Source organism: Salvelinus namaycush, chromosome 8, assembly GCF_016432855.1.
Source record: "Salvelinus namaycush isolate Seneca chromosome 8, SaNama_1.0, whole genome shotgun sequence".
In the NCBI taxonomy this organism is placed as follows: domain Eukaryota; kingdom Metazoa; phylum Chordata; class Actinopteri; order Salmoniformes; family Salmonidae; genus Salvelinus; species Salvelinus namaycush.
In genome coordinates, this window is record NC_052314.1 from 47,272,837 (window position 1) to 47,341,722 (window position 68,886).

The 68,886-nt window shown below is 41.5% G+C and overlaps 2 protein-coding genes across 2 annotated transcripts; one reads left to right on the forward strand and one right to left on the reverse strand.

The window, feature by feature from the left end:
* Positions 1–22,390: 22,390 nt before the first annotated feature.
* On the reverse strand, positions 22,391–25,931 carry LOC120052754 (40S ribosomal protein S6). The gene is made up of 6 exons (XM_038999848.1): positions 25,838–25,931; positions 24,925–25,056; positions 24,256–24,466; positions 23,580–23,726; positions 22,789–22,946; positions 22,391–22,522 (listed from the first exon to the last, which is right to left on the reverse strand). The coding sequence occupies exons 1-6, from the start codon at positions 25,841–25,843 to the stop codon at positions 22,427–22,429; spliced, it is 750 nt and encodes a 249-aa protein (XP_038855776.1). The 5' UTR covers positions 25,844–25,931; the 3' UTR covers positions 22,391–22,426.
* A 2,883-nt stretch (positions 25,932–28,814) lies between these two features.
* Positions 28,815–60,639, forward strand: LOC120052755 (alkaline ceramidase 2-like). Its single transcript, XM_038999849.1, has 6 exons — positions 28,815–29,166; positions 29,708–29,822; positions 42,808–42,949; positions 48,677–48,814; positions 58,248–58,385; positions 59,250–60,639. Exons 1-6 carry the CDS (start codon positions 29,059–29,061, stop codon positions 59,437–59,439), a joined length of 831 nt encoding a protein of 276 aa, XP_038855777.1. The 5' UTR covers positions 28,815–29,058; the 3' UTR covers positions 59,440–60,639.
* Positions 60,640–68,886: the final 8,247 nt, after the last annotated feature.

Consider the following 68,886-nt stretch of genomic DNA (forward strand, 5'->3'; position numbering starts at 1 on the left):
ACTCTTAGACCATGAGAAACAAGATTCTCTGGACTGATGACACCAAGATTGTACTCTTTGGCATGGATACCAAGCGTCACATCTGGAGGAAACCTGACACCCTCCCTATGGTGAACCATGGTGGTGGCAGCATCATGCTGTGGGGATCTTTTTCAGCGTCAGGGACTGGGAGACTTGATGTTACTACAACTTGATTAAGAGTATCTCTACCTCTCCTCCGGTCTCTAGAGAGTTGAAAACAGCAGGTCTGGGACAGGTAGCACGTCCGGTGAACAGGTCAGGGTTCCATAGCCGCAGGCAGAACAGTTGAAACTGGAACAGCAGCACGGCCAGGTGGACTGGGGACAGCAAGGAGTCATGCCAGGTAGTCCTGACGCATGGTCCTAGGGCTCAGGTTCTCCGAGAGAGAGAGAGAGAGAGAGAGAGAGAGAGAGAGAGAGAGAGAGAGAGAAAATTAGAGAGAGCATACTTAAACACTTACATAGATGGAAAAAAGCTGTCCTTGAAACAGTCTTGATATGTTCGTCAAAAGAGAGATCATGGTCCAGAGTAACGCCGAGGTCCTTCATAGTTTTATTTGAGACGACTTTACAACCATCAAGATTAATTGTCAGATTCAACAGAAGATCTCTTTGTTTCTTGGGACCTAGAACAAGCATCTCTGTTTTGTCCGAGCTTAAAAGTATAAAGTTTTCAGCCATCCACTTCCTTATGTCTGAAACACAGGCTTCTAGCGAGGGTAATTTTGTGGCTTCACCATGTTTCATTGAAATGTACAGCTGTGTGTCATCCGCATAGCAGTGAAAGTTAACATTAAGGGATCGAATGACATCTCTAAGAGGTAAAATATATAGTGAAAACAATAGTGGTCCTGAAACGGAACCTTGAGGAACACTGAAATTTACAGTTGATTTGTCAGAAGACAAACCATCCACAGAGACAAACTGATATCTTTCGACAGATAAGATCTAAACCAGGCCAGAACTTGCCCGTGTAGACATATTTGCGTTTACAATCCCTCCAAAAGAATGTGGTGATTGATGGTATCAAAGGCAGCACTAAGGTCTAGTAGCACGAGGACAGATGCAGAGCCTCGGTCTGATGTCATTAAAAGGTAATTTACCACCTTCACAAGTGCAGTCTGTGCTATGGGGTCTAAAACCAGACTGAAGCATTTCGTATACATTGTTTGTCTTCAGGAAGGCAGTGAGTTGCTGCGCAACAGCTTTTTCAAAAATGTTTGAGAGGAATGGAAGATTCGATATAGGCCGATAGTTTTTTATATTTTCTGGGTCAAGGTTTGGCTTTTTCAAGAGGCTTTATTACTGCCACTTTTAGGGAGTTTGGTACACATCCGGTGGATAGAGAGCCATTTATTATGTTCAACATAGGAGGGCCAAGCACATGAAGCAGCTCTTTAAGTAGTTTAGTTGGAATAGGGTCCAGTATGCAGCTTGAAGGTTTAGAGGCCATGATTATTTTCATCATTGTGTCAAGAGATATAGTACTAAAACACTTAAGTGTCTCTCTTGATCCTAGGTCCTGGCAGAGTTGTGCAGACTCAGGACAGCTGAGCTTTGGAGGAATACGCAAGATTTAAAGAGGAGTCTAATTTGCTTTCTAATGATCATGATCTTTTCCTCAAATAAGTTAATGAATTTATTACTGCTGAAGTGAAAGCCATCCTCACTTGGGGAATGCTACTTTTTAGTTAGCTTTGCGACAGTATCAAAAATACATTTTGGATTGTTCTTATTTTCCTCAATTAAGTTGGAAAAATAGGATGATCGCGCAGCAGTGAGGGCTCTTCGATATTGCACAGTACTGTCTTTCCAAGCTAGTCGGAAGACTTCCAGTTTGATGTGGCGCCATTTCCGTTCCAATTTTCTGGACGCTTGCTTCAGCGCTCGGGTATTTTCTGTATACCAGGGAGCTAGTTTCTTATGACAAATGTTTTTAGGGGTGCAACTGCATCTAGGGTATTGCGCAAGGTTAAATTGAGTTCCTCAGTTAGGTGGTTAACTGATTTTTGTCCTCTGACGTCCTTGGGTAGGCAGAAGGAGTCTGGAAGGGCATCAAGGAATCTTTGTGTTGACTGAGAATTTATAGCACGACTTTTGATGCTGCTTGGTTGGGGTCTGAGCAGATTATTTGTTGCGATTGCAAACGTAATAAAATAGTGGTCCGATAGTCCAGGATTATGAGGAAAAACATTAAGATCTACAACATTTATTCCATGGGACAAAACTAGGTCCAGAATATGACTGTGGCAGTGAGTAGGTCCAGAGACATGTTGGACAAAACCCATTGAGTCGATGATGGCTCCGAAAGCCTTTTGGAGTGGTCTGTGGACTTTTCCATGTGAATATTAAAATCACCAAAAATTAGAATATTATCTGCTATGACTACAAGGTCTGATAGGAATTCAGGGAACTCAGTGAGGAACGCTGTATATGGCCCAGGAGGCCTGTAAACAGTAGCTATAAAAAGTGATTGAGTAGGCTGCATAGATTTCATGACTAGAAGCTCAGAATGAATCAGCTGAGTCCCAGAAAGAGGGCCAATTATCTACAAATTCTATCTTTTGGGAGGGGCAGAAAACCGTTTTCAGCGGGAGGGGGCCAGAGACAATTACTCGATGCCGACACATCTTTCTAGCTGATTTACACGCTGAAGCTATGTTGCGCTTGGTGACCTCTGACTGTTTCATCCTAACATCGTTGGTGCCGACGTGGATAACAATATCTCTATACTCTCTACACTCGCCAGTTTTAGCTTTAGCCAGCACCATCTTCAGATTAGACATAACGTCAGTAGCCCTGCCCCCTGGTAAACAGTGTATGATCGCTGGATGATTCGTTTTAAGTCTAATACTGCGGGTAATGGAGTCGCCAATAACTAGGGTTTTCAATTTGTCAGAGCTAATGGTGGGAAGCTTCGACATCTGTTTTGCTTTGTCATTATGGGCTATTGTATGTATATTGACGACGGAAAAAAACTATTTAAATCATTTTAGAATGAGGCTGTAACGTAACAAAATGTGTAAAATGTCAATGGGTCTGAATACTTTTCCAAGTGCACCGTATAACAGCCATGTTCCCAACAACTGAACCTACAACCACTCAAGATGGAACAACTGCACCTTCATCTATAAGTGGTGAATATGTATTTTCTACATTATTGACTTGAATCAGCACTGTCACACTTCAATACAATAATCAGTCTTATCAGTATTACACTGAACTGCAATGAGTTTCCCTTTTGTCTGCTACAGTGGTGAGTTGATATTGTGTCTATGATGGTGGTCAGCAGGGTAATAAGTTGTTCTTGCTGTAGTATGTTGAGCACAAGACAAAGTCTGTGGTCCAAACAAGTAAAGATGGCGCCGACAGACATGGCAGCTCTGCCTCTAGCTCCTAAGCAACTTTGCTGTATTTAGTTTTTTGTCTGTAATTTCTTACATTAGCCCAGAAGGTTTTTTGATTATACATACAGCTGGAAATAACTTTTGGATATCAGAGCGGCGGTAACTCGCCAGCATTACGACCAAGAATACGACTTTTCCGAATTGGATTCTTAGTTCGTACCCCCCAGGGCAATTTAACTTATTCCAGAGTCTGCTCCAAGACGTCCCCGGTGGAGAAGAAGTATTCGGAGTGGACTTCTCGCTAATGTTCAGTCTCTGGACAATAAAGTAGACGAGCTCAGGGCGAGGATCTCCTTCCAAAGAGGCATCAGGGACTGTAACATACTCTGTTAAACAGAATCATGGCTCTCTCTGGATATAATGTCCCCGTCCATACAGCCAGCTGGGTTCTCAGTACATTGTGCATACAGGAATAAAGAACTCTCCGGGAATCAAAGGCGGTGGTGTATGTTTCATGATTAACTACTCATGGTGTGATTGTGATAATGTACAGAAACTCAAGTCCTTTTGTTCACCCGACATAGAATATCGCACAATCAAATTATGACCGTATTACCTCCCAAGAGAATTCTCTTTGGTTATAGAAACAGCTGTGCATATTCCCCTTCAAGCCGATACCATGACAGCCCTCAAGGACCTCCACTGGACACTGGAAACTACATATCCTGATGCCGCATTTATTGTAGCTGGGGATAATTTTTTTTTAAAGAAAATTTGAGGAAAACTCTACCAAAGTTCTATCAACACATTGACTGTAGTACTCGCGCTGGAAAAACACTCGACCACTGCTACTCCCCCTTCCGGGATGCCTAAAAGGCCCTCGCACGCCCTCCCTTTGGCAAATCTGATCACATCTCCATTTTGCTCCTCCCTTCCTATAGGAAGAAACTCAAACAGGAAGTGCCCATGCTAAGGTCAATTCAACGCTGGTCTGACCAATCGGAATGCATGCTTCAAGATTGTTTTGATCATGCGGACTGGGATATCTTCCGGGTAGCCTCTGAGAATAACATTGACATAAACACAGACACGGTGACTGAGTTCATCAGGAAGTGTATAGGGGATGGTGTTCCCACTGTGCCTATTAAAACCTACCCAAACTAGAAACCGTGGATAGATGGCAGCATTCGCACAAAACTGAAAGCACAAACCACCTTATTTAATCGTGGCAAGGGTACTGGGAATATGGTTGAATACAAACAGTGTAGTTATTCCCTCCGCAAGGCAGTAGAGAGAGTTGATACGTACGAGGCAGGGTCTACAGACAATCACGGATTAACAAGGGGAAAACCAGCCACGTCGTGGACACCGACGTCTGGCTCCCGGACAAGCTGAACACCTTTTTTTTTTTTTTTTGTATTTCACCTTTATCTTCTTGACACTAGGGGGGCGCCATTTCGACTTTGTAATATTTAGTTCCCAATATTAAACTGCCTCGTACTCAATTCTTGCTCGTACAATATGCATATTATTATTACTATTGGATAGAAAACACTCTCTAGTTTCTAAAACCGTTTGAATTATTTCTCTGAGTGAAACAGAACTCATTCTGCAGCACATTTCCTGTCAGGGAGTGAGATTTCAGAAATCGAGGTCCCTGTTCTGAGGCCAGTTTATAAGTCCCCATGTAAGCCATCGGGCTACATGCACTGCATACGTCTTCCTCTAGATGTCAGTAAGCGGGGAGAATTTGAATGGAGTGGATTGCGCAATCTGGGGCCCTTTATAAGACCGTGGAACGGAAGTACCGTCCTTTTCAACGGTGCGCCTGACGCATGAAGACATCACAATGGCGTCCTGCAAACGCTTTCGTTTTAGTAGTTCTATATCTCCGGTCATGTTTTTATTCGTTATAGGTGTTAAAGACATCATAAGGTAGTTAATTTAAACCGACTTAGCAGTTTATTGCGATTTTCTGGGATTACTTTGTCATGCGCTTTCACGAGTTGGACACCTCTCCAGTTGGCGGCTAACATTATTGGCTATTTCGACCGGACAAGAGGACATCTTTCAACCCAAAGACGATTGTTCTGGAGAAAGGACACCTTGCCCAAGATTCTGATGGAAGCTCAGCTAATAGTAAGCAGTCTTTATGCTGTTAATTCGTACTTATGTTGACAAATGTCAGATAATAATTCCGCCATGAATTATGGTGCGGTCTCGCTTTAGCGCACGCTGTATGCTTGAAGTAACGTTAATTTTAAAAATGTAACCCAGCGATTGCATTAAGAACTAATTTGTCTTTCAATTGCTGTCCAACCTGTATTTTTTAGTCAAGTTTTGGAATAGATACTGATTAGAATAGGTGCCTCTTCAAAGATTTCTCCTGCCATTTTCTGGGCAGCTTTGCTACTTTTCTCATTGTATAACCACGATTTGTGCCGCTAAATATGCACATTTTCGAACAAACTCTATATGCATTGTGTAATATGATGTTATAGGAGTGTCATCTGAAGAATTCTGAGAAGGTTAGTGAAAAAATTTATATCTTTTGGTGGTTTATACGTAATCGCTATGTTTGGCTTGAATCAATGCTGTTGTGATGTTTGCTATTGTGGTATGCTAATATAACGCTATATTGTGTTTTCGCTGTAAAACACTTAGAAAATCTGAAATATTGTCTGGATTCACAAGATCTGTGTCTTTCAATTGCTGTACGCTGTGTATTTTTAAGAAATGTTTTATGATGAGTAATTAGGTAATACACGTTGCTCTCTGTAGTTATTCTAGTCGCTTTGGTGAGAGTTGTGATGGTGGCTGCAATGGTAAACTATGATTTATACCTGAAATATGCACATTTTTCTAACAAAACATATGCTATACAATAAATATGTTATCAGACTGTCATCTGATGAATTTGTTTCTTGGTTAGTGGCTATTTATATCTTTATTTGGTCGAATTTGTGATAGCTACTGATGGAGTAAAAAACTGGTGGAGTAAAAAAAGTGGTCTTTTGCTAACGTGGTTAGCTAATAGATTTACATATTGTGTCTTCCCTGTAAAACATTTTAAAAATCAGAAATGATGGCTGGATTCACAAGATGTGTATCTTTCATCTGGTGTCTTGGACTTGTGATTTAATGATATTTAGATGCTAGTATTTACTTGTGACGCTATGCTAGGCTATGCTAGTAGCTTTTCTACTGATGGGGGTGCTCCCGGATCCGGGTTTGGGAGGTGTTAGAGGTTATTTAACCAGGTAAGCTAGTTGAGAACAAATTCTCATTTACAACTGCGACCTGGCCAAGATAAAGCAAAGCAGTGCGACACAAACAGCAACACAGTTACACATGGAATAAACTAGCGTACAGTCAATAACACAATAGAAAAAAAGAAAGTCTATATACAGTGTGTGCAAATGGCGTGAGGAGGTAAGGCAATAAATATGCCATAGTAGCAAAGTGATTACAATTTAGCAGATTAACACTGGAGTGATAGATGAGCAGATGATGATGTGTAAGTAGTGAAACTGGTGTGTAAAAGAGCAGAAAAGTAAATAAAGACTATGGGGATGAGGTAGGTTGATTGGGTGGGCTATTTACAGATGGACTATGTATAGCTGCAGCGATTGGTTAGCTGCTCAGATAGCTGATGTTTAAAGTTAGTGAGGGAAATGTAAGTCTCCAGCTTCAACGATTTTTGCAATTCGTTCCAGTCACTGGCAGCAGAGAACTGGAAGGAAAGGCAGCCAAACGAGGTGTTGGCTTTGGGGATGACCAGTGAGATATACCTGCTGGAGCGCGTGCTACGGGTGAGTGTTGTTATCGTGACCAGTGAGCTGAGATAAGGCGGAGCTTTACCTAGCATAGACTTATAGATGACCTGGAGCCAGTGGGTCTGGCGACGAATATGTAGCGAGGGCCAGCCGACTAGAGCATACAGGTCGCAGTGGTGGGTGGTATAAGGGGTTTTGGTAACAACAGATGGCACTGTAATAGACTGAATCTAGTTTGCTGAGTAGAGTATTGGAAGGTATTTTGTAGATGACATCGCCGAAGTCGAGGATCGGTAGGATAGTCAGTTTTACTCGGGTTTGTTTGGCGGCGTGAGTGAAGGAGGCTTTGTTGCGAAATAGAAAGCCGATTCTAGATTTGAATTTGGATTGGAGATGTTTAATATGAGTCTGGAAGGAGAGTTTACAGTTTAGCCAGACACCTAGGTATTTGTAGTTGTCCACGTATTCTACTTCAGAACCATCCAGAGTAGTGATGCTAGTCGGGCGGGCGGGTGCGGGCAGCGAACGGTTGAAAAGAATGCATTTAGTTTTACTAGCGTTTAAAAGCAGTTGGATTCCACAGAAGGAGTGTTTTATGGCATTGAAGCTCGTTTGGAGGTTAGTTAGCACAGTGTCCAAAGAAGGGCCAGATGTATACAGAATGGTGTCGTCTGCGTGGAGGTGGATCAGAGAATCACCCGCAGAAAGAGCGAGATTGTTGATATACACAGAGAAAAGAGTCGGCCAGAGAATTGAACCCTGTGGTACCCCCATAGAGACTGCCAGAGGTCCGGACAACAGGCCCTCCGATTTGACACACTGAACTCTGTCTGCGAAGTAGTTGGTGAACCAGGCGAGGCAGTCATTTGAGAAACCAAGGCTATTGAGTCTGCCGATAAGAATACGGTGATTGACAGAGTCGAAAACCTTGGCCAGGTCGATGAAGATGGCTGCACAGTACTGTCTTTTATCGATGGCGGTTATGATATCGTTTAGTAACTTGAGCGTGGCTGAGGTGCACCCATTACCAGCTCGGAAACCGGATTGCACAGCGGAGAAGGTACGGTGGGATTCGAAATTATCAGTGATCTGTTTATTAACCTCTCTGCGCACAGATCCCTTTAGCGGGATCATTTTCCTAAACAACCGCTGAATTGCAGGGTGCCAAATTCAAAAATATTACTAAAAATATTTATAATCATGGAATCACAAGTGAAATATACCAAAACACAGCTTAGCTTGTTGTTAATCCACCTATCGTGTCAGATTTTGAAAATATGCTTTACACTCACAAACGCTTGGATTGCTTTCGCTGTATCAATCAATGCTAGAACAGCTAGCCTTAAATTAGCATGGTCACGAAAGTCAGAAAAGCAATACAATTAATCGCTTACCTTTGATAATCTTCGGATGTTTGTACTCACGAGACTCCCAGTTACACAATAAATGTTATTTTTGTTCGATAAAGATTAGCTTTATAACCAAAAATCGCTATTTGGTTTGCGCGTTATGTTCAGAAAACCACAAGCTCGTTCTGGTACTGAAGGGCAGACGAAAATTCCAAAAAGTATCCGTAATGTTCGTAGAAACATGTCAAAGGTTTTTTATAATCAATCCTCAGGTTGTTTTTAACATACATAATTGATCATATTTCAACCAGACGGTAAACTGTTAAATTCTACAGAGAAAATGTCGAGCAAAATCCCTCTTGCGCAGGAACCAATCAAAGGACACCTGGTCATCCACTGACACGTTTTGATTATTCTCGCTCATTTTTTCAAAATAAAAGCCTGAAACTGTCTAAAGCCTGGTCACAGCCTGAGGAAGCCATTGGAAAAGAAATCTGGTTGATACGCCTTTAAATGGAGAACGGGCAAGCAATGTAACAAGGATTTTTTTTTAAAGCACTTCCGGGTTGGAGTTCCTCCGGTTATCACCTGCAAATTCAGTTCTGTTATACTCACAGACAATATTTTGACAGTTTTGGAAACTTTTGAGTTTTCTATCCTAATCTGTCAATTATATGCATATTCTAATATCTGAGCCTGAGAAATAGTCTGTTTACCTTGGGAACGTTATTTTTCCAAATATAAAAATTCTGCCCCCTAGCTGAAAGAGGTTAACTTCGCTTTAGAAAGGCAGGGCAGGATGGATATAAGTCTATAACAGTTTGGGTCTAGAGTGTCACCCCCTTTGAAGAGGAGGATGACCGCGGCAGCTTTCCAATCTTTAGGGATCTCGGACGATACGAAAGAGGTTGAACAGACTGGTAATAGGGTTTGCAACAATGGCGGCGGATCATTTTAGAAAGAGAGGGTCCAGATTGTCTAGCCCAGCTGATTTGTACGGGTCCAGGTTTTGCAGCTCTTTCAGAACATCTGCTATCTGGATTTGGGTGAAGGAGAAGCTGGGGAGGCTCGGGCAAGTAGCTGCGGGGGGTGCGGAGCTGTTGGCCGGAGTTGGGGTAGCCAGGAGGAAAGCATGGCCAGCCGTGGAGAAATGCTTATTATATTTTTGATTATCATGGGTCCCCGGACCTTGATCCGCTTTGAGGATAACACAGTTCCACTGACACGGCCCGCTCCCAAGGACTGTGGGCTGACGTGAGTAAGACATTTAGGTATGTTAACCCTCGCAAGGCTGCCGGCCCAGACGGCATCCCTAGCCGCATCCTCAGAGCATGCGCTGACCAGCTGGCTGGAGTGTTTACAGACATATTCAATCTCTCCCCATCCCAGTCTGCTTCAAGCTGTCCCCACTTGCTTCAAGCTGTCCCCACTTGCTTCAAGATGCCCACCATTGTTCGTGCACCCAAGAAAGCAAAGGTAACTGAACTAAATTACTATCGCCCCATAGCACTCACTTCTGTCATCATGAAGTGCTTTGAGAGGCTAGTTAAGGATCATATCACATCTACCTTACCTGACACCCTAGACCCACTTCAATTTGCATACCGCCCCAATAGATCCACAAACGATGCAGCCTACAGAGAGGAGGTAAGGGTCCTGGCAGAGTGGTGCCAGGAAAATAACCTCTCCCTGAACGTCAACAAAACGAAGGAGCTGATCTTGGACTTCAGGAAACAGCAGAGGGAGCACGCCTCTATCCACATCGACGGGACCGCAGTGAAGTTGGAAAGCTTCAAGTTCCTCAGCATACACATCACTGACAATCTGAAATGGTCCACCCACACAGACAGTGTGATGAAGAAGGCGCAACAGCGCCTCTTCAACCTCAGGAGGCTGAAGAATTTTGGCTTGGCCTCTAAGACCCTCAGAAACCTTTACAGATGCACAATTGAGATTGTATCAACGCCTGGTACGGTAACTGCTCCGCCCGCAACCGCAGGGCTCTCCAGAGGGTGGTGCAGTCTGCCCAACGCATCACCGGAAGCACACTGACTGCCCTTCAGGACACCTACAGCACCCGATGTCACAGGAAGGCCTAAAAGATCATCAAGGACATCGACCACCTGAGCCACGGCCTGTTCACCCCGCAACCATCCAGAAGGCGAGGTCAGTACAGGTGTATCAAAGCTGGTACCGAGAGACTGAAAAACAGCTTCTATCTCAAGGCCATCAGACTGTTAAATAGCCATCACTAGCCGGTTACCACCCGATTACGCAACCCTGCAACTTAGATGCTGCTGCCCCATATACATAAGCATGGAATCACTCGTCACTTGAATAATGGAACACTAGTCACTTTAATAATGTTTACATACTGCTTTACTCATTTCATATGTATATACTGTATTCTATTCTAATGTATTTTAGTCAATACCATTCCAACATTGCTCGTCCTAATATTTATTAATTCCATTCTTCTGCTTTTAGATCTGTGTGTATTGTTAGATACTACTGCACTGTTGGAGCTAGGAACACAAGCATTTCGCTACAGCCGCAATAACATCTGCTAAATATGTGTATGTGACCAATAAAATTAGATTTGAACTGAACCTGCAACTAATCAACTCAACAACGGAACTCCCTACAAGCAGTGGATCTAGTGAGTACAATGTAAACATGTAGTGAAGGATTCCTTGTCATATTTTGAGTGTGTGTTTGTGTGTGTTTGTTGTTCTGACAATGATGGCTAACAGTGTTTCTACACGATACGTAGAAAGCACGTCTCTATCCATATCGACGGGACTGAGGGTGAAATTCTCCTCTGACACCACTGATGATTAGATCAGAGACATGGTCTTACAGCAGATCAGAGTCACTGAGACAGGTTTATACTCGGCTAACAACATTATTGAATATTGTGATTTGTTACTTGTCATGTTTTTTTGGTGGACCCTGGGCAGAGTAGCTGATGCTTCTGCAAAAGCTAATGGTCATCCAAATAAATAAACTATATGAAGTGAGCTCATCGTGAATAATGAGTGAGAAAGTTAGACGCAGATATCATACCCCCAAGACGTGATAACCTCTCACCATTACAATAACAGGGGAGGTTAGCATTTTTGGGGGTATGATATTTGTGCGTCTAACTTTCTCACTCATTATTCAGAATTCATTCAGGATTATCCGTAATCATGGTAGAATCCAAATTAATGTAGAAGTGTTTTAGAAACATTCTATTCTTATTTCCAATAAAAGTGACTCCAAAATGGCATTATTTACCATTAATTTCTGTTGGGCACAGAATAATCTGAAACAAAACAAACATCAAATGAGTCACAAGCTTGATGTAGTCATTGTGTACTATGAATATGGGACCCAATACTTAACTTTTTACTACTCTAATTTAAGTAAATTTGTCCCAATACTTTTGATCCCCTAAAATGGGGGAGGGAATTTCAAAACGATTCACCCGATGTGTAACTGTCCCAATACTTTTGGAGCTTACTGTAGATAAATAATGAGGCTTGAAGATGGAGAAAAGAGGGAGGATACGTAATAGTGAACGAGAGATCTGTAAGTGTATTCAATTTCACTAAAGCTTTATTCATAGTGTACTTGACATGGCTGCCACAACTGAAAACAATTGAACAGTGTAGCAATACTTTCAGCACTGTAGGTGTAGCGTGGTTCGTTCTGCGTTGTGTAATTTTAGTTAGGACGCTGCCACAACTGACGGTCTGCTCGTTGAAATCTTTTTATTTGCCCTACACACGAAGAGACAACACACATGTTACCCTTGGCGCAGTCACAGCTCTCGGGCACCTTGCTAGCCGAAGGTCAAGCAAAAGAGAGCGATATTGGTCCTTGTGTGCAATTTGGTGCGTAATCTAGGGGAACAACATCACACTGCTACATTCACCCCCACTGTTTTACACTAGATTATAGGCACAAAACAAAAACACATTACCTCGAAGGTAACAAAGCAAAGAAAGAAAAAAAAAATTCACACCCACAGGGCGACAGAGTAACCCAGTGTAGTCCCTTAATTCTAGACCCACAAATGGTCGATCAGCTGAAAAGCTATCCCGCGAAGGATTAGGAAAAATAAGGGGTAGCTAATCCCTTATTCAACCGTATACGAAAAATGCCATATACATTTTATGCCGATGGACTACACACAAAGTTACATGAATTGTCAAATATATTAGACAAACCCACAAATCATTCTAAGACATGCTTAGATTCCTACATATATATATATATACATAAAAAAAAGAAAAGGTAGGCAATATCCTACCGTCACTGAGAAACCAAGAACTGTTTCATTTCCTGTGTAGACATAGTTTGGATTAGCCTATCCACTGGCTTAATAAATCTACCTAGTCTAGTCCGAACACCCTCACCCACAAACCTAGCAGGAATGTCACAGATAGCACTAACCCTGCTCAGAGGTCTAACCTCAGGATGGGGAGTACTACAGATCCGCATCTCCGGAGCCAGCACACTTTCAGTTACCGACTCAACACTAGTAGTGTCAGACGACTGATCAGAATCCTGGTAGATTGTCACAGACCACACTGACGAAGCATCTTCAACCAAGGTAACATCATCCACACTGAATGGAGTTTCGCAATCAGAACTCTTGTAGGCTTCGGGGATATCTCTCTGGTCCACTTCTGCTGAGCACACCTCACTTAAGGGGACTTCATACGGTTGTTCCACCTCACTTCCATCCGCTGGAACTTCACCCTCCTCTTGGAGTATCCTCCCAGAAGACTCAGGAAGGCCTGCTACCCAGTGGACAGTCCTGGCGTCACTCCCATCCATTTGGCTGGACTTTGCAGACATCTCAGAGATCACGTCACCACTCGATAGAGATCCATGACCCTCAGGTTCCTCCCACGAAGGTAAAGGCAGAAAGTTGACTGGCATAATCAGGTTCCTATGCACAGTTTTGATGCGTCCAGTGGTAGGGTGTTGGATCCGATATGTGTTCAGTGAGCTGTTCTTTGCAACCACTATGTACACCACACTCTCCCAGCGATCAGCCAGTTTCTTCTTGCCCCTCTCCCCCTTGTTAGCAAGTAGAACTCTATCTCCCTTCTGCACCGAGTGACCCTTAGACCGTCTGTTGTAGACCTCGGCTTGTCTCTTTTGTTGCTTACTGGCATGCTGCTGGGCCAATGTCATGGCCTCTCTCAGATCCTCACCCAGAGACTGGACATATTTATCCACATCTACTGTGTCCCCATCCAACAGCACACTTTCAAACATAACATCTACCGGCAACCTAGGGGTGCGTCCGAACATCAAGAAGAAGGGTGGAAACCCAGTAGTCTCATGAACAGTGCAGTTATAGGAGAATGTCAATGTGTTCAACATCTGAGGCCATTTAGCCTTAGACCTAGCTGGCAGAGCTCTAATCATCCCACCCAGTGTGCGATTCAGACGTTCTGCTTGACCGTTACCCATGGGATGATAAGGTGTGGTGTGGGACTTTTCAACACCAGATAACTGAAGTAATTCTGCAATAAGTAAACTCTCAAAGTTAGCACCCCTGTCAGAATGGATGCAATCAGCGAACCCATAAATGCAGAAGAAATTATTCCAGAGAACACGAGCAACAGTCTTAGCAGACTGGTTTGGACATGGATACGCACAGGCCAGCTTAGTAAAGTGATCAGTCACTACTAACACATCAATAGACTTGTTGTTTGAATCTTCTGCAGTCCAGAAATCAATACACACAAGTTCTAAAGGTGCCGTTGTCACAATGGAGACAAGTGGAGCTCTTGCTTCAGGCTCAGGTGCTTTACTCAACACACATCTCTTACAGTGGGCCACGTACTCCTTGACATCCTTCTCCATAGATTCCCAGTAAAACCGCTGTCTCGTGAGCCACAATGTGCGCTGCTGACCCTGATGACCAGCATCATCATGAACTCCCTTCAACACAAGGCCTCTCAAAGACACAGGTACGACATACTGGAATATTTTCTTCTTACTCACTGGGTGTTTTGAGACACGATACAGAATCCCTAACCGCGTGGTGAGTTTCCCCCACTGTCTTAGAGTATAAACTGTTTCTTTAGCTTCAAAGACTCGCTCTCTCCTAGATGGGCGCCGGCCTCTATCTACAAAGAACATGACTCTGCTGATGATAGGATCCAGTGACTGGTTATCATACAGCTCCTTGTGTGTAAGGACAGGTAAAGGGCTCTGACCCATGGACATCAACTTCTCAAGATGCTGCACATGTGAAACGGCCCTCACTGTGGCACCATCATCCCATCGGCGATGGGCATGGAGGACAGCAGACACCTCTTCACAGGAAACCAACCCACTGACATCGTCTCCAGCTCTACTCAACTCACTCCCAGGAGCCATAGACGTTCCACAGCCAGCCTCGGGCTGCTCACAGGAGAGACGGAACATGTCTTGTACATCATCCAGTCGAAGACCTCTGGCTTCCTCCAGCAGGACATCATATGGAATTCTTGTCAGTCGGTGCAGAACTTTGGAGCGGACAAATGGCTCTCTGCTCAAAGCAAAACTGGATATCAAAATCAAAAGGTGCCAGCTTTGCAACCCATCTCTGCTCACATGCATCAAGTCTCGGCTTTGTAAGAATATATTTGAGTGGATTGTTGTCGGTCCACACCGTAAACTTATGCCCTCGCAGCCAATGGCTGAACTTATCATGAATGGCCCATTTCATGGCTAGAAATTCCAGCCGGTGAGCAGGATACTTGGATTGTGCATGATCAAGAGATTTACTAGCAAAAGCTATTGGCCTGGCTATGGCCTTCCCATCTTGCACTTGGGATAGTACAGCTCCCAAACCACTAGTAGATGCATCAACAGAAAGCAAAAATGGCTGAGAAAAATCTGGATGAGCCAGCAGTGCCTGGTCAACTAGTGCTGCTTTCAAAGCTTCAAAAGCGAGTTGACACTCGGCAGTCCAGTCTGCAGCAGTGAGCCTGCGAGAGGGACCAGGCCTCTTTCTGCCCTTGCCTCTCCTAGGCTTCTTCTGACCTGTAGTCAGCTGAAACAATGGCCTAGCAACCATGGAACAATTCTCAATGTAGTGTTGATAGTATACTACCATACCAAGGAAAGAACGGATTTTGCTAGGAGATGGAGTGACACCATCAGCTTCCATCATCTCACTCTGTCACATTCAAAATGGTTTGAACCTTAGCAGGATCAGTGGCTACGCCCTCCTGAGAAATGATGTGGCCCAAAAACTTAACAGACCTCCTCAAAAACTTGCACTTAGACGGAGACAGTTTAAGATTGTGCTCCTGCAACCGCTGGAAAACCATCTCGAGTCTCTGCAGACTCTCTTCCTCCGTCTTAGCAAAAACCATCAGATCATCCAAATAGCAAAGGAGACTTAGAAAGTTTTGGTCCCCAAAGATGGTCAGCATCATTCTCATAAAAGTAGCTGGGCTGTTGCAAAGGCCCTGAGGCAAACGATTGTACTCGTGCAGACCTAAAGGAGAGGAAAAGGCAGTGTATTTCTTATCCTCTTCATGCAGTGGCACATTGTAGTACCCAGATGTCAAGTCCATTGTGCTGAAGAAGGCATTACCTCCCAGCGCCGCCAGTACATCAGCCTGATGAGGCAGGGGATGAGCATCCTTCACTGTGCGGGCGTTTAACCATCTAAAGTCAGTACATAGACGCAAGTCCCCATTCTTTTTCCATACCAGCACCAATGGTGAGGCATACTCGCTGCTGGATTTTCTGACGATTTCCTTTTCCTCCATATCATCCAGTGTTTCCCTGAGTTTTTGGTAATCAGCTGGAGAAAGCCTACGATAAGGTAATCGAAATGGGCGGTCATCAGTCAGCCGTATGCGATGGCAGAACTCTTTTGCCTCTCCACAATCCAGGCTATGTCTAGAGAACACCGTGTCATACTTCTCAATTAAACCGACAAGTTTGTCTTTCCAGAACTGTGAGACTGGACACTCCTCAACAGACAGGCCTTGAAGTCCAAGATTGCTCAGTGTACTGTTGCCATTAACTACACTGCCACCAACTGAACTCTTGGCTGTAAGACTGCCATGTGAGCTGTCACATTGTACTTTTGCCACGTTCTGGTAAGCAGCTTGCTGCTTGACATCATCAAAATCCTCCAATGCAATACAAGGGTACACATCTGCCACTTTAGCATTTCGTCTCAGGGTAACTGGCGAAGTTGTTGGATTCACAATCTTCACAGGGAGCCATCCATCCCCCCACAGAGGCGTAACTACTCTCCCTACTAGTATGTGTCGATTCACACAACGAGACGTGCTGGGCTCGACAACAACAGTACTGCACACAGAGTTTTGTCTTTGGGGGTAAGCGGCCCCACACCAGATGCTCACTCATGGGTTGGAGCGTTACTGCCCTCTTCAACTTAATGGTGCCCACTTTATCTGGGATGGAGTCTCCTCTCCATCTCTCCAGATTTGATAGGAGACGCAGGAACTGGCTGTCCTCACACTGGCCAGAGGGACCTGGCGTACCCACCACCCGCCAGTAGCTGTCATTTGATTTGAACTGTCTAATCAGAGACTTCAACACGTTAGTGCCAACAATGAGTTCATCAACCTGCCCATCTACAATAAGCGCTGGGACTACATAACTGAAGCCATAAAGCTGTAGTTTCAAGTCACACATGCCCACTGGGCTAGTTTGCGTCCCACCACAACCCACCAGTATGATGTCTGAAGGAGCTAGAAAGTTCCCCTCTACCACTCCTGCCTCCCTCAACCGAGGTACAATATCTGCGCGCAGAGTAGTAGCCATGGACCCACTATCTAACATCCCCTTCAGCTCAACTTTATCCTGTACTAGCACGGTGGTGTAAAACAAACTGTCATTCTGAGAAATTCTCATTGTGTTCTGAAAAATTACTGTGTTGTTCTTGGGTACTGACTCACAAAAATAAGAATAAACAGATTGGATATCATCATCAGTGGAGGAAAAATTAGACTGCCTCACATTGCCCTCCTCAGAATGGAGGCTTTCTAGTTTTCCTGAGACCTGCCAGTCTGTCCACATACAGGGCTCTTTCGCTTCCCAGTCTCACTACAGTCAAAGCTCATGTGGCCAGGAGAGAAGCACTTGAAACACAGCTGGTGCATCTGACAGTGAGCTTTGGTCCAGTGATTAGTGCTTCCACAGACAGCGCACTCACGCTCACGTTTGGGGAACTGTTTACGGGGCCCTCTGTTCACAGACTGAGTATTGCTGACAAGAGCCTTCTCTAGCATACTCAAAACTTTCTCTAATGTCCCACCCTCAGATACAGATTGGGCCTGTTCTGGTTCACGGCCACATCGAGAAAAAGATGACACATTAGGTCTGCTCTCAGGATCCACTTCCTCCTGGGGGGAGTCGAAGACAGCAGCCACCTGCTGTGAAAGTTGTGTTCTACATGCTTTACGCTCCCTTAACAGTTCATCCAAACGATCCTGTACCTCACTGGCTGTCCAGTCACGAAGGGGTTTGCATTTGAACACTTGGGCCAACTCTTTCAGGACAGTTCTGTACAAACATGACTGCCAACTCTGAGCACTGATTGGGCAAGGTTCTACCCTCACTTACAAGGTACTGTTCAGCTGCCTCTGCAGCTTTGTTAAGCCTAATCCAGAAATCTAGTGAACCCTCATTAGCATATGGTCTCATTGAATAGAAATCAGCTAATGGCATACCTGAGTAGACAGTATCCCCAAAGTGTTGCTTGAGAACACTGAACACTGCCTTAACATCTGTGACAACAGGGTTGTTACGCATCCAGACTTTGGTCACATCCCGTGCCCTCCCCATGAGCCTAGACATCACCTCCCCAACAGTCTCAGACCCAGTGTAACCCCTCTTCTCTAGGTAGACTCCCATTAGCTCCTCCCACTCCAGGACAGAGTACTTATCTGAGCCATCACCCCTGAAGAAAGGTGGAGCACTAACCTCTGACTTCACAACCAGATTCAGCTTGGACGCATCAATAAAAGTTGACCCACATTGTTCAGGCAGGGGAAACTGCTGGGATTGGTCAGGGGAATGGGCAGGAGAAAGACTTGAAGCCCCAGGCTGCAGTAAACTCGCTCTGATAGATTCTCCTATCTCTGAACCAATCTGCTTAATAAGGTCACTAAGCTGACTCGGTGTCCCATTATTACTGAGGACTGGGGACAATGGTACATCAAGCGACAGAGGTGGGATACCCTGGTCAGGTGGAGTAAACAGCCTACCCCTCCCAGTGCTTGTAAACTCAGGACTAGCAGCCACTCTACTCCCAGGAGCTGACTGTACCAATGGTGTAAATGCATGGACACCCCTCCCTCTACCCACACTAACCACACCAAAATCCCCAGCATAACTCATTTTATGGACTTGAGTCTTCCATGGCTCAATAGAGAACTAAACTACAATGTAATTTACTGCATACAAATACAAAAAAAATGCAATAAACAAATTCCCTCAAAACATGCAAATAAACACCAATACAATTATCTAGTGAATATGCTACATTCACCTTCACTATTTACAGTATACATTCACTTATAGCAAACCATCAACAAATGCGCATGCGCGGGTCGCGCATCTCCTCCACATGCACAGCTCCGGTGGTCAGCTTGAGCTAACCAGTCGGCAGGTCGCGGCACCAGTTTGTAGCGTGGTTCGTTCTGCGTTGTGTAATTTTAGTTAGGACGCTGCCACAACTGACGGTCTGCTCGTTGAAATCTTTTTATTTGCCCTGCACACGAAGAGACAACACACATGTTACCCTTGGAGCAGGCACAGCTCTCGGGCACCTTGCTGCACACGAAGAGACAACACACATGTTACCCTTGGCGCAGTCACAGCTCTCGGGCACCTTGCTAGCCGAAGGTCAAGCAAAAGAGAGCGATAAAGGGGTATGGAAATACAGATAACCCGCGATGGGCCAAACCAAAATATACAACTTTTACAATCACATGTATGTACAATATTGGTATGAAAAAGTGTTTGTACACCAAATAAAAACATTAGCTATGCAGCTGTAATTAAATAAAAAAATTACACTGAATTATTATTATTATTATCAAATTATTAACATCCCCTCTTGACCTGGCCTATTTGAATTGGTCCTTGTGTGCAATTTGGTGCGTAATCTAGGGGAACAACATCACACTGCTACATAGGCATGTACAGAATATTCTGCATAATAGTCTTGCACTGACATTTCAACCACTGTGTCCTCATTCCAGTTTCGTGAAGAACTGATCAGACAAGGAACGCCAAGTGACATCACACTAGGCCTTAGAGCCGATCGGACACGAGAGATAGGGGAGGAAGTGTAATCCGAGGGAGGTGGGAAAAGTATATACCCTTTCATACTTGAGTAAAAGTAAAGATACCTTAATAGGACATGACTCAAGTAAAAGTGAAAATCAACCATTTAAAATACTATTTGGGTAGAAGTCTAAAAGTATATGGTTTCAAATGTACTTAAGTATCAAAGTAAATGCTATCAAATTCCGGCTCGATTTTTTTATTTTATTTACGGACAGCCATCCCCACCACCAGAACAGAGGCAGTAGGGATGACCGCGTGTTATCTTACTAAGTGCATGAATTGGACCATTTTGTTGTCCTGCCTGAGCATTCCAAATGTAATGAGTACTTTTGTGTGTCAGGGATTTTTTTATCCCATTCAAGTCATGGTAATGATATTAGCATTTTTTGCGCATCATGCTCAAATTATCTGTGAGCTCCACAAATAATTGTAGATACTTTCAGGTCATTTGTACATGTTGCGTGAAAAATGCAATTATTGCAACTACAATTATTTGTGGTACCATTGGTACCATGACTTGAATGGGATTTGTGCTACAAATGCTAAAATGTTAGCATTTGGAAACAGTGCCATGTAAATAAAACCAAAGCATGGCTTGCTGGCATACCTTACAGGGTAAAGAAAGCAATGTGTCAATGTAACGTGTGCGCTGAGAGTCTGGAATCAAGTTCAGGGAGGGAATATTTAATAAATAAATGGAACATAATACAAAACACGAAACAATGCACAGATATGAAACAGAAACAATAACGCCCGGGGAAGAAACCAAAGGGAGTGACATATAGAAGGTAATCAGGCAGGTGATGGAGTCCAGCTGAGTCTGAGGCATTGATGTGCGTAACGATGGTGACAGGTGTGAGAAATATTGAGCAGCCAGGTAACCTAGAGCGCCGGAGAGGGAGTATACGTGACAGTAATTTTGCAATTTAGGTGAACTATCCCTTGACATTTTTATACATGAGATATCGGGGACGTAGGTCGGGGTGCCTTGTAAGAATCCGATGGTGAGTGGGTAATCTGCCTCTACCATCAGTCCTATTAGCCAACGTACAATCATTGGATGACAAAATAGATGAGATATCCTACTAACGGGACATTAAAAACTGTAATATCTTGTTTCCCCGAGTCGTGGCTGAACGGCCACATGGATAAAATACAACTTGTGGGGTTTTACGCTCCATCGGCAAGATAGAACAGCTGCCTCCGGTAAGACAAGGGGTGGCGGTCTGTGTATATTTGTAAACAACAGCTGGTGCACAAAATCTAATATTAAGGCCTCTTTAAGTACCATTTTTTTTACATTTTTGCAAAACTACATACCCAAATCTAACTGCCTGTAGCTCAGAACCTGAAGCAAGGATATGTATATTCTTGATACCGTTTGAAAGGAAACAATTTGAAGTTTGGAAATGTGAAATAAATGTAGGAGAATATAACACATTAGATCTGGTAAAAGATAATACTTTTAATTTTGAAAGGCCACAATGTATTATTCCAGTTTAGGTGGAATTTAGATTTTAGCCACTAGCTGCCAGCAGTGTATGTGCAAAGTTTTAGACTGATTCAATGAACCATTGCATTTCTGTTCAATGTTGTATCAAATCTGCCCAAATGTGCCTAATTAGTTTATTGATACATTTTCAAGTTCACTCTCCTCAAACAATAGCATGGTATTCTTTCACTGTAATAGCTACTGTATATTGGACAGTGCAGTTAGATTAACAAGAATTTAAGCTTTCTGCCCATATCAGAAATGTCTATGTCCTGGGAAATGTTCTTGTTACTTACAACCTCATGCTAATCACATTAGCACACGTTAGCTAAACTGTCCCATAGAGATTAAATAAGTGTTGAGGTTTTGCTCGCCTGATGTAGAGTATCTCATTATAAGTTGTAGACCACACTATTTACCAAGAGAGTTTATCTATATTTTTCGTAGCTGTCTATTTAGCAAGTGCTGAACTTTCTCACTTTATAGACAATATGTCTTACTGTGGACCGATGAACATAAAGGCTTTTAGAGATACTTTAGTAACCCTTTCCAGCTTTACACAAGTCAACAAATCTTAATCTTGGGTCTTCTGAGAACTCGTGTTCAAGGCATGGTTCACATCAGGCAATACTTCTTGTGAATAGCATACTCACATTTTGTGAGTTTTTAATAGGGCAGGGCAGCTCTAACCAACATCTCCAATCTCATCTCATTGATTGGACTCCAGGTTAGCCGACTCCTGACGCCAATTAGTTTTGGAGAAGTCATTAGCCCAGGGGTTCACATACTTTTTCAACCTACACTGAATGTTTAAAGTATGTATTCAATATAGACAACAAAAAAAACAGTAATTAGTTTAAGCACAGTCTATTGTTGCGACCTAGAGGAAGATCAGATCCCATTGTGACCAATTTATGTAGAAATCCAGGTAATTCCAAAAGGTTCATACTTTTTCTTGGGAGCCATGGAGCCTCTTATGGACGTGAAAATGATCAATATAAATACAACCAGGATGTTTGTTTCAGACATGGACATTATTTTAGATGTACGAAACAATAAAAACACCAGTAACAGCATTTCAGCAAACCATTTAATTCAATTCCACATTTCACTTCTGGCTGGACTCAGATTTGGATGTGGAGGCCCGAAGGGAGGAGAGACGGCGCCTTTTGGCGATCTGTTCCTGGCGCTTCTCCTTAGCCTCCTGCAAACAAGGATGAGATTTGTTAGTCTTACAAGTTACTCAAATGGCAAAATTGTTCACGTCATTGGGGATGTTATACCTATGGACATTTTTAATGAATTATAAAATAATATTACGAGTCAACTTGCAATCATACATCAACTCGCTTGCAATCGTTGGAATGAAATGAATGGTATTCACAACATTCATGGCAATTCATTACACAGAATACATAATGACTCATATTACAGCCAAATGCCTAAGTAGTGCCTAAGTCCCTTCAGTACCTTCATCCTCTTGGCCAGCAGCTTGGCGTACTCGGAAGCCTCTTCCTTGTTCTTCTGAGTGCGCTGTTTCTTAAGGGCAATGCGGCGGCGCTTGTGCTGCAGCACACGGGGTGTCACCAGCCTCTGGATCCTGGGAGCCTTGGTCCTGGGCTTCTTACCTGGAAAAGACGAGGTGTTACCAGTGGCATTTACTACAAAGTGTGTGCACATGGGAAAATAGTTAAGGTTTCAATGTTTATGAAATGTATGAAGATCTTAGTGATTGAGAGTTGTAGCCGTTGTTCATTCTAGCCAGTATACCGAATGTTTTATAGTTGATACATTTTGTGTGTATCAACTCATTTGGCCTGCCAATGTTCACATGAAAGAAATGTCCCATTCATTCAAAATGTCCCACACAAAACTATAAGTTGCCTCAAATGAGATTTTAGCAAATCTACTTATTGGGAGAGCATTGCAGTTCAACCAGCCATGGTCAGAGGGTCAGGTTGCATCTGGTAAAGCAGCTCTACAGTTTCTGTAGCACAACACTGTCCCCCCTTTGAGGCTACAGATCAGCCAGAAAGGGTCTACTAAGGTGTGCCAGAGCAAGTGGTTACCATCATTACAACTCCATACCTTTCTTGTCTACTGGTGTGCCAGACAATAACTTTTGCACAATTTGGCAAGCAGAAATATTAGAAGTTTAAAAAAATTCAATCATGCTGTCAAGAGTTTACAAGTGCTGGTGTGCTAAGCTTGTTACCAATCCATTCATTAACAGGACCATTTAGAAGCAGTGTTGGCCTCACCTTCTTTAGTCAGGGGTCTCCTCACAACATACTGCCTGACATCATCCTCCTTGGCCAGGTTGAAGAGCTTGCGGATCTTACTGGCCCTCTTGGGTCCCAAGCGGCGGGGCACAGTGCTGTCGGTCAGGCCGGGGATGTCCTTCTCACCTGGAAGATGGAGCAAAAAGGTGTCAGGCCACTAGATTTAAAACAGTCTATACAGAAATCACCACCCAAATGGTTAACCACATCCAAGCGGTGGCAGCGGGAGCAGAACAGCACTGAGGATGTTCAAGTTGTTTTCAAAGGTATAGAGTCTTGAAACATGCACGTCTTGTTTTCCTTAATAGGTTTTGTAAATTTGTATACGGTATATTGTGTGTTCAATAAATTTATGCAGGACTCATCTTAAAAAAATAAGACCCTAGTCTCAGTAGGACTTCCCTGTGAAAATGACGGTTAAATAATACATTTTTAAAAATATGACCTTTCAAAATAACCCAATGTTAAACGGGGAAAGGATTGGGAGAGCATTGCAGTTCAACCAGCCATGGTCAGAGGGTCAGGTTGCATCTGGTAAAGCAGCTCTACAGTTTCTGTAGCACAACACTGTCCCCCCTTTGAGGCTACAGATCAGCCAGAAAGGGTCTACTAAGGTGTGCCAGATCAAGTGGTTACCATCATTACAACGCCATACCTTTCTTGATGATAACCAAGTTCAGCACGCTGAGGTTGGCATCAACGATGCAGCCACGGACAGACTTGCGTTTGCGCTCTCCTGTCCTACGGGGGCGGTAACAGGAATGGCCCTTGGCAAGCAGCAAGCGCACACGACCATGGGTCAGCACACCCTGCTTCATGGGGAAGCCCTGCTTGTCGTTGCCTCCGCTGATGCGCACCATGTAGCCCTGGGAGAGATGAGAGCCAAGATTAAGTAAGAAAACCTTGCTCTATACAAGGACATGTTGATCACACAAGTAAGACATTTGTTCAGTGAAAGGTTTGGAAGAGCAATGCAGTTCAACCAGCCATGGTCAGAGGGTAAGGTTGCATCTGGTAAAGCAGATATGCAGTTTCTGTAGCACAACACTGTTCCCCCTACAGACCAGCCAGGAAAGGTCTACTAAGTTGTGTGAGATCATGTTGAGTTGAACACGAGCAGTATCAACATTCTGTTTCAAGGCACACTGGCATCCAAGGCATTAAATGGACTATTCCAAAATTACCCAACACTATAGTCAATGAGCTTGGCGTAAATAGTGAAGACTACATTCACTTGAGTTTGAGACTAACTAATTTAACTATTTTTTAAAAATTGCCTGCAGGATCTGAAAACTGAGCAGCTTTCTTAGTGACTGCAGCTTACCTTCCACTCATCTCCCAGGGGATCAGCGGCCACCTCTGTGGCCATACGCTTCTCGTAGAAGGTTCGCAACTTGCGCTCATCATCCACTTCAATCAGCTTTTGACAGCCAGTGGCAGGAAACGAGATATTCAGCTGAGAGAGACATATATAGATCAGTGTGTTGTAGATTGACCAGCTGTAGCAAGCTCTCCTAGTTGAGAAGGCCTTAGCAATGTACATCAGGCAGATTGCTTGCTAGACGATCACCTTGCACCTACGCTACAGGATGCATGTTGATTTTGTTGCTAGCTAGCTAGTTAGCTATGGCTGGCAACGTTACTAAGTAAACCTGAAAACATATCTGCCTCCTGAGAGAAATGTGCATGTCTTGCCGGGCGTCATTCAAAGAACCGCAATAACGTATCCTCTGCTGTTCTTGGGGGGTACGAATATTATTATATTTCGCCAATCAGTTGCACGTTTGTTAATCGCAACGTAGTCATCCTCAAGGCCGCTTCCAGCCAGCTTGCTTCACTGTAGTTAACCAATATCGGAAGCAAGCTGGCTGGAAGCGGCCTTGAGGATGACTACGTTGCGATTAACAAACGTGCAACTGATTGGCGAAATATAATAATATTCGTACCCCCCAAGAACAGCAGAGGATACGTTATTGCGGTTCTTTGAATGACGCCCGGCAAGACATGCACATTTCTCTCAGGAGGCAGACATGTTTTCAGGTTTACTTAGTAACGTTGCCAGCCATAGCTAACTAGCTAGCTAGCAACAAAATCAACATGCATCCTAAAATACAATGCAATATCTGACTAAACAAGATACCGTTTTATAATATTGTAATAAACTACTTCAATACGGACTGGACATTAACAAGGATAGATATGTTATTTGAAAGATAAGTTGAATTGAATTCTCTTACCTTCATTTTGTAAAACTGCCTCGATAACAGTCTGCCACCGAAAAGAGAGCGGATGTCCGCCTTGCTGTCTCACATAGGCATCATACGCTATCGCGATAACACGTGGTGTTAGTTACAATGTTGCCTTTTTCTCATAAGAATCTTTCATCAGCATTTAAAACTGCATGCACAAATGTAATGGAAACATTCCGTTTAATACTCCTAAATGAAACATGTAATTATAAAAAAAATGTCACTGAACCTGGTCTCTAATATCCCCATATTCCCCTCCAATGACAGTATAAACAAGGTATTCGTCTTTCTTTATTGTCAACTATTTCAATATGCTGTAATTCACTACATATGTGATTTCATAATTTTTGTCTGTCTGTAAAAGTATACTTGTGCATCATCACGCATGTGTTACAATTTGTTGCTGTATTCAAGGGTAGGCCTACTTGAGATTACACCACACTTCAGTGCCAGAAACATGGGAGGGAAAGGTAGATTTATGGAGTAATGGGGTGGAAGAGCCAAGATTGAGTGAAATGCTAAGGAAATCTTCAGGGGGTGTAGTATTTAACTATGTATTTCATTTCCTTAGGGAGACGAGAATAATGGGTAGAATTTAGACATCCCCTGTCTCTGGTCCACACTCCAGTCTAGTTGGTGGCGGTAATGCACCTCAAAGTTGGTTGCCAACTGCCATATAAAATCCACAGAAGAAGAAGAAGAAGAAGAATTACAGCAAATGAAATTGTAGACCAGTTAGCCAAAAGAGCTTTGAAACCTGATATAATTGATATTAATGTTCCACTGGGTAGAGGTGAGGCCAAGTGTATGATCAGAGTCATTTTGATAGATGTGTGGCAGAAGAGATGGGACTCTGAGCCCAAGTGCCGGCATTTATATGCCCTCCAAAGAAAGGTCGGTGGACCAATATTCAATGGTAAGATTAGGAAGGAAGAGTTGGTGTTTGCTCGATTGCTCTTGGGACATTGTCCATTGAACTTGTCATTTCATCTGGTTGGCAAGCATGTGAATGGTTTGTGTCTGGACTGTACGGTCCATGAAATGGTGGAGCATGTGTTATTATATTGTTGTAAGTATGTTGAAGAAAGGAAAAGACCGAAGTGTAGGGTCATTGAGGTTGGACGAGGTTGGACGGGTTGGAAGGGATTTTGGGGATGTGGGAGGGTCTATTAGAAGTTAGTAGGGCTCTTATTTATTTTCTCAGAAGTACTGAGTTAGGTAGGAGGATATAGAAATGTTGTAAACCGTGATTGACCACACACTCCAGCACAGTAGGTTGCAGCATGCAACGCTGGCTTGCGGGCCGCCATTATAGAAGAATTACAGTGGTGAAGAGAGTAATTGGGCGAAGGCCACGGTGGGGAGGATGGCAGAAAATAAAATAAGGAAGGAAGTGGAACATATTATGAATAAAGATGGAGTGGGGGATTGCACAGGCCTTCTGAAAGATCTGGTGAACGAGAAGATGATGGAAAATTTAAAAAAGGAGAGACATGGAATATTTATTGAGTGAATATGGAATGGAGGATCGCACAGAACTTTTGGAAGAGCTTGAGGAGGAAATGGGACAGGACGAGGGTGAGGATGAATTAAATGTAGTGGCAGGTGCTTTGATGACTGCTGAGAAGAAGTTGAGTGAAGAGGAAAGTAGTGAGGTGAGGAAGGTGGGTGTCAAATGCAAAAACAGGGATACAAGCTCCAATAGTTCAGAGATGGAATTTGTTGAGAGTGAGGGTGAACTACCTGCGGTGAGGATCGCCGATTTCGGGCCTCGTCCTAAGGATGATTTAGGTCCAGTGGGAGTGAGATTTGTAGAGAGAATGGAGTCTTGCTGTGTGGTTGATCCATATGTGGTATCAGGTTGGGTGGAGGAGAGGTTGGGGACTGTTGAGATGGTGAAGGTAACTTGAAGTGGACTCGTGATGATTTATTGTGTTTCCTCCGCCCAGAGGGCGCTTTGGTTTACGAGATTAGGGGCAATCATTTTGACGTGCTTTGCTCTCCATAACAGGGCGCCGTTGAAAGGAATGATAACGGGGGTGGCATGAAGTGTTGAGGAGGAGCAGTTGAAATGGAAGATTCCCGGTGTCTGTGACGCCCGCCGCTTGATGAAACATAGATCCGTTGGGGAAAAGGAGAAGACATTATCTGTCATGCTGAGTTTTGATGCAGTTGTTACCAGATAAGGTAAAAGTAGGAAGTGTCAGTTATCCATTGAGAGTTTATGTTCTGAAAATATAACAGTGTTTTTGATGTCAAGGTTATGGGCATATTGCAGCAGATGCCTAGATGTGAGAAGTGTGCAGGGGGGCATGAGACAAAGGAATGTGTAGTATCGGTGTAGAAAGTTCTGTTTGTTAGTTGTGGGGGTGATCATTGGGCTGGAGATAGGAGGTATCCATTGAGAGAAAGGCAGATTGAGTGTAGTACAGAAAGTGTTGAATACTGAAGCAGTGAAGAGAGTGGTAGAGAAGGATGGGTACAGGGTGAGGGATCCTGAGAGGATTCCTGTGAGTAGGCAGAGGTTGACAGAGTGATGGGAAGAATGTGCGCTTCAGTAAGGTGGGCTTTTTAGCGTTTATAGCCATGGTTGTACTGCAGAAATTAATCGAAAGTCACAGAAAATATAGTTTGTAGTGGCAGCGGCAGAGAGGTACTTGGGATTGCGAGGATTTACTGCAGAACTGCTAGAGGCAGTGTTGAGTGGTAGTGATATGTCCTCTCAGACCATTGGTCTGAAGTAGGAATAGATAGGGTTAAATAGTGTAATGAGTGGTGTTTTTTTTTTTTTAGATAGGGCTAATAGGTGGTAGGTATTATCCTTTTCCCCAATTTTGCATTATTATTTCCAATAATATAATGTATGTAGACCGTGAATGGCATCACACACCAGTGCAGTAGGTGGCGGTGTATGCAACTAGAAGTTCGATGCGATCCGACAACCAAATCCCAAAGAAGAAGAAGACGAAGAACAAGAACAATAATTACAGCGCTCTTGCACTTTGTTGAGAGCGGAGTTGTACGACAAGCTTGCATTGGGATATACTGGTGATTTAAAATGCGTTTGAATTTGGATGCATTTTGTATACAGCTACCTGTTTCAAATTCTGGTAATTGATCGTCTAGCGGTCCACAGCTGATTTGATAGTCGACTGCTTTATCTCAATAGTGACTGCGGAGTCCTATCCATTACTAGAACAAGTCGAGACATGACTAATCCTATGTTTTGGGACCAACTGCAAGCTGGAAGCTCCGAGGTGGACTGGTGTGAAGGCAATTACCTTATTTACCCAAGCATTGCAGAGTTTTATAACACGGTTAGTCATGTATCTTTATGCCAATATTGTAATCTGTTTTGTGACAGCCATTGCTTAGTGTCTTTGTGTCAATATTTGCTAATCCTTACTTTTCTGCATGGCACTGCTTCCCGTTATTTACTGTATTGTGATTTCGTTTGAATGTTACTACCCCAGATTGGTCGTCGACACATCCTCACTTTTCAACAGTTAGATTTTTTGAACACACAGGCGCAATGGCACCTCATCTGTTTCAACAGCTGTCAGCTACTATCAGTGCTGAATGTTATTTCTTTTAACATTTTTTGTTATTTTTTTTGCCTATCAAGAAGACACCTTGGTATTTAGATGAAACATTTTCACATTGTTCAATAGGCCTACCTCTTGTATTCGTATCCTTACTGTGGCCACGTGTTCCTAAAGATTCAGAAATTATGTTGCAATACAGAGTGAAATTAATGGATGTGTGTATTGTATTTGTATCAAGCATATCACTTGCTTGGTAACTTTTAGGCTACAATTCTGCTCACATTTTCATTCCCTTAATTTTTTTTCATTTCAGATCAGCAACATCTTGTTTTTTGTTTTACCGCCTATATTAATGTGCTTGTTCCGCCAGTACGCAACACATTTCAACAGTGGAATATATCTAATTTGGATTCTACTGGTTGTGATTGGTAAGTTGTTTTGACAAAGCATGATGATTCCTTCATTTACTTTGACTTGTGTGTGTGGCCTGAACCTCATTTTATTTTAAGGGCACTCATACTTATAGGTTTACGTCTGAAAAAAGATGGTCTGAATATATAGGACACATCCCACACGTTTTCCTTTAATGGAAGACTTAAGGATGGCCATGTCACTAAAATGGCCATGCCTAGGTGTATGATGACACCAACCAAACATTGCTATCACAGTTAGTGCATTCGGAAAGTATTCAGACCCCTTGACTTTTTCCACATTTTGTTACGTTACACCCTTGTTCTAAAATTAATTAAATTGTTTTTTTTTACCTCATCACTTTACACACAATACCCCATAATGACAAACCAAAAACAGGTTTTCAAAACATTTAGCAAATGTATGAAAAATAATCAACTTCAATTTCACATTTATGTAAGTACAGCCTCAGGTCTTCTTGGGTATGACACTACAGCTTGGCTCACCTGTATTTGGGGAGTGTATCACATTCTTCTCTGCAGATCCTCACGCTCTGTCAGGTTGGTTGGGGAGCGTCACTGCACTGCTATTTTAGATCGGGTTCAAGTCCGGGCTCTGGCTGGGCCACTCAAGGACATTCAGAGACTTGTCCTGACGCCACTCCTGCATTGTCTTGGCCGTGTGTTTAGGGCCGTTGTCCTGTTAGATGGTGAACCTTTGCCCCAGTCTGAGGTCCTGAGCGCTCTGGAGCAGGTTTTCATCAAGAATCTCTCTGTACTTTGCTCCGTTCATCTTTCCCTTGATCCTGACTAGTCTCCTAGTCCCTGCCGCTGAAAAACATCCCCACAGCATGATGCTGCCACCACCATGCTTCACCGTAGGGGTGGTGCCAGGTTTTCTCCAGGGTGTGGCGCTTGGCATTCAGGCCAAAGAGTTCAATCTTGGTTTCATCAGACCAGAAAATCTTGTTTCTCATGGTCTGAGTTCTTTAGGTGCCTTTTGGGAAACTCCAAGTGGGCTGTCGTGCCTTACTGAGGTGTGGCTTCGGTCTGGCCACTCTACCATAAAGGCCTGATTGGTGGAGTGCTGCAGAGATGGTTGTTCTTCTGGAAGGTTTTCCCATCTCTACAGATGAACTCTGAAGCTAGGTCAGAGGGACCATCGGGTTCTTGAAAACCTCCCTGACCAATGCCCTTCTCCCCCTATTGCTCAGTTTGGCCAGGCGGCCTGCTCTGGGAAGAGTCTTGGTGGTTCCAAACTTCTTTTTTTCTTTTCTTTTTTTACATTTCTTTTTTCTCCCCAATTTTCATGTTATCCAATTGGTAGTTACAGTCTTGTCTCATCGCTGCAACTCCCGTATGGACTCAGGAGAGGTGAAGGTCGAGAGCCGTGGGTCCTCCGAAAAACACAACCCAGCCAAGCCGCACTGCTTCTTGACACAACGCCCACTTAACCCGGTAGCCAGCCGCACCAATGTGTCGGAGGAAATACCGTACACCTGGCGACCATGTCAGAGTGCATTGCGCCCGGCCCGCCACAGGAATCGCTAGAGCGAGATGGGACAAGACCGTCCCTGCCGGCCAAACCCTCCCCTTACCCGGACGACGCTGGGGCAATTGTGCGTCGCCCCATAGGTCCTCCGGTCGCGGCCGGCTATGACAGAGCCTGGACTCGAACCACGATCTCTAGTGGCACAGCTAGTACTGCGATGCAGTGCCTTGAACCACTGCACCACTCGGGAAGCAACTTCTTCAATTTAAGAACGATGGAGGCCATTGTTTTCTTGGGGACCTTCAATGCTGATAATTTATTTGGTACCCTTCTCCAGATCTGTGCCTCGACACAATCCTGTCTCCGAGCTCTACGGACAATTCCTTCAACCTCGTGGCTTGGTTTTTGCTCTGACATGCACTGTCATCTGTGGGACATTATGTAGACAGGTGTGTGTGCCTTTCCAAATCTTGTCCAATCAATTGAATTTACCACAGATTGACTCAATCAAGTTCTAGCAACATCTTAAGGATGATCAATGGAAACAGGATGCAGCTGAGCTCAATTTCGAGTCTCATAGCAAAGCGTCTGAATACTTATGTAAATAAGGTATTTCTGTATTTTATTTTCAAAAGTTTCTGAACCGGTTTTTGCTTTGTCATTTAAGGGTTTATTGTGGGTAGATTGAGGGGAAAATTGTAATTGTATCCATTTTAGAATAAGGCTGTAACGGAACAAAATGAGGGAAAAGTCAAGGGGTCTGAATACTTTCCGAATGCACTGTGTGTGTGTGTAAAATATATATATACTACCGTTCAAAAGTTTGGGGTCACTTAGAAATGTCCTTGTTTTTGAAAGAAAAGCACTTTTTCGTCCATTTTAAAATAACATGGAATTGATCAGAAATACAGTGTAGACATTGTTAATGTTGTAAATGACTATTGTAACTGGAAACAGCTGATCTAAATATAAAAATAAATATCTACATAGGCATACAGAGGCCCATTATCAGCAACCATTACTCCCTTCACAGAACAGCACAAACTGGCTCGAATCAGAATAAAAAGGGTGGGAGGCCCCGGTGAAGAGGCGACTCCGGGATGCTGTCCTTCTGCCATTTCCAAAAGGCCAGCATCCCGGAGTCGCCTCTTCACCGTTGAGACTGGTGTTTTGCGGGTACTATTTAATGAAGCTGCCAGTTGAGGACTTGAGGCGTCTGTTTCTCAAACTAGACACTCTAATGTACTTGTCCTCTTGCTCAGTTGTGCACCGGGGCCTCTCACTCTTTATATTCTCAGTAGAGCCAGTTTGTATGGAACGCCGTTTGGGTCTTTGCGTGTCAAAAAATATACACGTAAAATAACACTATTTGATGTGTTAATTAAGCTTTTAATTTGACACGTCAAATAACACAGTTTAATTGCAGAATGTTGTGTTGGACTGCAACTTCTGGGGTAGCTAGCTAGCGTTAGCTTGGTACCTAGCTAGCACCAATACAACCAGCCTGAAAACAATGACCTGTAGAAACTGCAGTCATTTTCATTATTCTTAGCAATGATTTAGGAATCCTTGTGAGTAAGTATAGGCTAGGTAGCCACTTGTTGTTCGCCTATTGAAATTAAACTTCAGTTCATGAAAAGAAATGGCTAGCCAGCTACTAAACCCTGTTGCCCAAGAGAGAATGCACATGTGGAATCATGTAGTAACCAAAAAAGTGTTAACATCTCCAGGGGGTGTGGGACGCTACCGTCCCATCCAGTGAAATTGTAGAGCACCAAATTCAAAAACAGAAATACTCATAAAAATTAATAAAACATACAAGTGTTATACATCGGTTTAAAGATTAACTTCTTGTTAATCAAACCACGGTGTCAGATTTCAAAAGGCTTTACAGCGAAAGCATAACATGCGATTATCTGAGAACAGCGCCCAGCAGACAAATCATTACAAACAGTTACCAGCCAAGTGGAGGAGTTACACAAGTCAGAAATAGTGATAAAATGAATAACTTACCTTTTGATCTTCACATGGTTGCACTCACAAGACTCCCATTTACTCAATAAATGTTTGTTTTGTTTGATGAAGTCCCTCATATCCAAAAACCTCTGTATTGTTCGCGCGCTTTGTTCAGTAATCTACAGGCTCAAAGGCAGTCACAACAGACAGAAGAGAAATCCGAAAAGTATCACTAAAGTTCGTAGAAACAAGGTCAACGATGTTTATAATCAATCATCAGGTTGTTTTTAGTCATAATAATCAATAACATTTCAACCGGACAGAAGCTTCGTCAATATAAAAGGAAAACAAGAAAGGCGTGCTCTCAGTTGTGCGCATGAAAAACCTCTGGGACACCGAATGGTCCACTCGTTCAGAGTGGTCTTACTCCCTCAATTTTCAGAACACAAGCCTGAAACAATTTCTAAAGACTGTTGACATCTAGTGGAAGCCATAGGAAGTGCAATTTGAGTCCTAAGTCAATGGATACTGTAATGGCATTCAATAGAAAACTACAAGTTTTCGCCTGCCATATCAGTTCTGTTATACTCACAGACATTATTTTAACAGTTTTGGAAACTTTAGAGTTTTCTATCCAAATCTATCTATTATATGCATATGCTAGCTTCTGGGCCTGAGTAGCAGGCAGTTTACTTTGTGCACACTTTTCATCCGGAGGTGAAAATAGTGCCCCCTACCCTAATGAAGTTAAACAAATCAAAATATATTTTATATTTGAGATTCTTCAAATAGCCACCCTTTGCATTGATGACAGCTTTGAACACTCTTGGCATTCTCTCAACCAGCTTCATGAGGTAGTCACCTGGAATGCATTTAAATTGAACAGGTGTGCCTAGTTAAGTTAATTTGTGGAATTTCTTTCTTAATGCGTTTGAGCCAATCAATTGTGTTGTGACAAGGTAGGGGGGTATACAGAAGAGAGCCCTATTTGGTAAAAGACCATGTACATTTTATGGCAAGAACAGCTCAATGAAGCAAAGAGAACCGACAGTTCATCGTTACTTTAAGACATGGTAATTCAGTACGGAGAATTTCAAGAACTTTGAAAGTTTCTTCAGGTGCAGTCGCAAAAACCATCAAGCACTATGATGGAACTGGCTCTCATGAGGACCACCACAGGAATGGAAGACTCAGTTACCTGTGCTGGAGAGGATAAGTTCATTAGAGTTGCCAGCCTCAGAAATTGCAGCCCAAATAAATGATTCAGCGTTCAAGTAACAGACACATCTTAAAATCAACTGTCCAGAGGAGACGGTGAATCAGGCCTTCATGGTCCAATTGCTGCAAAGAAACCACTACTAAAGGACACCAATAAGAAGAGACTTCCTTGGGCCAAGAAACACAAGCAATGGACATTAGACCAGTGGAAATTGTCCTTTTGGTCTGATGAGTCCAAATTTGAGATTTTTGGTTCCAACCGCTGTGTCTTTGTGAGACACAGAGTAGGTGAATGGATGATTACCGTATGTGTGTTTCCCACCGTAAAGCATGGACGAGGTGGTGTTATGGTGTGGGGGTGCTTTACTGGTGACACAGTCTTGTGATATAGTTATAATTCAAGGTACACTTAACCAGCATGGCTACCACAGCATTCTGCAGCGATATCCCATCTGGTTTGCGCTTAGTGGGACTATCATTTCATTTTCAACAGGACAATGACCCAACACACCTCCAGGCTGTGTAAGGGCTATTTTACCAAGAAGGAGAGTGATGGAGTGCTGCTTCAGATGACCTGGCCTCCACAACCCCCCAACCTCAACCAAATTGAGATGGTTTGGGATGAGTCGGACCGCAGAGTGAAGGAAAAGCAGCCAACAAGTGCTCCGCATATGTGGGAACTCCTTCAAGACCGTCGGAAAAACATTCTAGGTGAAGCTGGTTGAGAGATTGCCAAGAGAACCACCAGCTTTCATATGTCCTGAGCAAGGAACTTAAACGTTAGCTTTTTTACATGGCACATATTGCACTTTTACTTCTCCAACACTGTTTTTGCATTATTTAAACCAAATTGAGCATGTTTTATTATTTATTTGAGGCTAAATGGGTTTAATTTATTTATGTATTATATTAAGATAAAATAAGTGTTCATTGTTCATTCATTATTGTTGTAATTGTCATTATTTCAAGTGTGTGTGTATATATATATATATATATATATATATATATATATATATATATATATATACTGCTCAAAAAAATAAAGGGAACACTAAAATAACACATCCTAGATCTGAATGAATGAAATATTCTTATTAAATACTTTTTTCTTTACATAGTTGAATGTGCTGACAACAAAATCACACAAAAATGGAAATCAAATTTATCAACCCATGGAGGTCTGGATTTGGAGTCACACTCAAAATTAAAGTGGAAAACCACACTACAGGCTGATCCAACTTTGATGTAATGTCCTTAAAACAAGTCAAAATGAGGCTCAGTAGTGTGTGTGGCCTCCACGTGCCTGTATGACCTCCCTACAACGCCTGGGCATGCTCCTGATGAGGTGGCGGATGGTCTCCTGAGGGATCTCCCAGACCTGGACTAAAGCATCCGCCAACTCCTGGACAGTCTGTGGTGCAACGTGGCGTTGGTGGATGGAGCGAGACATGATGTCCCAGATGTGCTCAATTGGATTCAGGTCTGGGGAACGGGCAGGCCAGTCCATAGCATCAATGCCTTCCTCTTGCAGGAACTGCTGACACACTCCAGCCACATGAGGTCTAGCATTGTCTTGCATTAGGAGGAACCCAGGGCCAACCGCACCAGCATATGGTCTCACAAGGGGTCTGAGGATCTCATCTCGGTACCTAATGGCAGTCAGGCTACCTCTGGCGAGCACATGGAGGGCTGTGTGGCCCCCCAAAGAAATGTCACCCCACCCCACACCATGACTGACCCACCGCCAAACCGGTCATGCTGGAGGATGTTGCAGGCAGCAGAACGTTCTCCACGGCGTCTCCAGACTGTCATGTCTGTCACATGTGCTCAGTGTGAACCTGCTTTCATCTGTGAAGAGCACAGGGCGCCAGTGGCGAATTTGCCAATCTTGGTGTTCTCTGGCAAATGCCAAACGTCCTGCACGGTGTTGGGCTGTAAGCACAACCCCCACCTGTGGACGTCGGGCCCTCATACCACCCTCATGGAGTCTGTTTCTGACCGTTTGAGCAGACACATGCACATTTGTGGCCTGCTGGAGGTCATTTTGCAGGGCTCTGGCAGTGCTCCTCCTGCTTCTCTTTGCACAAAGGCAGAGGTAGCGGTCCTGCTGCTGGGTTGTTGCCCTCCTACGGCCTCCTCCACGTCTCCTGATGTACTGGCCTGTCTCCTGGTAGCGCCTCCATGCTCTGGACACTACGCTGACAGACACAGCAAACCTTCTTGCCACAGCTCGCATTGATGTGCCATCCTGGATGAGCTGCACTACTTGAGCCACTTGTGTGGGTTGTAGACTCCGTCTCATGCTACCACTAGAGTGAAAGCACCGCCAGCATTCAAAAGTGACCAAAACATCAGCCAGGAAATATAGGAACTGAGAAGTGGTCTGTGGTCACCACCTGCAGAACCACTCCTTTATTGGGGGTGTCTTGCTAATTGCCTATAATTTCCACCTGTTGTCTATTCCATTTGCACAACAGCATGTGACATTTATTGTCAATCAGTGTTGCTTCCTAAGTGGACAGTTTGATTTCACAGAAGTGTGATTGACTTGGAATTACATTGTGTTGTTTAAGTGTTCCCTTTATTTTTTTGAGCAGTGTGTGTGTGTGTGTATATATATATATAATCTTGGCCGATTTTTAAAATCTGTATAAGCTTTTTTTGGTCCTCCAATAATCGGTATCGGAGTTGAAAAATCATAATCGGTCGACCTCTAATATATACAGTTGAAGTTTACATACACCTTAGCCAAATACATTTAAACTCAGTTTTTCACAATTCCTGACATTTAGTCTGAGTAAAAATGTCCTGTCAGTTCGAATCACCACTTTATTTTAAGAATGTGAAATGTCAGAATTTTAGTAGAGAGAATGATTTATTTCAGCTTTAATTTCTTTCATCACATTCCCAGTGGGTCAGAAGTTTACATACACTCAATTAGTATTTGGTAACATTGCCTTTAACTTGTTTAACCTGTCTAGGACTTCCGCTAGCCAACAGCCAATGGAATTGCAGGGCGCCAAATACAAATCAACAGAAATCTCATAAATCAAATTTCTCAAACATACAGTATTAGGCACCATTTTAAAGATAAAATTCTCGTTAATCCAGCCACAGTGTCTGATTTCAAAAATGCTTTACAGCGAAAGCTCCACAAAAGATTATGTTAGGTCACCACCAAGTCACAGAAAAACCCAGCCATTTTTCCCGCCAAAGAGAGGAGTCACAAAAAGCACAAATAGAGATAAAATTAATCACTAACCTTTGATCTTCATCAGATGACACTCATAGGACTTCATGTTACACAATACATGTATGTCTTGTTCGGTAAAGTTCATATTTATATCCAAAAATATTATTTTACATTGGCGTGTTACGTTCAGTAGTTCCAAAACATGCAGTGATATTGCAGAGAGCCACATGCATTCACAGAAATACTCATAATAAATGTTGATGAAAATACAACTATTATACATGGAACTTTAGATACACTTTAGATGCAACCGCTGTGTCAGATTTCAAAAAAACTTTACGTAAAAAGCATAATCTGAGAACGGCGCTCAGAGCCCAAACCAGCCAGAGAAATATCCGCCATGTTGGGTAGTCAACATTATTCATAAATAGCATTATAAATATTCACTTACCTTTGATCTTAATCAGAATGCTCTCCCAGGAATCGCAGTTCCACAAAAATGCTTGTTTTGTTCAATAATGTCCATTTATGTCCATTTATGTCCAATAGCTTCTTTTGTTAGGGCGTTTGGTAAACAAATCCAAAAGTGCGATCTGGTCCATTCGGACGAAACGTTCAAAAAGTTATATTACAGGTCAAAGAAACTTGTCAAACTAAGTATAGAATCAATCTTTAGGATGTTTTTATCATAAAAGTTCAATAATGTTCCAACCGGAGAATTCCATTGTCTGTAGAAAAGTAATGGAACGAGAGCTACCTCTCAAGTGAAAGCTCGTGACTGAAAACGAGGCTGTAGGCAGACCCCTTAGTCAAACAGCTCCCATCCGGCCCCCTTCACATGAGCAGCCTGAAACAACATTCTAAAGACAGTTGACATCTAGTGGAAGCCTTAGGAAGTGCAAAATAACCCATATCCCACTGTGTATTCAATAGGGGTGAGTTCAAAAACTACAAACCTCAGGTTTTTGCTTGCCATATGAGTTATGTTATACTCACAGACATCATTCAAACAGTTTTAGAAACTTCAGAGTGTTTTCTACCCAATACTAATAATAATATGCATATATTAACATCTGGGACTGAGTAGGAGGCAGTTCACTCTGGGCACGCTATTCATCCAAAAGTGAAAATGCTGCCCCCTATCCCAAACAAGTTAAAGCTTGGTCGCAAATGGGTCTTCCAAATGGACAATGACCCCAAGCATACTTCCAAAGTTGTGGCAAAATGGCTTAAGGACAACAAAGTCAAGGTATTGGAGTGGCCATCACAAAGCCCTGACCTCAATCCTATAGAAAATTTGTGGGCAGAACTGAAAAACAGTGTGCGATCAAGGAGGCCTACAAACCTGACTCAGTTACACCAGCTCTGTCAGGAGGAATGGGCCAAAATTCAACCAACTTATTGTGGGAAGCTTGTGGAAGGCTACCCAAAACATTTGACCCAACTTAAGACTGATGTCTTGAGATGGTGCTTCAATATATCCACATACTTTTCCTCCCACATGATGCCATGTATTTTGTGAAGTGCACCATTCCCTCCTGCAGCAAAGCACCCCCACAATATTATGCTGCCACCCCTGTGCTTCACGGTTGGGATGGTGTTCTCTGGCTTGCAAGCATCCCCCTTTTTCCTCTAAACATAACGATGGTTATTATGGCCAAACAGTTCCATTTTTGTTCCATCAGACCAGCAGACATTTCTTCTAAAAGTATGATCTTTGTTCCCATGTGTAGTTGCAAACCTTAGTCTGGCTTGTTTATGGTGGTTTTGGAGCAGTGGCTTCTTCCTTGCTGAGTGGCCTTTCAGGTTGTGTCGATATAGGACTTGTTTTACTGTGGATATAGATACTTTTCTACCTGTTTCCTCCAGCATCTTCACAAGGTCCTTTGCTGTTGTTCTGGGATTGATTTGCACTTTTCGCATCAAAGTACGTTCATCTCTAGGAGACAGAAAGCATCTCCTTCCTGAGCGGTATGACGGCTGTGTGGTCCCATGGTGTTTATACTTGCGTACTCTTGTTTGTACAGATGAACGTGGTACCTTCAGGCGTTTGGAAATTGCTCCCAACGATGAACCAAACTCGTGGAGATCTACATTTTTTTCTGAGGTCTTAGCTGATTTCTTTTGATTTTCCCATGATGTCAAGCAAAGAGGCACTGAGTTTGAAGGTAGGCCTTGAAATACATCCACAGGTACAGCTCCAATTGACTCAAATTATGTCAATTAGCCTATCAGAAGCATCTAAAGCCATGACATCGTTTTCTGGAATTTTCCAAGCTGTTTACATACTGTGCCTTTAATCTTCTGACCCACTGGAATTGTGATACAGTGAAATAATCTGTCTGTGAAGAATTGTTGGAAAAATTATGTGTCATGCACAAAGTAGATGTCCTCACCAACTTGCCAAAACTATAGTTTGTTAACAAGAAATTTGTGGAGTGGTTGAAAAACAAGTTTTAATTACTCCAAACTAAGTTTATGTAAACTTCCGACTTCAACTGTGTGTGTGTATATATGTGTATTTGTCTGTGTTTATGTATGTGTGTATGTGTTAGGAATTTTATGAATAATGACTAAGCAAAATCTACATTTAAATAGAACTATAACTAATTGAACTCTACCCTGTATTATTATATCTGATTTAATAATGTTAATTCATAAGGAAGGGATTATGTAGCATGAATAAGGAGTAATTAAAACATAATAAACACCATTCCAACTTAGTTGGAGAGGTATGTGTTGTGGGTTATTAAGTAAGCAAAAAGGATCGTTAACCTATGGTTGAACCGACTCAACTTAGCTCTGGGATGTTTAGATAAGGCAGCGAGTGCCTCCCTAGGTTTTCCATTATCTGGAGCTGTCTGCTAAAGTGGTAAAGTGGTAATAAATTATGGTGAAACTTCAAGAGTTAATCCAGTTAAATTGTGTGTCGTGTGTGCGCTGGTGAGTTGGAATGAGCTTTTGAACCTGTTTTGTCTTGGTCGAGAGGAGGAGATTCATTCTGCAACCAATGACGTCATATTTTGTATATAAACTGTTGTTCGTGGTTCAATGGGAGCGCGCTCACGAGAATAAATGCTATTGGCTGATTCTGAGACTGGTCTCTGTCTATTTTATGCAAAATAAGGCTCTTACAAATTCTTAGAAACAAGACAGAGTGATTTCAATTGAATTGAACAATAGACACATATAGGAATTATTAAATTCCGTTAACAGTATGTGTATATATATATTATATATATATATTATATATGTGTGTGTGTATATATATATATATATATATATATTTTTTTTTTACCCATATACCAATGGGTTCCCTTTGCGAGGCATTGGAAATCTCCCTGTTTTTTGTTGAATCTGTGTTTGATGTTAACTGCTCAACTGAGGGACCTTACAGATAATTGTATGTGTGGGGTACAGAAATTAGGTAGTCATTCAAAAAGCATGTCAAACACTATTATTGCACACAGTTCATGCTACTTATTAAGCAAATGTTTGCTCCTCAGCTTATTTAGGCTTGCCATAACAAAGGGGTTGAATAATTTGACTCAAGACGTTTCAGCTTTTAATTTATTTATTTGTAAAAATTTCTAAAAACATCATTCCACTTTCACATTATGGGGTATTGTGTGTAGGCCAGTGAAACAAACTCTAAATTTAATCAATTTTCAGGCTGTAACACAACAAAATGTGGAAAAAGTGAAAGGGTGTGAGTAGTTTTTCAAGGCACTGTATAAGAGAGTTCAACTGATATTCCTCTGGTTTTGCATTCAGCCCTGATGCCAGACAAAACCTCTCGAATCTTGGCCATTCTGCCGTGTTTGTGAGGTCAAAGGGGTCTTGATGAGTTATTTGTACAGCTGCCATTTTCTATTTTGTTATGTCTCTGCGAAGCCTACACTGCAGATTATTGTCCAGGCTGTGGGGTTACCTAAATTTACAGCATCAACCACAATCCCAAACAACATATTAAACTGTATCCTGATCTGTAAGTCTGCAGTCTAAAATGGATGACTATAAAGACCGTAAAATAGATTGCAGAGAGTTAATAGCATACTGCATTACACGCCTAGTGGGACAGCAGCTGCACTGTGGCCACAATTCGCATAACTTCTGCCTCTCCTTACAGTTTCTACAGCTGAGTTCACCTCTGACCTGAGTTGGAACACAGAGCTGGAATCTAATCTAGAGCTGAATGCCTGGTCTCCTGGCTCCTTCCTCTGTCTAGCTAGGCCCTACCCAGAGTGTCTGGATGCAGTGAACACTGAGAGAATGTGTTTCCCAGTTCTGGTCCTGTTGACCTGAAGGGCAAAAACAAAAATGTGCCCCTTTTTAGTCCCCAGGACCAGAATTGAGAAACACATCCTCTGTTCACCGCATGCAGTTCTGAAGGGACTGGATAGGTCAAGCAGTGTGGCAATGGCTCCACCTTGGTGAAAGAGATTGGACACCACACCATAAATAATCTTTAGTTATTAATTTATTCCGCTGTAGTTTAAGAACACGTTTCGGCCTCAGGCAGTGCACAGGGTAAATCTGAGATGGCCCCACCTTGCCTTCCCATGGGCAAAAGAGATTTTGCCACATTGTTCACACCTGTGTGGTACCGTCGGATCTGGGGAGGTTAGAGTTTAGGTGGTTGAAGGGCTAGGGGTTGATGTCTGTAGTGAATTAATTGGGTTTCAGGGGAACTCTCCCTCTGTTTTCAATGTGAGAGGATGTGTAAAATTGTGTTTCAAAACATCCTGAAGCTAATCAGATAAGTTTGATTTCTGCAAGAGGGTGATATTTCCTTGTTTTGAAAGAACCAAGACCACAATTTGATAAGGGAACATTTCTGGAAAATTATCACAAAGTAATAATATAAAAGTGAATCAAATTAGTCTGGGGGAGTTGAGGAGCTCTGTGTGCTTGCAAATCCTGTGCATCTGAAATGGTACCCTATTCCGGAGTCACTGCTTTTGACCAGAGTTACAGCAATTTCATTCATAGTACAAATAACACACCACCTGTGGACTACCAGTAACACCTGTTGTCAATAGCACCACAAATGATCAGATGTTGTCTTATTATGCCTAATTAATTAAAAGGCACAGTGTTGGTTTTGTATAGCATGTAACTTTGATGTGTCTCCCTTGCCTCAGGTATTGGCTCCACATACTTCCATGCCACCCTCAGTTTCCTGGGTCAGATGCTGGATGAGTTGTCCATCCTGTGGGTGCTCATGTGTGCCATCGGCATGTGGTTCCCCAAGAGATATCTGCCCAAGATGTTCAGGAATGACCGGTGAGTCAACAGTTTGCCTGGTCTCACTGCTCAATTCACTCCCTTCACCTTGGCCATTGCGCTTCGATGTTTGCAGATATGAAGGGTCTGTGCAGACTCTAGCCTTTTGGGGGACTGGTTGGTTTCAGTTCCATTAAACTACATGGTATCAAATAAAATGTTATTTGTCACATGCTTCATAAACAGTGATATGCTTACTTATGGGTACTTTTTTGACAATGCAGAGTTAAAGATACAAAATAAATAGAAATAGTGACATGAGGAATAAATACACAGTGAATAACGAGTAAAAAATAACATGGCTGTATACAGGGAGTGCTAGTACCGAGTCGATGTGCAAGGGTACAATTTAATTGTGGTAGCTATGTACATATAGGTAGAGGTAAAGTGACTAGGCAACAGGATAGGTAATACACAATAGCAGCAGCGTATGTGGTGTGTGTGAATGTGTCAGTATGCGTGTGATACGTACGTACGTTAAACATACATACATACATTGCGTACCATACATACATGCATACACGTGTGTGTGTGTGTGTGTCCTTTTGGAATTATCTGGATTTCTGCATAAATTAGTCATAAAATTAGATCTGATCTTCATCTGTCACAACAATAGACAAACACAGTCTGCTTAAACTAATAACACACATTATTGTATTTTTCTTGTCTATATTGAATACATAATGTAAACATTCGCAGTGTAGGTTTGAAAAAGTATGTGAACCCCAAGGCTAATGACTTCTCCAAAATCATTGAGGTGAGATTGAAGATGTTGGTTAGAGCTGCCTTGTCCTATAAAAACACTCATAAAATGTGAATTTGCCATTGCCTGATGTGAACCATGCCTCGAACAAAAGAGTTCTCAGAAGACCCGAGATTAAGAATTGTCGACTTGCATAAAGCTGGAAAGGGTTACAAAAGTATCTCTAAAAGCCATGATTGTCAATAAATGGAGAGAGTTTAGCAGTGTTGTTACTCTCCCTATGAGTGGCCGTCCTGCAAAGATGACTGCAAGAGCACAGCGCAGAATGCTCAATGAGGTTAAGAAGAATCTTAGTGTCAGCTAAAGACTTAAAGAAATCTCTGGAGCATGCTAACATCTTGTGTTGACGAGTCTACGATACGTAAAACACTAAACAAGAATGGTGTACATGGGAGGACACCACGGAAGAAGCCACTGCTGTCCAAAAAAACGTCTGAAGTTCGCAAAAGAGCATCTGGATGTTCCAAAGCGCTACTGGCAAAATATTCTGTGGACAGATGAAACTAAAGTTGAGTTGTTTGGAAGGAACATAACACTGTGTGGAGAAAAAGGCACAGCACACTTTCATCAACCTCATCCCAACTGTGAAGTATGGTGAAGGGAGCATCATGGTTTGGAGCTGCTCAGTCCGATGATGCTGTGACACACCGCCCCAGATCATGACGGACCCTCCACCTCCAAATGGTGTTGATGTGAGCCATGACCAGCCTTTTAAAGCATTTCATGGCTATAGATTCTAGTGCTACGGGGCGATAGTAATTTAGGTAGGTTACCTTGGCGTTCTTGGTCACGAGGACTAGTGGTCGGCTTGAAACAAGCTGGTATTAGACTGGGTCAGGGATAGGTTGAAAATAGACCGCCGCGCCACTTGGGAGCCCTAAGGCACCCACCACAGTGTAAGAGGCATCACTACAGTCCCTGGTTCGAATCCAGGCTGAATCACATCCGGCCGTGATTGGGAGTCCCATAGGGTGGTGCAGTGTCGTCCTGGTTTGGCTGGGGTAGACCGTCATTGTAATTAAGAATTTGATCTTAACTGGCTTGCCTAGTTAAATAAAGGTTAAATAAACATGTCAGTGAAAACACTGGCCAGCTGGTCATCTATGCAACATAATGTAAAATATTACATTTCTAAGTTTTAATTTGTTCTCTTTGAGTAAACAACTTTCCGGATGAAAGAAACACTTACCATTTCAGTTTCATAGATGTTTATTTTACCATGAGCTTTTTCCACTCTTGGTGTTTCATTAAGTTTGCTGTTGGCTACTCTTTGTCATGTGGCCATTGGTATGACCATGTTTAATAATAGTCCTGTCTGAGATAGCTGACACCAGTCAAAGCTGCATCACATGTCCCTATATCCCTTTCCATTGTCATTAAAGGCATTATGGACACCTCTGGTGGCTGTCATCCATGTTTACTCTACCTAGTTATTTCAGCTAGTGTCAGCCTAAATGGCAGCACATCTATTAGTATTGTCATTATGGGTCCTTGAGACGACAGGCTGTCAGTCCTATTGTCTCTAAGGACTTTCCTTAGTCTTACCTGGATCGTTAGAGTGGCACAAAATAATACGATCTAAAGGGAATCATTGCAAATAAAAACATTTATTGAAGTTGATGTCTCACATGACATGTTGCATTACATCTCAAGTTGCATTACTGGCGCTAAACAACTCACCGTCACTCATCTCCACAATCAATAAGGGCCCTGAGGACATCCTCTATTCACAATGTCGCAGCTGCTCCCTTCAGGAAGAAGGCACAGAGTTCCCAAAGTGAGGACTTCTCTAGAGCTACAGTGCCTTCAGAAAGTGTTGATACCCCTTGACTTATTCCACATTTTGTTGTGTTAAGGGCTGTTAGATGACTGTATTACCGCAACACCGGCGGTCATGAGTCATGACGCCAGTCAAATTCCACGTGACCCTTTATTCACTGTAATTAGGCTTCTCCAAGCTCTGATGCTGCTGATCGTCATTAGTAGCCTACCAAACTTGCAAACTGCCTGGTACTCAGCACTCTATTATCCCTCTAATCACTCTGACATCAATGCAAATATGATCGAAAATCGAATCAAACAATTCATGAGATCCCATTAGCTCATGTTGCGCAGGCTATGCAATTGCATGGGAAAACAGAGTGATGGCCTCTAAAAAGAGGAGGATCCCATCAAATTTCTATAGACTAGGCCTACTATATATATTTATTTATTTCTCAACTTTCCTAATATTAAGCACATTGCTTAAGTATAGCCTACCTGGCTGCCATGAAAATAAACAACGGTAAAAGCATCTTCCATTTGCTATTTAAGTGCATGTTTTGAGACCGGTGCGTGATAATGGTCCATTCTAAATCAAAACAAGTTTCACACATACAGTACCAGTCAAAAGTTTGGACACCTATTGTAGAATAATAGTGAAGACATCAAAACTATGAAATAACACATATGGAATCATGTAGTAACCAAAAAAGTCTTAAACAAATCAAAATATTTTTGAGATTCTTCAAAGTAGCCACCATTTGCCTTGATGACAGCATTGCAAAGTCTTGGCATTCTCTCAACCAGCTTCATGGGGTAATCACCTGGAGAGCATTTCAATTAACAGGTGTGCCTTGTTAAAAGTTCATGTGTGGAATTTCTTTCCTTTGTAAGTTTGAGTCAATCAGTTGTGTTGTGACAAGGTAGGGGGGTATACAGAATATAGCCTTATTTGGTAAAATACCATATGGCAAGAACAGCTCAAATAAGTGAAGAGAAACAAAAGTCCATTACTTTAAGACATGAAGGTCAGTCAATCTGGAAAATTTCAAGAACTTTGAAAGTTTCTTCAAGTGCAGTCGTAAAAACCATCTAGTGCTATGATGGAACTGGCTCTCATGAGGACCGCCACCCAGAGTTGTCTCTGCTGCAGAGGATAAGTTCATTAGAGTTAACTGCACCTCAGATTGCAGCCAAATAAATGCTTCACAGAGTTCAAGTAACAGACACATCTCAACATCAACTGTTCAGAGGAGACTGCGTGAATCAGGCCTTCGTGGTCGAATTGCTGCATAGAAACCACTGCTAAAGGACGCCAATAATAATAAGAGACTTGCTTGTGCTAAGAAACACGAGCAATGGACATTAGACCGGTGGAAATCTGTCATTTGGTCCAAATTTGAGATTTTTGGTTCCAACCGCCGTGTCTTTGTGAGACGCAGAATAGATGAACGGATGATCTCCGCATGTGTGGTTCCCACCGTGAAGCATGGAGGAGGAGGTGTGGGGGTGCTTTGCTGATGACACTGTCTGTGATTTATTTAGAATTCAAGGCACACTTAACCAGCATTGCTACCACAGTATTCTGCAGCAATACGCCATCCCATCTGGTTTGCGCTTAGTGGGACTATCATTTGTTTTTCAACAGGACAATGACCCAAAACACACCTTCAGACTGTGTAAGGACTATTTCACCAAGAAGGAGAGTGATTGAGTGCTGCATCAGATGACCTGGCCTCCACAATCACCCGACCTCAACCCAATTGGGATGAGTCGGACCTCAGAGTGAAAGAAAAGCAGCCCTTCAAGACTGTTGGAAAAACATTCCTCATGAAGCTGGTTTAGTGAATGACAAGAGTGCAAAGCTGTCATCAAGGCAAATAAATGGTGGCTACTTTAAGGAATCTAAAATGTATTTAGACTTGTTTAGCACTTTTTTGGTTACTACATGATTCCATATGTGTTATTTCATAATTTGATGTCTTCACTATTATTCTACGATGTAGAAAATAGTGAAAATAAACACCCTATAATCAGTAGGTGTGTCAACTTTTTACTGGTACTGTATAAATAAAAAATGTAAACTATATAATGTTGTGGATCAGTCCTCAGGAGAAAACTATCACAGCCATTAAACATTGTAACGGTTTTAACAACACCATTGGCCTCATGGTGAAATCACTGAGTGCTTTCCTTCCTCTTCAGCAACTGAGTTAGGAAGGACGCCTGTATCTTTGTAGTGACTACACAATTCAAAGTGAAATTAGTAACTTCACCATGCTCAAAGGGATGGTCAATATTCAAAAATGTATTATTTTTACCCATCTACCAATAGGTGCCAGCAGCATACCACCCTGCATCCCACTTTTATCTGAAGCTAAGCAGGGTTGGTCCTGGTCTGTCTCTGGATGGGAGACTAGATGTTGCTGGAAGTGGTGTTGGAGGGCCAGTAGGAGGCACTCTTTCCTCTGGTGTTAACTTAGGGGTGTTAACCTCGGTGGCCTGGCTAAATTCCCAATGGCCATGGCCACCTAATCATTTCCAGCTTCCAATTGGCTCATTCATCCCCCTCTCTCCCCTGTAACCTTTCCCCATGTCATTGCTGTAAATGAGAATGTGTTCTCAGTCAACTTACCTGGTAAAATAAGGGTTAAATGAATGCAAATAAAAGGTGCCCTTTGCGACGCATTGAAAAACCTCTCTGGACTTTGTGGTTGAATCTGCGTTTTGAAATTCACTGTTGAATACTTGACTAATGACATTTCAGCTTTTCATTTGTAATTAATTTAAAAAAAAATCTAATAGCATAATTCCACTTTGACATTATGGGGTGTTGTGTGTAGGCCAGTGACAATCTGAATTTGATCAATTTTAAATTCAGGCTGTAACACAACAAAATGTGGAAAAGGTCAAGGAGTGTGAGTACTTTCTGAAGGCACTGTTTGTCCTTCTTTGTAACCAAAGCCATCACATCTAAACTGTCCGACATCAAAATAAAGGATTTTTCAAATCCTCAGATGATAAATTGCATCTATTTGAATCCTCAATATACAGCTGTTTTTGTTATTTTATACTGTTTTTCTGTTTGTCTACTATACTCCCATGTCGCACTCTTCCCAGTGCTCATCACATTCTAAATAAAGCAGATGCAGCTTTGCCAGTATGTTTTGCTCTGTGGTCATATAGGTCTCTCTGCCTTCCAGGTCAAGGTTCAAAGTGGTCATCGGCATCTTGTCCGGGATCACCACTGGTTTGGCCTTCGTTAAGCCCGTCGTCAACTCGGTGTCTCTGATGACTCTGGGTATCCCCTGCACCGTTCTGCTCATTACCGAGCTCAAAAGGTGAGAATGATTCACTGTTTACTTCAACAGGTGTGTTATTAAGAACAAACACCAACAAATATCACATGCAATAGACTAGCTGGTACATCCTGTTGTAGAAGTGGGACCAAGTCACTATTATTCGAGTCACAAGCAAGTCTTAAGTCACGAGATCCATCTCACGTCGAGTCCCAAGTAGAACAGGTCGAGTCAATTTCCCGTTCCCAGCCCCCGTCCCAACAGGAGGCCTTTTGCCTCTTGGTAGGCCGTCATTGTATATAAGAATTTGTTCTTAACTGACTTGCCTAGTTAAATAAATAAGAGTCCAGGTCGTGCATTCTAAGAGCAAGTCGAGCAAAGTATTTTCAAGTCATGTCTGAAGTAAAGTAAAAATAAAATCTATACATGCGATGACTTGTTCAACTATAAATCTTTCTCTATTTATTGAGGCTACCAGACAGTCCTTTTCATTATTTTGTCTACAACACATTTTGATTATGTCATTGTAAAATGGGGACCTTGTAGCAGTTGTAAGGGCATGAAATCAGCAGAAAGTAAGACAGGTTGATGTGAAAGTGCTATATCATACAAAATATACAAGTAGATTTACCAAATATACATGGACAATAGCCCAAAAGAAATAGGACAGGTTAAGCCTGATACAGAGGCTATCTGAACGGACACCGGTAGAGGGCAAGACTGCAAAGCCTCCCCTTGGGAGACCAAATTGCTATATCCATACCATTTATACATGGAACAATAATTTGCATTTCACTAGCGACTCTGCCACAAAATGAGTGACAAAACGTTACAAAACATGGCCAGATAATTTCAAGTCATCAGTCTCAAGTCAAAGTCGAGTCCCGAGTCTTGAGGCTCCAAGTCAAGTCTCCAGTTATTTTATTTTCTATCAAGTCGAGTCTCAAGTCATCAAATTTGTGACTTTAGTCCAAGTCATGTGACTTGAGTCCAAAAATCTGTCCTATTGTATGGGGCCTACAGCTAGTTGAGTTTGCTGTCCAGCTAAATTATGCTTGAGAAGCCACCATAGATTAAATAATTTATGAATCCATTAAATAACAGACGACATTGAGTCGTTAGTTCTCTCTGAGGGGCCTTATACTGTAGGCCTATGTAGAAACCAGGGTTGGGGTCAAGTCCCATTTCAGAAAGAGCATTGAAATCTAATTAATTAATTGGAAAAAAGTCATCTGGATATGAATGTCAATTCATCTCCTGAATTGGAATGTAATGGATCTGAATGAAAGAATACACCCTCAAATGTAAGGATTATTTTTTATAAAAGACTTTGTGGCCTGTTGCTGAGTGAATGTGAAATAGATAATACTCCAGGCGTCTGAATGTTTTGAAAGCTGTATCTAATGAGGCAGCCACAAGGTGTGTTTGGGTGTGTGTGCACATGCGATAGTGGACGTGTGTGGGTGTGCACGCGAAAGCCGCAAAGTTGAGCCTCAGGGATAATGTCTTCCTCTAACTCGCATTGAAAATAGCGACTCGCCTCACTTTGCGGATTCTACATCAAACCTTATCTCAATTAATATGATTTAGTGTTGGATAATATGTAAGCATCAACAATTCCCGATGCTTTACAAAAGTGACGAGTGTAATGTTATAGTGATGTCACAAGTTTCATGGCAAGTAAGCAACACATTAAGTGGACTCAATTTCCCAGGGAAAAGAGTTGTCACCCAGAGGCACGTTTTTATTTCTAAACTAGGCACACAATATGTGACCTAAAACAGGTTGTTAAAGGACCATGGAGTTTCATGATACTGGTATCGTGACAACACTATGTTGTAGTGTAGTAATTTTCGACCAGTAATGGGCAACACTCAGTCAACGTGTTAAAGGTACATTTCTAAATGTTTTTTTCTCTAAGGTCAGAGTGTAGTAGCAGTTAACACACAGAAAACCATTTAGACAGAAAACAAGTTAGTCACATTTTGGAGAGTCCACATTTTTGACTATGGTTATGTGTCACCTATTTTGCATGGTGTTACTTTGAGCCTTTTCAATAGTGTGTTGCTGTCAATGTTGAAGGAAATAACATTCTTCCAAATAGCAGCACAAAGGGCCATTCCTGTCGTGTGCGCGTGTCGGTTTGTGTATATGCACCTGTGTGGAAGTGGGTGCATGATGTTTTTTCCTTTTCCTACAAGACTGACTCACTTAAAGCATTTAGCCTTGATTCATCCATTGTTCTACTTGTTTCTAATTCTTGACATAGCTCACATGGCCAGTCATTGATATTGTTGTTTTATTTTCGTAGTTCTCCTAAGTGGGTGAGAGTTCCTGCCGGAGATCCTTTGAAACATGGCCTGCTGCCTTCTAGTACATCACAATTGATTTTGTAACTCCGTTAACATTTCCCTCTAGTTTATCAACTGAGCCAATAGCTTAGCATCTTACCCACTCTCATTGAACTAAAACAGTTAGCGCTCTCATGTCAAACGCTAAGTGCATTTTTTTTATTAACAATTTGAAGTCATTGTTCAGCATGAAGCACTTGTCAGAACTCTCCTGTGACGATCGGAAGGATCAGGTTACAGGGGGGTCCGCTCTACAGCGTGCTCTCTCTGAGTGGGAAGTCAACTGTTTTATGGTCGGTCATAAAATACGCTGCCCCTATGCTCTGTAGTGTTCGAGATTGGAATGTAAACTGTGGAACACAGAGACCCTTGGAAATCAAAAGTTTGAATAATTAAACAATGTTTCTACTTTTGAGAATATGGTAATGGTCCGTGGACACTTAGGGGACAGTTATGACGAGTGCTTTTCATTTGGTGATCTCATGAAGGACAGGAAACACACAACTGTATCTCTTAACTTTTTAGGGCTGCAATCCCGTTAACGGGATCGATATGACGACAGCCAGTGAAAGTGCAGGGTGCCAAATTCAAACAACAGAAATCTCATAATTAAAATTCCTCAAACATACAACTATCTTACACCATTTTAAAGGTAATCTTGTTGTTAATCCCACCATAGTGTCCGATTTCAAAAAGGCTTTACAGCGAAAGCACCACAAACGATTATGTTAGGTCACCGCCAAATCACAGAAAAACACAGCCATTTTTCCAGCCAAAGACAGGAGTCACAAAAAGCAGAAATAGAAATAAAACGAATCACTAACCTTTGATGATCTTCATCAGATGACACTCATAGGACTTCATGTTACACAATACATGTATGTTTTGTTCGGTAAAGTTCATATTTATATCAAAAATCTCAGTATACATTGGCGCGTTATGTTCAGTAGTTCCAAAAACATCCGGTGATTTTGCAGAGAGCCACATCAATTTCCAGAAATGCTCATAATAAACGTTGATCAAAGATCAAGTGTTATACATGGAATTTTAGATCCACTTCTCCTTAATGCAACCGCTGTGTCAGATTTCAAAAAGCTTTACGGAAAAAGCAAACCATGCAATAATCTGAGGTCGGCACTCAGAGCCCAATCAAGACAAAAATATATCTGCCATATTGTGCAGTCAACAGAAGTCAGAAATAACATTATAAATATTCACTTACTTTTGATGATCTTCATCAGAATGCACTCCCAGGAATCCCAGTTCCACAATAAATGTTTGATTTGTTCGGTAATGTCCATTTATGTCCAAATACCTCCTTTTGTTAGCGTGTTTGGTAAACAAATCAAATCACGAAGCGCGTTCACTAAAAGCAGACAATGTCAAAGTTCCTTAACAGTCAGTAGAAACATGTCAAACGATGTATTGAATTAATCTTTAGGATGTTTTTAACATAAATCTTCAATAATGTTCCAACCGGAGAATTCCTTTGTCTTCAGAAGTGCGATGGAACAGAGCTCGCTCTCACATGAACACGCATGGTCAGCGCATGTTCAGGTCATGGTAGACCTTACTAAATCCCCTCTCATTCGGCCCCCCTTCACAGTAGAAGCATCAGACAAGGTTCTAAAGACTGTTGACATCTAGTGGAAGCCTTGGGAAGTGTAAAATGACCCATATCCCACTGTGTATTCGATAGGCGATGAGTTGAAAATCTACAAACCTCAGATTTCCCACTTCCTGGTTGGATTTTTTTCTCAGGTTTTTGCCTGCCATATGAGTTCTGTTATACTCAGACATCATTCAAACAGTTTTAGAAACTTCAGAGTGTTTTCTATCCAATACTAATTATAATATGCATATATTAGCAACTGGGACTGAGAAGCAGGCAGTTTACTGTTTGAATTATGTCTGTGAGTATAACAGAACTCATATGGCAGGCAAAAACCTGAGAAGTTCCACTTCCTGTTTGGATTTTTTCTGAGGCTGGTAGATTTTCAACCAAGCTCCCATTTAAAATTACAGCGATATATTTGAGTTTTCACTTCCTATGGCTTCCACTAGATGTCAACAGTCAATAGAACTTTGTCTGATGACTCTGTTGTGAAGGGGGGCTGAAGGAGACAGGAATGAGTAACTACTGCCATGAGGTGACCACGCTTTGACCACTCACATTCACGTGAGAGGCAGCTCCGTTCCATCGCTCAACTGAAGTCAATGTAATTCTCCGGTTGGAACGTTATTTAAGATGTATGTTAACAACATTCTAAATATTGATTCAATACATCGTTTGACATGTTTCTACTGACTGTTACGGAACTTTTGGACATTTCGTCACGTTTTGGTGAACGCGCTTTGTGACTTTGGAATTGTTTACCAAACGCGCTAACCAAAGTAGCTAATTGGACATAAATAACGGACATTATCAAACAAATCAAGGCTTTATTGTGGACCTGGGATTCCTGGGAGTGCATTCTGATGAAGATCATCAAAGGTTAGTGATTAATTTTACCTATATTTCTGCTTTTTGTGACTGCTATCTTTGGCTGGAAATATGTCTGTGCTTATTGTGGTTTGGTGTGACCTAACATAATCGTTTGTAGTGCTTTCGGTGAAAAGCATATTTGAAATCGGACACTTTGGTGGGATTAACAACAAGATTACCTTTAAAATGGTATAAGAAACATGTATGTCTGAGGAATTTTAATTATGAGATTTCTGTTGTTTTGAATTTGGCGCCCTGCACTTTCACTGGCTGTTGTCATATCATCCCGTTACCAGGATTGCAGCCATATTAAGTCATGGAACGCCGGGATGGAGTCCCCGCATTGGAATGGCTACAATTCTATAGGCCACGGAGACGGCTGGAAATGGTTCAACTCTGAGACTATCAAACACTACAGAACAAGAGCAAGTCCTAGACGTAGAATTACTAGTCTGCAGCTAGAAATTACGTAAACCTAGGACGAGAATACCCACAACCACCGAAACATCTCATCTAAGAACATGTTACACCTGACGTATCCATTACAGCAGACACTATCCAGAGCCACGGAGAAAACTACAACCACGAAGGACATTGTGACTTCTGGGGAAGTTAACCAGAAACTCTGAACTGACCGCGATTCCAACAGAGAAGACAATAACGACATACGGGCGTAAATATATACATTGCAGTTATTCTTGAATGAGTGGCCGTTCATGTGCAAAGGATTAGCATTTCAATGAATATAATTATCAACTGTGTAGTGAGTCCATTTTGTCTTTCCCGCTCTCTGTCCCCACCCCTTTCCTTTGTCTACCAAGCCGTCATATTGGCTTCGTCATATTGGCTTTGTATCATGCAGTAACCCAAATATCTAATGTTTGTTTGTTTTTTATGTAATTCTGTGTGGTTAGTTAGTTAGTTAGTAAATAATTAAGGCAATTTTGTATATCGTTGATTAATGATTTAGGCTAGGGTTCGTGCAGATATCTAAGGGGTTGCGACATTCAGTAATAAGAACTGATGAGGTAATAATTCATTAATAGAAGATTGTAATATTAAAATATCTGAAGAGTTATATTTGGAAAATTATAACTCTGTCATGCCCTGACCTTAGTATTCTATGTTTTCTGTATTATTTTGGTCAGGTCAGGGTGTGACGAGGGTGGGTATGATTGTTTTGTATTGTCTAGGGTTTTTGTATGTCTAGGTGTGTTTGTGTGTAGTCTAGGCATATGTAGGTCTATGGTGGCCTGAATTGGTTCCCAATCAGAGGCAGCTGTTTATCGTTGTCTCTGATTGGGGATCCTATTTAGGTTGCCATTTTCCATTTTGGTTTTGTGGGTTATTGTCTGTGTAGTTGCCTGTTTCAGCACTCATTGTTTTTAGCTTTATGTTCGTTTTGTTCTTTTGTTAGTTTGTTTAGTGTTTCTTCGTTTAATTAAAGAGTATGTATTCATATCACGCTGCGCCCGGGTCTCCTCCTTACGACGAACGCGACAATCTCTAAATCTCAACATTTTTCGTGGTGCCCTGACTTCCTAGTTAATTATTATTAGTTTAATCACTTTTATGATTAGTTTAATCACTTAATAATTAAACCTAGAGAACTGATTTGATATAAATAAGTCTTCACATTTAATGATAGTGACAGACATGACAGACTCATCTGTTATTTACACAATACATTTCAAACCAATAGTTTTTTTTTTCATAATCTTGCTAAGTGGGTGAATTTTACGTTTTTAAATCACTGTTAATGCATGGTTTGTGTTCTACGTATGTTTTATCATAGAGCCCAGTTTAGAATGGCCTCATCCTGAACTAAAGGAACATATAGGATCTCTGACTATTCCTGGTTGTAACTTCCGGGAAGCACTTGAAAAAGGAACTATTTAATATATGTGCTGCATCTAGCCTTGCTTCTATCTTTTTATATCTTGGGGTGAGAGTAGCTTCAGACAGACAGACGGATACAAAGTATATTGAAAGCAGGTGCTTGCACACAGGTGTGGAATTATCATCTCCTCATTCTTAGTGTATAGAAATGCTGGGCAGACCCAGTGTCCCATTATTTTGGCTACCATGGCTAGAAGAAGAGATCTCAGTGACTTTGAAAGAGGGTTGATTGTTGAGGCACGTTTGGCTGGAGCTTCAGTGACAAAGACTGCTCAACTTGCTGATGTTTCACTATGTCACCAAATCTCAACCAAATTGAACACTTATGGGAGATTCTGGAGCAGCACCTGAGACCAGCATTTTTCACCACCATCAACAAAGCACCAAATAATGGAATTTCTCGTGGAAGGATGGAGTTGCATCCCTCCAATAGGGTTCCAGAGACTTATAGAATATTTTCCAAGGCGCATTGAAGCTGTTCTGGCTCGTGGTGGCCCAACTCCCTATTAAAACTCTATTTCCTTTATTTTGGCAGTTACCTGTAAGTCAGAGTTTACATCACATTGGAGATTAGTCTTTTGTCTGTATTAATTGATTGGTACCTGTGTCGCTAGCAGGTGGGTCGTCCACGAAATGAGTCCGTTTTGATATTTTAAGTAGAGATTGTGCACCAATATTGCATTTTAAAAGCCTGTTAAATTAAATGAAGTGCCCTTTAAAATTCAATAAATCACATTTTTTATATGAACAAGGCAACAGTAAACATGTCGTCCCCCATAATTATCCATTATATTGACCAGATGCTCAAGTCGCTCTAACAATGAAAAGACATTTCTTAACAAATGGAAGACAAGTTAGCCTGGGTATGTCACGATCGTTGGAAGCATACTCGGACCAACGTGCAGCGTGATCTGGGTTCCACATCTTTATTTATTTAAAGTAAGTGAACCACATAACAAAAACAAAGAATAACGAAACGTGAAGACAATGGAGCGCTGACATACAACTACACAAACAATATCCCACAACCCACAGGTGGAAAAAAGGCTACCTAAATATGATCCCCAATTAGAGACAACGCTTACCAGCTGCCTCTAATTGGGAATCATACAAAATCACCAACATAGAAAAACAAAACTATAAATAATAAACTAGACTAACCTCCAAGTCACGCCTTGACCTACTCCACCATAGAAAATAAGGACTCTATGGTCAGGACGTGACAGGGTACCAGTCTCTTCAGCTGGTTAGAGTGTTGGGCCAGTAACCGAAAGGTTGCTGGATCGAATCCTCGAGCCGACAAGGTAAAAATCTGTCGTTCTGCCCCAGAGCAAGGCAGTTAACCCACTGTTCCCCGGGCGCCGAAGACTTGGATGTCGATTAAGGCAGGCCACAACACATCTCTGATTGAGGGGTTGGGTTAAATGCGGAAGACACATTTCAGTTGAAGGTATTCAGTTGTACAACTGACTAGGTATCACCCTTTCCCTAATCCACACCCTGTCCTTCGCCTCTTCCTCTTTGATGCGACTCACAAATTTCAGTTAATTACCATAGTTCCTGTCTTGTGCCAATCAGTGCAATTTTGTAAATGACGAATCTCTATGGCGAGACGCATCATTCACCAAGTTTGGTCAAAATTGGGCCAGTGCTGTTTGAGTTTGCGTGTAAGGATGGACGGATGGAGGGACAAAGACTTGCTAAAGTACAACAAAAATCAGCATTTTGACATGTCCCTTGTGACTTCTAGGAAGATTTTAACTCACTTACTCCCCAAATTTCTCGGTTTTCATCATCATTGGAAATCCCTAGTTATTTTGTTGCTTTGAAAAAGTAATTTATGAAGATTTATAATTTTATTTAATGTGATTTTGTAACAAATTTTTGTTTAAAAAACCTGTCCCTCATTTTAAGATCAACCCTGTTCTATGAACTGAACTCTCATTTGAATAAATGTTTTATTTGAACCTTTATTTAACTAGGCAAGTCAGTTAAGAACAAATTCTTATTTTACAATGATGGCCTACCCTGGCCGCGCCCTAACCTGGATGACACTGGGCCAATTGTGCGCAGCCCTATGGGACTCCCAATCACGGCAGCCAGGGTTAGTTAAATACTGCTCATGCAGTGTGTGTATTTGTAAATGGCAATACACAACTACTGTCTGACTGACTGAATTGGAAGCATTTACCCGAGGGGAGTCTACATGCTTGTTATTATTTTTATACCAGATTCAAAATCTGTATAGGGATTTTAGTTGACTATGGCGGCAGGTAGCCTAGTGGTTAAGAGCAACAGGCCAGTAACCGGAAAGTTGCTGGTTTGAATCCCCAAACAGACAAGGTGAAAAATCCATTGAGCAAGGCACTTAACCCTAATTGCTCCTGTAAGTTGCTCTGGATAAGAGCATTTGCTATTTGACTAAAATGAAAATGTGATATATCATTTCCCATTGCTTTTTACATGCATGGCTTCCTATTGTTTGAAGCTCTTTTATTTGAAATGCAATCAAAAGTCATACGTATGGGCATTGTATGGGCATTTACTGGAAGTTGTACTGGCATCTGCTTGTGGTTTCGTGTTGGCTGTAGTTCTTGTCAATATAGAATTTACATTAACAGCAAGCCATGAAGTGTGTGTTTGTTTGTTTTCTTGCTAACATTTGAATAGTGTGTGTCACGTATATGTCTTTGTGTGGGGACTTATGCATTGCCAATATGTTATTGTGTGGTGTTTGCAGGTGTGAGAACCCACGAGTATTCAAGCTGGGGCTGATCTCTGGGTTTTGGTGGGCTCTGGCTCTCCTCTGCTGGATCAGTGACAAAATCTTCTGTGAGATGTGGTCCTCTGTCAACTTCCCCTACCTACACTGTGCTTGGTGAGCTTGAAACTGCATGAAAAGTCATTGAGAGAGTTTTCATTTACATTTTGGTCATTTAGCAGACACTGTTATCCAGAGTGACTTAGTCAGTGAATTCAACTAAGATAAATAAAAGAAATGAATAATTTAAGTGACAATGTTTTCAGACCTCAAAAGTGGTGTAATGGTGAGATGAGTCCATGCACCACGCTGTCTGATATGTAGATCCAGCTACTGTATATGCCTCAAATGAGTGGGAAAGATGGGTAGCTACCATTTTTATGTAATCCTTTTAAATGGGGTCACCTTGATGTTCCATCACACTTGGTGCACGCATGATGATGACACATATTCTTATGACAATGGCTTTCAGAATTATTTTCCCTATTTAAGAGGCTTGAAGTATTTTATTAACCACTAATGTAGGGCTATTCAATTCTAAGCCTGGGGGATGAAACCTGCAACACCTTTGTTTTCAAAGTCCTAATCAGGTACTGATCTGGGTCACCAGAGGACAGCAATGGTTGGAAATTGCACCTGCTGTTTTTAAGAAGGAATAAATACATGAAGATTAAAAACATGAAATTGTTTTCACACTTTCTGTATTAAAAAATGTAATTTTTCCTGACACCCAGCAGACTAAACTAGTTGAAATGATGTTATAACCAGAAGCTGGTTGAAATTGTCATTATGAACATCCTTACAACCATTTCTGCCCACTGGGCAAGTTCTTTCACGTCAGTGCAGATGGAAGAAAGGAGATGAGGAAAGGAACCCACTCAAGTTTGTTGAGATACACCATTAGGGCCAGTTTCTCAGCTAGTTTTCTGAGAAACTGGCCCTAAATGTTTTTGGTCCTGACCATGACTCTTGTTCCCACAGGCACATCCTTATCTGCCTAGCCTCCTACCTGGGCTGTGTGTGCTTTGCCTACTTCGACGTCGCCACAGAGGCCCCTGAACGAGGCCCGGTCATCATGTTCTGGCCCAACGAGAAATGGGCCTTCATCGGAGTGCCCTATGTCACTCTACTCTGTGAAACCAAGAAATCTGACTCTGTCAAGGTGACATAACCTTCTCAGGGCCCACTGTGCTTGGAAAATTCCTCACTATGAGGTGTTCCCCAAACATGCACACAAAATATGCCCTGATGTCAGACAATCGGAACAATGCATGTAGAATGCTTTAAAATGAAGTACCTCTAAAGTACTTCTCTGACATGGGTGACAAAGTCGACATAACTTGTCCGTTATCGCCTCAAAATGAAATCCCCACACTCCCTTGTTGCATATGCAATAATGTTTATGCAACTTAGTGTCAAAGCACAAATGTGTCCGCAGTCATCTATTAAAGTGACATAAGTGAGGTAACATCAATGCTAAGAAACTTACCAAGTTGTTCATTAATCAACTCCGACTGTAATTCTCAGGCTTTGTTGAGGTGATCGTGAATAATTCAATTTAGAGTAAGGCAGTAATGTACATAGATGTATTGCAGTGTTTCTCACAGAATCTTTTTAAATTTTTCAGCTCGATCTACTATTCAAAATGCTCACTGCCCTTGCATTTTCAGGCAATTGAGCACAAATGGTGAGGACCTTGCCAATGGTGTATATTGTGCAGTATTTACATTTACAGCGTGGCTGACTGATTGTTAATACTGTTATAGACGTGTATTAATTAACCCCTTAGACTCATGGGAATTGACCTATATGGAGAAATTGAAATGTTTCTTACAGAAGAAATATGGAATGCATAACCAAGGTAGGAATTAAAAGGGAACAGTTTGGTTAGTTATTGGAAAATTATCAGACTAAAGCTGAGGACACAACAGTTCTGACACAAGACTGAATCTAAACATTACATTTTTTGTGCATTTTACTTTCAATGTACTTTTCGCTGCATTTGTTGATAACGAAATCTAAAAATACTCTGGATACATTCAGTTACATGATAAAAAATATTATTGGTAAATTTGGGTTAGGTACAACATAAGACAAAAAAATGACAAGTGAGAGATCTAATTGGTGTTCCCAAGTGGCTTCTCCAAAGTGTGCACAGTTCCGAAGTAATTTCAATGCACTTTTTATGACTCAAAGAAGAGTCTTCAATTATAAGGAGCTTTTTTCTTCTTCTAGCTGTGCCGTTGAGGAACTACAGCACGCACACATGTAGTTTTTTGTTTGGAACACAGCCCTGCATCCCCGTCTTTACACAATTACTGTTGTTTACGCAATCCAAAAACGGTCCATTATAAATCACAATCTGGGTCAGGTGGGCATAACTTGAAAGATTGTTCTATTGCCAACATGACTAGCTAAATTATAAAATATGATCTTACAGTGTTAGGCCTTCACAAGGCAATTCAGAGAAGCAGATAATCATTTTGGTGCGCATAGAATGGAGTCATGTGTGCATTCAGATGCATGGTCCGCTGCAAATTTTCATCACGATACAACAAACAGGCTCATTCTGTTCAGGACAACCCAGGGTATAATGCCATGTCATCTGTACATCAAACATGTAATATACATGTTGACACTATATTACATGAGTTGATATGGTAATGTGAAGTGGACTCACAGGTGTTTGGCTTGGTTGTATGACATCAGAGTGGTATTATCATCCTCAATGTCTCATCTTTCAAAATACATTGAATCCTCATAATTTACAGCCTTTCCCTCACTCAGACAACAAAACATTTGCTAGTTGCCCAATTAGCGGGAGGGATGAAGGCAACTTCTTGTCGCGCACGGTGCTCAAGTTCAGAACAACTGTCAGTCAAAACCCATACAGAGCTGTGAAGCGGAAATCTATGTATAGCATGTTACTGTACAGCCACTGTGTTCGAATTTAGGCTCTTAGCATTGTCAATCTTTTTCCACACGTATATGGGTACGAATGTGAAGCGTAAACAGACTTTCTGTATACAGTATTATCTCAGTTATTGCATTATCTACAACTATATTTAAGAGCGTTTGTATTATATATTTTAAAATGTAAAGTGAAAGCAAACAATTTTTTCTCCCTGTTGAAGGCTCTGGAACACACGGATACCTTTTTGAAGTAAGAGGTGTTTAGCTGATTCTTATTTTAAACACTCAACCACCCCAACCCTAGTCTTTACTGAATGCGGAGTATTAGAAGAGAAATGTAAGTCAAGTCTCAGATTGTCAGTTGTCATGAAAATGAGAGTAACAGAACTGAAATGTTCATGATAGTGAATTGCAACCATATAAATACTTGCATAGGCATAAAAGGGATAGGTCAGTTACCATAGTAATTGTTTGCTGTTGTCTTCATGACGCCTTGACAGCAATATTATGCTGGTTGTTACGTGGCCAACCCTACTGAATAGTTACCCACATGAAGAGAACTGAGAAAGTCTCAACTAGACAACAAGGGAGTGTTTGCACCTGTTATTTTCAGAAGGGAATAAGATAAAAGCAACAAGAATAAAACACACAACTATCTTAATATTTATTCTACCTTTAGGACTAAAATACACCTTTATTATAGGAGATTCATGTGCCATTGAACATTGGTTTTTAGTCCAGGAGTAGATTTGCTCTGTGTCTGGGAAACTGGCGCATATTATTTTTATATTTCCTCCTGGAAAATAAGTGGTGCAAAATGTCACTGGTGCAAGTGCTTAGTAAACAACTCTGGATGGCCAATGAAGTAGGTCAATTTAACAAGTGGAGCAATTCATTAATAATTATGTTGTGAATTTATGTTGCTTTCTTAATTGTCATTTTTGTGCCAAAATTGAAGGTTTTTTTACATTACTTTTAGCACTTAGAGAAAAATAAAAGGCATGCAATGCATATCCAATTAAGAGGCACTGTGTGTAGTGGCAAGCCTTGCGTGAACCTGGTTGGCTTTTTCAATATGCCATGATCTGGCCTATCGGTTGATTCCATGAGAGTGAATTGAAATTGAGTAATTGAATACAACTGCTCAACTTGTGTACACTACCATTTGGAAGGGAAGGTTGTTGGTTGGAGGAGACATAGCAAACACTTTTGACTCCAATAATAGTTTTACCACAAGTCATTTAATCTCAAATCAATGACCTTTTTGTGGACTCCATTTAGAACTGTTCTGTTTTAAACTAAGCTATACTGTTATTTCTTTACACAGTCTGATACAATTTGTTTTGTATACAATTTATTGGGTTGTGTGGTGTCAAAGTATAGGGGCAAACAAGTGAAAGGAAACAACTCTATCCAGAGTCCACAAAGTGGTATATTTTTTAACTACAGTATCTGAAGTATTTTGTTTAGCCAAAAAGTATATTTATATTTTCCTAAATGTAGAGCACAACCATTCAAATACATGTTTAAAAGGATGCATGACAAAAAAAAACGGAGGTATTATTTTGTATTGTCAACTATTGTAGTGAGTAGATGTCTTTTAAGGTATTGTATGGGAAAGGAATACCGTAACATGCAGTGCACTGTTTTGACAAAGGCAGAAAGAGCAGAGCTAGTGTCTACAAACCTTGATACCTTCTACTTGGACTTTATTTAAAAACCTGCAGACATGCAGTATGGTAACTGTTTTTAGAATATGACCGCGTAAAATCAAGAATCACCATTCTGTTGCTTTCCAAGTATGAGTGATTTGACAAAGTGCAAAGCTTTTTTACTTGTCAAAATATGTGTTTTGAATCCTATGACAGCCTGTGTAGTAGGCTAACTAATACCCCTTTTACACTATTGTGCACTCCCAAAGCAATTTGTGCTGGCTTCACATTGTCCTTTTCAGCAAGGTTCCAGCAAATAGTGGATGTGTAACTGGGCCAACTGAGTTTGGCTTGGCTCAGTAGTGTGAGAAAAAACAAATGTCGGACCTGTTTGAATGCTTTCACTTAAACAATGCAATCTTATTTCTCTCTCTTCCTCAAAGTAATCACAGATGTGAGAGGTTTGAATTGGTAAAAGCAGTGGGGTTTAAGCTTTACTTTTACTTAACCAATCACGTCAGTGATGGCCTCAAGGTTAGGGCGGAAAGAATTATGCATTTTCTATTGAAACGGCCTTGAGCTAGCCAACCTAAAGCCTACATAATTGTAACTCAGTTCAAGTGAAGTTTAATCTATAAAAAGAGTGTTCTTGATCCATCTCTCTACCTGCAATGACAATACATTCAAGTTGCACAGTAATATTTATTTTCAGATTTTATCCTGTTTTGTAGACAAATATTTTGAATGTTATTGAAGTATTTTTTATCATTATTTTTATTTTATGCAACAAAATATAAACTACTACAAAAAAATGCACTGTCTTTGCATTATTCATTTTGAGAAATTGATTCAGTTGGTTAGATTGGGCATCAAACACATCGAACACATATTGGAACATTAAAGCAAGTCTGTCAAAATCCTGCCAAAATGAGTTTCTTTGATCACCAACTTACAACTAAGGCTCGCTTTAAAACATGTTGGCTGGAATTGAAGCCTATTGTCATTGTACAGTGAAGTTGATATGTTAAAGCATTAAGCAGCTGTATATTAGGCCAAGGACAATGTGCTGTCTGCCCTAGTCTTGTCATCTGTAGTCCTATCAACTAAAACTACCTGTTGATCAGAGTTTATGCCACCAGGGGGCAGTGTGTTAAAACAAAAACTTACCGACCATCAAAGCACATAAGGTTCATTACCTGTAGCTTTGACTGAAGTGACAACCACAACACTGTCACCTCCATGTCATTGGAAAACCTTCATACACAGTGGATTGTGAATTCGTCTGAAAGCTGTCTGTATGGGATCAATTTGTGAAGTTATTTATTTTTAAATGTTTTATTTTTACATGTAGCTACATTCCAAAATATATGTGAGAATGATTTGCAAACATTTACCAGATTAGAATGCTGAACTTTGACTGACTATTTAAACAATGACAGATGAGCCGTGCTGTTTTTTGGAATTGGCAACTTCAACACAAACAATAACCACTAAAGAATAACATTTCATAGAATTCATAATGTCCATGTGTTAGAAATTAGGGCGGACTGTCCATGCCCACCATCTTGATTGTAGAACAGAGATACAGTGCCAAATTGGTACTCCTATCGGGCATGTTTCTCAAGTTATTCCTTCTCTACTGTGTAATAGTTCAATTATTTTCTGATCATTGTTTGTACTTTATGTACAGTGCATGCAACATTCCACTGCCGTAATTGGTACAGAATAGAGTTGGTAGACTATACTTCAGTGTCAGACTCCTCACATCCCAGCCTGGATCCATAGACTAGATGTAACAAGTGTTGTAAAAATACCTGAAAGTACTAAAGTCTTTTGGGAGTACTAGTACTTTACTATTTATATTTTTTACAACTTTTACTTCACTACATTCCTAAAGAAAATTATGTACTTTTACACCATACATTTTCCCTGACACTCAAAAGTACTCGTTACATTTTGAATGCTTTGCAGGATAGGAAAATTGTTTAAATTACACACATAATGAGAACATCACTGGTCATCCCTACTGCCTCTGATCTGGGGGACTCAAACACATGCTTCATTTGTAAATTATGTCTTAGTGTTGGCGCATGACACTTGGCTATCCAAGTGTTTACATCTAGCTACCCAAAGGTTGTGTGTTCAAATCCCATCATGGACAACTTTAACTAATTAGAAACTTTGCAACTACTTACATGTTAGCTAACCATTCCCCTAACTTTAACCTAACTCCTAACCTTAACTGTAACCCTAAGAACAACACATTTGAATTGGTAACATATCATACATTTTAGCACATTTGTAACAGTGTATGTTTAGCAAATTTGTAACATGTATGAATTGCAATTCGTAACATTTCATACGATATGAATGATGGACATCCACAAATTAATACATACCATACAAAACGTAACCTATAAATGGAGTGTCTCGGATTTATGTACAGGATATTATGAAATGCTGAATCTCCTTCATGGTATGTTTCCAATTAAGATAGGATCAAAAAGAGAGGGTCCTTGCCGGCTGTGGGAGCACAGTCCTTTCTTCAATTCGCACTGACAGTCCTCCAACACCGTCACCACTTTAGTTACCTGAGTGTTCTTGCATTTCAACTCCACAGACTTGGTAAATTTGACTGGTGAGCAGTGAACGCAAGAAGCGTGGTCGCGGTGTTCGCTGTTGGTATTGCACTCAGGACTACTACACCTCCCAAAGCAAATGTTGTTTTCCAGCACCAGTGTCTTGCAGTCGTCATGATGGACCCTCTAAAAAGAAACAAATACTCATCCAAGTGTAACAGGGTTATATTGGTGATTCCCCTTGCCACTTTATTGTTAAGCCAATGGGTTTTTGGTTTTAGTTTTGTCTTGCCTTCACCTACTGGTTGGTTTGCGTAGCTTGCTTACGAGGGAGGATGTTTCAGTTAGAATCGTCCCAGTGAACAAGCACCAAACCAGCGGTAAGTTGTTGGTTGCAAAGCACAGTACGTCAAAAGTGATTTTTATATTCCCAAGTGATGATTTAAATGTACAATTTTATATCAATTTGTAAATGTTATTCGAACATCACACATAAGATGCAGCGTTTTTTGGTGAATATTTGTTGTAGAGAATTCCCACTAATACTAGCTCGCAACTTACTGTGTCTGGTGGGGGGGGGGGGGGGGGGGGTTCGTATATTTTGTACAGTGCGTGAGTGCAGAGTTGGATGGTGAGCCGTGCATTGCATGACGTGCAATATTTTGCTGTTCCTATCAGGTACATTGTTAACGATATTATATTGTAATTGTATTATTTTGGTAACTACAGTCCCAGTGAACAAGCACCAAACCAGCGTGCGTGAGGGCAGAGTTGGATGGTGAGCCGTGCATTGCATGACGTGCAATTTTGTGCTGTTCCTATCAGAATAAAGCTCAATGACTGGTGCTACAAGTTGGAGTTCGTGTCGATGATTGATTGTACACAACGCAAGAAGAGTACTTTTACACAAGTACAAATACATTCTAATACGTGTTGGGGTATTTCGCGATATGACATTGGTAACGCGCGACACATCTGCTGGTTGATCTCATAGTGTCTTAAGGGTATTTGGTATTATAGACAACTCAGATCTTCTTCGTAGCAAAAAGCTCTCCCAGAACAATTTGGCATTCTTTTGACGAAAGTCATTGATCTGTCCTGGAATGGATGTCGGTTTCAAGATGGAAGCAACCGCGGAGAGGTGGCATCATTACGAGTGCCATTTTGCATCTCTTCCATTATCTTTTTCAGACTCCTACGCTTATTATTGGAGACTTCACCCTGTCGCAGTGGCCTAAACCACCCGCTCCTCCCTAGTTCTCCAAATGGTCTTCCAAAGCGCGTCTGAAATGTATATCCACATACTTCTGTTTGCAGAACGCAAATGGATATGATAGTTGAGAAAAATATATGCATCGTCTCTACAAGTTGCAACTGCTCACAACCTTTGGCAGCCTGCAAGCAATGCTCCTGGATGAAAAAGCACAAGCCAAACGCGGAGGAAATGGATGTCAACGTTTTGTTTTATGACCGGCGAAACTAAAGTGCCCCCCTGGACCGAATTTAACAGAGAACCTTGAAGTATTTAACAGGCTACTACAAAGCACGTGCTAAATTTGTCAGCAAACTGCCTCAAGTTCCTGTTGACATGTTGTCTTTTGATGTCTTCTCACTTCAGAAGTAAAATCGTATTGTTTGTCTGTGTATTAACGAAATAGGCATTACAATTACACATCGTTTAGGGATGCAATTACCAATGCCATATGCTTTACATGCAATAATGGTATTATAACGATAATTTTCCTGAATTAAAAAAACATTTTGATTTATGGTTTTAGATTCATAGGCTATTTGCTGACAAATACATCTACTCAATATGTTGCATATAAGGTTATTATACAGGATTTTTTTTTAAAGCTATTGAAATTCTAACAAACTACAGATTCTTCACCTTTCAGTAAAGAAATGTATTCTTAAGCCTATTATTATTATTCAGAATTATTATTAGTAGTAGTATTATGCAAAGTTTTACTAACAAAATACAAGAAGCCTCATATTGAGAGACTGTTCACAACTGGCTATTGGACCATATGAGAGGGAAGATAATGGGTCAACTCACAGCTGTGAAAACTGTCCTTAGGACATTTGCACATTTGTTGCCTCCTGTGCCTGCTACTGCTACTTTCACTTCGAAGTTACACCTGTTAGCTATATATGTGCTCAAGCAATTTAGGTTTTTCATTTTTATATATAATCATGTGAGTCCCATTGCAAACAACTATATTTTCATAATAAAAATAAATGCAATGACAATAACAACAATCATAAAAAAACAAATGTTACATTTAGTCTTTCAGATCTTGTCTGATGGAACATAAGAAATTATAAAAAATAATTTAGTAGAATACTGTATGTCTAATCAGTAATAGGATGTTCGTTTTTGAATAATCGACAGGCTGGTTCAGTGGGCAAGAAAGGTAAAGCGATAAAGCAACTAAGTGACAAAATGAGACCAACAGCTGTTTATTTTACCTTTTAATTTGCTCAGGAACTTTACCCAATCTGATTTGGTGACACTTAATCTGATTACTGTGTAGGCCAATTATTCTTGTGAGTACAGTCTAACAAGTATTGTTATTAAATCATTTTTACGCTGTACTTACAGCAGTAACCCTAAACTGTAATTGCAATTCTACATTTTACTAACAGGAATAATTACACAGTAATTATAGCACGGTGAGTGTTACTGAGCTGTGTGACTATAGATTGGGGTGCCAATTTGGTTAGATGGCCATGACAGTATGAGGGACCGGAGTAGGACTTTAGTTTGGACATTTGGGATAAAGACCTGGGACAGGCACATGCACAGATAGAGGCCTAACTGTGCCTGAGCACCTCACCCTTTGCCCTCCCAATCACCAAGTGCCCCATTGGGTGGTGGTATAGGTCGTCATCAAGTTCGCCACCCCGTCCATTGGTTTCGCCTTTTGGTCTGCCCTGGATCTCGCTCACGATTGGTTGCGCATGTTTCCCGGTCTGTCCACTGAGATTGCGCACGCCCGGTATCCGATCATGCATGTCTTGCGATGTGTGTGTGTGTGTGTGTGTGTGTGTGTGTGTGTGTGTGTGTGTGTGTGTGTGTGTGTGTGTGTGTGTGTGTGTGTGTGTGTGTGTGTGTGTGTGTGTGTGTGTGTGTGTGTGTGTGTGTTAGGCAGGACCAGAATACCTAACCCAAGACCTCACCTAGCTATAGGTGTGTGTGTGTGTTAGAGGTCGACCGATTAATCGGAATGGCCGATTAATTGGGGCCGATTTCAAGTTTTCATAACAACCGGAAATTGGTATTTTTGGACACCGATTTTTTTTTGGTACACCTTTATTTAATCTTTATTTAACTAGGCAAGTCAGTTAAGAACACATTATTTTCAAGGACGGCCTAGGAACGGTGGGTTAACTGCCTCGTTCAGGGGCAGAACGACAGATTTTTACCTTGTCAGCTCGGGGGATTCAATCTTGCAACCTTACAGTTAACTA

What these genes read in the sequence shown, in the direction of transcription:
- LOC120052754 (XM_038999848.1), bottom strand. An exon ending in CCCTGGGAGATGAGTGGAAG is followed by an intron (nt 24,467 to 24,924) that starts GTAAGCTGCAGT and finishes CATCTCTCCCAG; the next exon opens with GGCTACATGGTGCGCATCAG. An exon ending in GAGACCCCTGACTAAAGAAG is followed by an intron (nt 22,947 to 23,579) that starts GTGAGGCCAACA and finishes CGTCTTTTCCAG; the next exon opens with GTAAGAAGCCCAGGACCAAG.
- LOC120052755 (XM_038999849.1), top strand. Translation starts at nt 29,059, where the DNA reads ATGACTAATCCTATGTTTTGGGACCAACTGCAAGCTGGAAGCTCCGAG. An exon ending in TTGCAGAGTTTTATAACACG is followed by an intron (nt 29,167 to 29,707) that starts GTTAGTCATGTA and finishes TTTTCATTTCAG; the next exon opens with ATCAGCAACATCTTGTTTTT. An exon ending in GATTCTACTGGTTGTGATTG is followed by an intron (nt 29,823 to 42,807) that starts GTAAGTTGTTTT and finishes CCCTTGCCTCAG; the next exon opens with GTATTGGCTCCACATACTTC.